At 38.0% G+C, this 72,089-nt stretch overlaps 4 protein-coding genes, 1 long non-coding RNA gene and 1 pseudogene across 11 annotated transcripts; 1 reads left to right on the forward strand and 5 right to left on the reverse strand.

Annotated features, from left to right (window-relative positions):
• Positions 1-28,545: 28,545 nt before the first annotated feature.
• LOC145058236 (calcium-dependent protein kinase 26-like) lies at positions 28,546-31,773 on the reverse strand. 2 transcript variants are annotated; one of them, XM_079006161.1, is made up of 7 exons: positions 30,458-31,768; positions 30,226-30,369; positions 29,989-30,141; positions 29,791-29,906; positions 29,527-29,694; positions 29,034-29,258; positions 28,546-28,954 (listed from the first exon to the last, which is right to left on the reverse strand). In XM_079006161.1, the coding sequence occupies exons 1-7, from the start codon at positions 31,317-31,319 to the stop codon at positions 28,832-28,834; spliced, it is 1,791 nt and encodes a 596-aa protein (XP_078862287.1). In that variant the 5' UTR covers positions 31,320-31,768; the 3' UTR covers positions 28,546-28,831. The 2 variants fall into 2 exon arrangements, with proteins under 2 accessions (XP_078862287.1, XP_078862286.1); XM_079006160.1 differs by having other exon boundaries at positions 29,989-30,369; positions 30,458-31,773.
• A 3,808-nt stretch (positions 31,774-35,581) lies between these two features.
• On the reverse strand, positions 35,582-36,767 carry LOC145058240 (Mal d 1-associated protein). The gene is made up of 2 exons (XM_079006169.1): positions 36,423-36,767; positions 35,582-36,163 (listed from the first exon to the last, which is right to left on the reverse strand). Exons 1-2 carry the CDS (start codon positions 36,623-36,625, stop codon positions 35,746-35,748), a joined length of 621 nt encoding a protein of 206 aa, XP_078862295.1. The 5' UTR covers positions 36,626-36,767; the 3' UTR covers positions 35,582-35,745.
• Positions 36,768-36,867: 100 nt separating this feature from the next.
• Positions 36,868-38,631, reverse strand: LOC145058239 (DNAJ heat shock N-terminal domain-containing protein). Its single transcript, XM_079006168.1, has 6 exons — positions 38,282-38,631; positions 38,007-38,103; positions 37,848-37,937; positions 37,706-37,771; positions 37,551-37,619; positions 36,868-37,291 (listed from the first exon to the last, which is right to left on the reverse strand). Exons 1-6 carry the CDS (start codon positions 38,629-38,631, stop codon positions 37,154-37,156), a joined length of 810 nt encoding a protein of 269 aa, XP_078862294.1. The 3' UTR covers positions 36,868-37,153.
• LOC145058241 (uncharacterized) lies at positions 38,040-39,002 on the forward strand. The gene is made up of 2 exons (XR_013686283.1): positions 38,040-38,178; positions 38,322-39,002. It is a non-coding gene; the product is annotated as an uncharacterized LOC145058241 (long non-coding RNA).
• Positions 39,003-40,521: 1,519 nt separating this feature from the next.
• Positions 40,522-43,913, reverse strand: LOC145058237 (polyketide cyclase/dehydrase/lipid transport superfamily protein). 6 transcript variants are annotated; one of them, XM_079006163.1, is made up of 10 exons: positions 43,727-43,913; positions 42,909-43,113; positions 42,726-42,835; positions 42,516-42,624; positions 42,401-42,440; positions 42,150-42,239; positions 41,946-42,045; positions 41,724-41,863; positions 41,543-41,645; positions 40,522-41,456 (listed from the first exon to the last, which is right to left on the reverse strand). In XM_079006163.1, exons 2-10 carry the CDS (start codon positions 43,045-43,047, stop codon positions 40,734-40,736), a joined length of 1,554 nt encoding a protein of 517 aa, XP_078862289.1. In that variant the 5' UTR covers positions 43,048-43,113; positions 43,727-43,913; the 3' UTR covers positions 40,522-40,733. The 6 variants fall into 6 exon arrangements, with proteins under 6 accessions (XP_078862289.1, XP_078862288.1, XP_078862290.1 ...); XM_079006162.1 differs by having other exon boundaries at positions 42,909-43,118; XM_079006164.1 differs by lacking the exon at positions 43,727-43,913 and adding an exon at positions 43,565-43,707 and having other exon boundaries at positions 42,909-43,118.
• A 5,374-nt stretch (positions 43,914-49,287) lies between these two features.
• Positions 49,288-55,311, reverse strand: LOC145059733 (putative microtubule-binding protein TANGLED; annotated as a pseudogene).
• Between the last annotated feature and the right edge of the window lie 16,778 nt (positions 55,312-72,089).

Below are 72,089 nucleotides of genomic sequence, written 5' to 3' on the forward strand. Positions count from 1 at the left end.
GTGCGACACCTATGCCCGTACAACAGCTCGAATGGCGGGGCGAAAAGGCTAGAATGATAGTTGTTGTAGGAGAACTCCGCAAGCGGTAGGTTAGAATCCCAACTCCCACCGAAATCAATGACACACGCCCTCAAGATGTCCTCGAGGGTCTGAATAGTCCGCTCGCTATGGCCGTCTGTCTGCGGGTGGAATGTTGTGCTAAAGTGCAACCGCGTGCCCAGCTCCTCGTGAAACTTTTGCCAGAAGCGCGAGGTAAACCTGACATCCCGATCAGAGACAATGGAAATGGGAACCCCATGGCGAGACACTATCTCGCGAACGTATACTTCGGCCAATTTCTCGGCCGATGAGCTCTCCCGTATGGCCAAGAAATGGGCACTCTTGGTCAATCGATCCACGATGACCCATATAGCATCAAACCCCTTCGCCGTCCTTGGCAACTTGGTAATAAAATCCATCGTGATCTGTTGCCATTTCCACATGGGTATCTCCAGGAGCTGCAGCTTGCCATGCGGCTTCTGATGCTCGGCCTTGACCATCCTACAGGTCAAGCACCTCTCGACGTACCAAGCGATTTCTCCCTTCATGCACGGCCACCAATAGCTCAAAATTAAATCCCGATACATCTTGGTGGCCCCCGGATGAATAGAGAAATGAGATTTATGAGCCTCCTCCATAACCATCTGCCTAACCCCACCCGACATTGGAACCCAAACCCGACCGCATCGGGTCAATAGTCCCCAACTATCCTGCACGAACCGGGTATTCTCGCCAATGATCCTCTCAAGCTTCCAATTTTCCAGTCGTATGCCCTCAACCTGGGCATCCCTGATCAAAATCACAAGCGGAGAATCCACCGCTATCCTTATACATACCTCTAGGGTGGAAGACCAGCTGACTTGCGGCTCAAAGCATCCGCAACTACATTCGCTTTACCCGGATGGTAAAGGATCTCGCAATCGTAGTCCTTGACTACATCCAACCACCTGCGCTGCCTCATGTTCAGGTTTGGCTGATCCATGATATGTCTCAAGCTCTTATGATCCGTGTAAATGGTACAATGGAACCCATAGAGATAATGTCTCCATATCTTGAGGGAGAACACCACCGCCCCCAGCTCCAAGTCATGCGTAGGGTATCTCGTCTCATGCGGCTTCAGTTGTCGCGATGCGTAGGCTATCACTCATCCTCTCTGCATGAGGAGCACCCCTAAACTTGTGATGGATGCATCACAGAACACCACAAAATCCTCAACTCCCTCTGGGAGTGTCAAGACTAGTGCCTAACACAACCGCTGGCGGAGGGTCTCAAACGCCCTCTGCTGCTCGGGGCCCCACCAGAAATCCACCCCCTTCCTCGTCAGACGAGTGAGGGGTACTGCAATCTTGGAGAAATCCAGTATGAACCTCCGGTAGTACCCTGCCAATCCCAGAAAGCTCCTAATATATGAGGGAGATTTCGGAATCTCCTACTGCATAACCGCCTCGATTTTGGCTGGATCGACCAAAATCCCCTCTTGGTTAACGAGATGTCCGAGGAACTGGACCTCTCGTAACCAAAACTCACACTTCGAGAACTCGGCGTACAACAGTTCTCGTCTCAGAACTCCCAACAGCTCTCGCAGATGCTCCTCATGCTGCTCTCGGGTCTTGGAATACACCAAGATATCATCTATAAACACTATGACTGAGCGATCAAGAATCGGTCTGCAGACCCGATTCATCAGATCCATGAATACTGCTGGCGCGTTGGTGAGCCCAAACGGCATCACCATGAACTCGTAATGTCCATAATGCGTCCGAAACGCGGTCTTTTCCACATCGTCCTCCCTCACTCTAACCTGGTGATACCCAGACCTCAAGTCTATCTTGGAAAACAAAGATGCGCCCTGCAACTGATCGAAGAGATCGTTTATCCTCGGGAGTGGGTAACGGTTCTTCACCGTTAACTTATTCATCTCCCGGTAGTCAATGCATATCCGGTGCGAACCGTCCTTCTTCCGGACAAAAAGAATCGGTGCTCCCCATGGAGAACTGCTAGGTCGAATGAACTGCTTGCCCAATAGTTCCTGAAGCTGTGATGACAGCTCCTGCATCTCTGGTGGTGCTAATCGGTACGGCGCCTTGGCGATAGGGGCCGCACCTGGCACCAGGTCGATCCTAAACTCGACCTGCCTCTCCGGAGGTATCTCTGGAAACTCCTCCGGAAACACATCTGAAAACTCCCTGACCACCGATACATCGAAAACCGAAATCTGATCCATGACTCACGTATCTACCACATATGCTAGATAACCCGCACACCTGTGCTGAATGTAATGTCGAGCCCTGGCAGCTGAACAAAACCCTGATCCCACTCTGGTGCCCTCGCAATGTACAATCAGTCTACCCCACTTATGGTTCGAACTACCACTCGCTAGCCCTCGCAATCAATCATAGCACTGAACCAACTGAGCCAATCCATGCCTACAATCACGCACACCTCCCCCATGGGGATCAGAATCAATTCTATCGGAAAGGACACCCCTTAAATCTCCAAGTCACACCCTCGACAAACTGAAGAAGCAGAAACCCTGTGTTCATTGGTGATAGAGACTCATAACGGACACTCTAGTTCGCCCACTGGCACACCAAACTCCCTACTGAAAGTCTGAAATACAAAACACCGACTCACCCCCGAGTTAAATAAAACCAAAACAGGCAAAGAGTCTACTAAGAACGTACCTAACCACAGGTACAACGGATAAGCATAAAACATACGTAATAAATGAGATAAAGGATAGAAACATACTCACAATCACATCTGGTACTGCCCTATCCTCCTTTACGGTAAGCTGGAAGGCACGCCCCTGGGCCCTCGGGGGCATCGCCTAAACCTGACTCCTGTCGATAATCCTCAATGTAGCCATAGCTGGAGCCTGTGTCGGTCTGGCAGCAAGTTGTGGACAGTTGGTCTTCACGTGACCAACCTGATAACAGTGGTAGCAGATCCTCTTATCCTGAACTGGGGTCGTCTGACGACAATCCCTCGCAAAATGCCCCTCCTATCCGCATTTGCGGTATTCGCTACCGGACCTACAAACCCTCGTGTGCCCCTTTCCGTACTTGCCACAAGTGCGGATCTGATGTCCCCCTGTCCAGGCACCAGGTCGATCCTAAACTCGATCTGCCTCTCTGGAGGTATCCCTGGCAACTCCTCCAGAAACACATCTGCAAACTCCCTGACCGTCGATACATCAAAAACCGAAATCTGATCCCTGAGCGTACCAAGGGAGGTACGCCCCACGTAACCTCACTGTGGACTTTTGGGCTATGTCTCATTTTGGGCATTGAGTGTTGGGCCTGGAGTTTGGGCTGGTTGCAATAGAGTTTTGGACCAAAGGAATATATATATATATATATATATATATATATATATATATATATATATATATGTGTGTGTGTGTGTGTGTGTGTGTGTGTGTGTGTGTGTGTGTGAGAGTGAGTGTGAGCTTTGGGCCTTGAGCTGGGTTTGCCATTTAGATTTGAGAGTTGGGCCTTGGGAGAAACAATTTATTATTGGGCCTTGGTGGGCCCAATGGGTTTTAGATTATTATTGGGTTGGATGGTGGTCTACCTTTAGACCTAATGAGTGAGAATTTGGACTTAGTTTCTAATTGGGTTAATTGTGGGTTTGGATTATAGATAGAGGTCGGTGCGTAGCAGCAGCGTTTATAGGGGTTGTTCATCATCCAAGGTGAGTCTTCTCACTATACTTACCATGAGTGGTACCTTTGTGTGATTGAGATGTCTTATGTGCTTATATGTGTATTGTGATATTCTGCATTATGTCTTTGTGATTTATGTTGAGTATTATTATTATGAGCTTATTGAGTTAGGACTTGAGGGTCCACCCAAGTTGTGGGACCGGAGGGTCTCCACTGAGACACATTGACCGAAGGGTCGTATCCAGTTAGCCTCAAGTAGATAATGTGATGTGTGTAGTATTTTGGGGAACTCACTAAGCTTCGTGCTTACTGTGTTATGTGATATGTGTTTCAGGTTTTCTCAGGATCGCGGGAAAGCGCCGACTTGATTGTACACACCAGTGAAAGAGTTATGTTTTGGGGATCCTGGATTATTATTCAAACCATTATGGAGTTGTGATTTGTAAATTAAATAAATGAGGTTTTTGTGAAATATGTTATGAGAATGATGTGATTTTTAAATGAATATTTTTCTTGAAAATTTAAGGTGTTACTGTTGGATTAATGTCTAAATCCATAACTATAATTGGTATGTACTTGACCCGACTCGGCATGGTCCATTTGGGTTGCATGGCATCGTAACATTTGGATAAACCGTTTGTAAGAAGAGGACATGTGTGACATATTAATATATTATAAGCTCTAATATATTAATATGAAATCATGTTATTTAATTAGTATTGATCAAGAATTAATTTGGACTTAATTTAGTGATCAAAAGAGACTAATTAAATATATGGGGATTGATTGTGTAAATCATTCATTCTTATATATGTGGGCTTATGATCCATGATTCTTTATGTTGGGTTTAACCCATGTGGTGACCCATGGATACTCCATGGAGGTCAAAACCCATGGAGCATAAGGAATGGGGAAAGTTATGGGTTACATGGTGTAACCCTAAGGTGCACACTATATAAGGACCCCCTTAGCTCAAGAAATTGGCACTAGTGATATATATATATATATATATATATATATATATATATATATATATATGAGGACTAGCCGATTTGAGCATGAGTGTCTTCTTCTCATGGTTATTCCAAGTGTTGATGATGCTGTGTGAACCATTTGAGGTGTCACACTTGGGGCACTAGGCTCTCGAGCATCATGGAGTCAAGCTACATCAAGAGGTATGTATTCTAACTTGTTATATTACCCAAGTATCAAAAGATTGTATGCTAGATAGGGTAATACCTTGAAATATTCATATTTGCATGTACAATAGAGAAACCATAGATCCAAGGTATTTAGGGTTGCATGTACACTCAGGAGTGTTAGAATGCTCAAAACCCAACAGTGGTATCAGAGCTTAGGCTTGTTTTCACTTATACTTGATGCAAACTTGTTTTTCCAAAGCTGAAACTGTCCAGACCGTAAAACTCGACAAGTTTATGCAAAAAAACTCGACAAGTTCATCATTTTGGGCATGAACTCGACGAGTTCCTCAAGGAACTCGACGAGTTTTGGGTGCTGACAGCTTGCTATTTGATGTTTTTGACTGGAATTGGACTAGGAACATTACCCTAAGCTGTTTTTGAACTTGTAAACCTGTTTTTGATGTGGTAATGTTCATGCTAATCCAATTTCAAAGATAATGTTCAATAGATTCATGTTTTGTATTAGTTTAAGGATTAGACTAATTACATGAAAAAGTTTGATTTGAATTATCTTGTTCTTATGAGTTGCTTAGATTAATAGAAAAGTTATGTGAAATTTTGTTTTCAATTCAAATTAATCTAAGAGTTAATTCTAAAATGTGTTTTTGTAACTTGTCCTCAAGTTATATGAAAAGTCACATTTAAGATTCATAAAACTCATAAATATTTCCATAGGTTATGAATAAAGAAAAGTCACATTCTTTTAATAGTTTAAAGTCTTCCATAATTTGTCCTCAAGTTATGGAACTTGAAGAGTTTTTGGATTAAAACTCCTTTAAACACATAAGTTATGGAAATTGAATAGTTTTGAATAATTTCAAAAACTTGCCCTCAAGTTTTGGAATTTGAAAAGTTTTCCCTTATGAATACTTTAATTTCAAGTTAAGCCCTTAGAATTTTAAAAGTTAAAATTCAACCCTTATACTTTATAATATTATAAGTTAATAATATTTATATATATATATATATATATATATATATATATATATATATATATATATATATATATATATATGTGTGTGTGTGTGTATGTATAAGAGCAAGTCGTCTTACAAATTAGTAGGCCTCATTCACGAAGCCGGTCTATAAGGGGAGTATAAGGTTACTGCCTATAAAATGACAGTTTAATGGGTGTCCACTCTCACCCACCGCTTCCTTGACTGGTGGAGGGTCGTTAGCCGAACAGGTAGGACAAGGACTATAATTCTCCCTTCATTAAAAGTATTAATGATAAATATAAAGTAACTAAAATGTTTTTGTAATTCCCAATCTTAGTTACTTTAGGAAAATGTGAATAAGGTGATAATCCATGAAACACTTTGCACTTTGCTTAAGTCGGTTAGTGGAGCGTGGGTGGTTAACCGACACGCTAGCTTGATTTAACAAGGTAGGCAAAGGGTAACTTAATAATGTTTATCATAGTATTGGTGGAGTGCGTGTGGTTAACCGGCACATCGATTAAGGGGTAAATATTAAGGGTACCAAGTAATTTGCATGGCTACTTCACACCTTGTTTTGTGATCCTCGGCATCCCACTCACAAAACCTGAAGGGCACACTCAAGATTGAAACATGTTATTGAACAGTTCAATGAACCTCAAAAGATCTAGGAGTTTCAAATCCAAGTAAAACCTAATTAAATTATTTTGTTTTCATGGTGGAAATTGGTGAATCATCATTCGCCTACCTTCAAATATTATATAGCTTGGATTTCGGCATCCCTCTTCCAAGTTATAAAATATTGTGTTGGGTCCTAGCCTTAATATTTCATATTGGGTGTTATATTAAGGACTTAAAATCAACTATCTTGAACATCTCCCAAAAGATGTATAGTTCAGACATCTATGATCTTCCCAAAGCTATTGGAACTTCACTTCCTCCACCTCCTCCAAGTATCCTCCCTAACCCACAAGTTCAAGGTCACTCAATCCCTATTTGCAAGAAAGGTCTATGTGTGATCGCATCTTGGAGATGATGGCACATATTGACAAACTGGGAGAGTTGGGTGTCAAAGTCTTAAGAAAGTTGGATGTTCAATCACATTAAGTCACGTAGTGAGTTCCTTTGGGATGACTATGAAACAAACTATGACATGACCCTTAATGATCTTATCTATTTTAGGGTGTTCATGGGGCGGTTCGGCTCGGATAGCAATAAAATTATGAACCGTGACCACGGGGCGGGTACCTCATGTGCACTAATCGTAACCGAACCGAACCGTATAAAACAGGGTAACCACGGTTCGGTTCACGGGTACCCGTTAAATATAAAATTTCGAATCAGTAAATGACAATGTTATAATTAGTTGTTCCATGTATGAAGAGTGAGTTTTAAAGCCATTGTTAAACTATATTTATGTGTTGTACAAGGTTGTTGACTTATTGTATAGCATATAATTGATATTTATTGATAACAATAATAATATAACTAATACGTAATATGGGTACAAGCCTTCACTATTAATCCTTTTGTGACTTGTTACAGAAGAGTTTGTAGGAGTCCATCCATTTGATTTTCAATATAAACCAATTATATATATATATATATATATATATATATATATATATATATATATATATATAGGGAGTGGTTCAAATGAGAACCAAAAAAGGTTAAGAACCCTAAGAACCTCAAATTTTAGATGTTTATAAAGGGTTTAGGGTTTAGGGTGTTTATAAAGGGTTTAAGGTTTAGGGTTCTTAACCCTAAACCCTTTATAAACATCTAAAATTAGAGGTTCTTAGGGTTCTTAACATTTTTTGGTTCTCATTTGAACCTTTACCTATATATATATATATATATAACGGTTCGGTTCGGGTATCCATGGATATCTAAATATCCAAACCGAAACCGACCTGTAGGTACCCGGTTTTTTCGGTTACGGTTCTTTTTCGGTTTCGGTTTACTTTGGTTTCAGTTTTTTCGGTTTCGGATTGGCCGGATCGGCTCGGTTTTTCGGTTTTGCAGTTTTTTTGCACACCCCTAATCTATTTGTTTGGTGCTGCTGAATCAGAAATGATTTGAGGACTAGAAAAAGCAAATTTGATTAGAAGATCAACTTTACAAACCTTCAACGGACATTGACAATGGTTACATTGGATACCTAGTAAAAGCTTTCTCTTCCCAATTGAAAGGGATTGGCCATAGTCAACTCGGTTGACCAAATGGTAAAGAGAAAGGCTAAGTCTGAGATTATCCCATGTACCATTCCGAAAGGGTCCATTTGGTTCTATTGCCAAAAGGAAAGGGCATTGGTTGCGAAGCTGCCAAATTTACCTGAAAGATCATAAGTCTGGTAAAGTCAATAAGTTTGACTCTACTTCAGGTAAAGTCCACTATCTAACTCGGTTAAGTTTCTATTATGAGATTTTTATTACATGATGTGACTGGGTCACATGTTGATGTTTTAAGAATAAAAGGAAAAGTGAAGAAAACTTAAAGAAAGAGTATGTTGAATCTGACTGCGAAGATGGATTTTTATCGCTTGATTGAAGATCGGATTCTTGAGCTACTCTTAGGAGTTATGATAGATTGCTAGGAAACATGTAATAGCATAGTTTTCATTTAAAGTTGCATTGTAAGGAAATTTTTTTTCCGCATTTTATAAATAAATAAAATTTTAATTTTATTTTAGTTTATATCTCATTGCAATGACTTTTATTGAAAATTGATCTTTATATGTTTCTAGCAATAATGGAAATGTAAATTTGATTCTTTCGTTTGTGGTAGTGTCTAAATTTACCAAATAAGGAAAGCTTATCATCATCCAAGTTGTAACAGCCCGAAATCTCAGGTATTGTTAAATTATGCGTTTGGGGTGATTTAAGAGGGGACTCGGCGAGTTGGAGCCTAGACTCGCCGAGTAGGATCGCAGACTTGGTCGCGGGTTCGCGACTGGACTCGACGAGTCCAGATATGGACTCGGCGAGTCTACGCTGTTTAGCGAAAACCCTAACCGTTCTGGTTTGGGACGTATAAAGGAGACTTATTGGCCGTCATTGTTCATTTTAGCCTTCTGAGAAGAACCCTAAATCGATTGTGTGCATCTGGAGCAAGGATTATAGGCCATTGTTGATTATAGAAGAGTGGTTGTGCAAAGAAGAGAAGGGATTGGCTAAAGGAGCAGCAAGGGAGTCACATTCTGAGGATTGGGGACACAGAGGATACATCATCCAGGTAAGAATTCGAGTATACTCTGCTATGTTGATGTGATTATGGAATTAGGGTTTATGGAACCCTTTTGTGAATAGATTGAATGTTACCCTAGTCCCCATGTCGATTGTAACCCTGTATTGGGACCTATGGAGGTCCAGAATGTCCCATGTCTGTGCATTTCGGGAATTGATGAAGGTTTTGGATTGGAATCCTTATGCCTTAGGTCAAAATGCAAATTATGAATCATATGGTGTATCATGAGCACTGAAATGAGGACTTTACGTGATGGATCAGCCTAGGAAGGCCAGACCTAGGAATGGTCGAAGCAGTTCTGACCTTAGGATGCAGTTTGAGCGGTTGCATGGCATGGACTCGCCGAGTCCGATGAACAGACTCGGCGAGTAGCTTGAAGATTTACTGGGACTCGTCGAGTTGTTCTTCAGACTCGGCGAGTTGAGTCGGGGTGGCCCCGCGATTCTTCCAGGAGTAACTCGTCGGGTCAAGGAGGATACTCGACGAGTAGATAGGGAATCTCAGAGAGTTGCAGGACGTCTAGACTCGCCGAGTCGCCATGGCACTCGTCGAGTCTGGTCGAGTTGACCGTTGACCGTTGACCGTTGACCGTTGACCGTTGACCAGAGTTGACCTAAGTCTGACTTCTTAGGGATAGTCACACTTAGAAGATATAAGTGTTAATGAGAGATTTGTGATGTTATAGGGAGGTTGTAGCTCGTCGGATTGTGCACGAGTGATTTCAGGATTTGCTAGCTTTCAGCATTCACGAGGTGAGTCTTCTCACTATACTGTACCCGGAAGGGTTTGACTGTGTGACCGGAAGGTCAGATATGATATGTGATATGTATGCTATATGTGGTAATCTGTTTGTTATGTATGTTATGGGCCGGAAGGCGATTATGTTATGGGCCGGAAGGCAATATGTTATGGGCCGGAAGGCAATATGTTGTGTGATGGACCGAAAGGTCGGCGTGGGTAGGACCGGAAGGTTTACCCAGCAGGGACGGAAGTCCCCTGAGACACATGGACCGATAGGTCAGGGCCTGGAAAGGCGTATGTGCGTAAGTTGTATATTGGGGAACTCACTAAGCATTTATGCTTACAGTTGTTATGTATGTGTTTCAGGTACTAGCGAGGACCGTGGGAAGGCGCCGGCGTGATCGATACACACTGAAGGATGTTTTTATGATCTTGGGATTTAGACTATTTGTATTTGACATAATACTTAAATTATTTATGCCTTGTTTTGAATGGAAATACTTTATTTTTAAAATGAAAAATTTGTTTGAAAATTTGCGTTGTTACAATTGGTATCAGAGCCTTGGTTTGAGGGATTCGGGTGCACCTTCGGGAGTAACTGAACTCAAACCGAGGATTTGAGGAAAACTTTTAAATAAAGGCATAAAGTTTTGTAAATGGTTTTGTGGTAAGCAAGAAAGAAGCAGTGTGTACGATCAGTCAGCGCCCGAACGGTAAAGATCCCCAAAATACCTTACAATATTATATGTTATGAATTGTTATGCATGTTAGAAGACTAGGTATTCATGATAGGACTAGAGTGGCCTAACTTGTGATGCCTTAGTCTAGGGAAGTTTGCCGATATGGGATGCTTTGCTAGTGGCGGGTAGATAGTGCATATCAGAAGTAGAGTACTCACTATCCGGGGTTTGGGGAGGAAGACTTGGGATGAATGCTGATGCGGTGTGGTCGGTAGTATTGGGCCCGTACTACCGAAGACACCGGGTCAGAGGGAGACCCAAGTAAGAATCCCTGGATATCGGAGACTGAGTGTCTTCTTCTCATGGTTATTCCAAGTGTCTTCTTATATATATATATATATATATATATATATATATATATATATGTATGAGGACTAGCCGATTTGAGCATGAGTGTCTTCTTCTCATGGTTATTCCAAGTGTTGATGATGTTGTGTGAACCATTTGAGGTGTCACACTTGGGGCACTAGGCTCTCGAGCATCATGGAGTCAAGCTACATCAAGAGGTATGTATTCTAGCTTGTTATATTACCCAAGTATCAAAAGATTGTATGCTAGATAGGGTAATACCTTGGAATATTCATATTTGCATGTATAATAGAGAAAACATAGATCCAAGGTATTTAGGGTTGCATGTACACTTAGGAGTGTTAGAACGCTCAAAACCCAATAGTTACAAGTTGGTATTAGAGCCTGGGTTTGAGGGATTCTAATGTACCTTCGGGTATATTTGGACTCAAATTGAGGATTTGAGAAAAAATTTCAAAAGAAATGATTTTTCTAAAACGAGCAAGAGTTTCTAAGAGAAAAACGAGAAGGAGCAATGCGTACAATCAACCAGAGCCTGAACGATGATTTCCCAAAATAACCTTACTTATTTGTGTTATGAGTTATTATTGAGATATTAGTGATTCATGCTAGAAGATAGGCTAGATATTTCAGATTTTAGGGCTAGAGTTGCCTGATTTATGATGCCTTAGCCTAGGAATTTTGCTATCTACGATGTGCTTTGAGTATGTGTTGAGTAAGAGTATCCAGCAGGAATCTTTTTGAGAGAACTTTGAGTAAAGGAGTAATCTAGGAGAGGTACCTAGATGAGCATTAGAAGAGCCTACTGAGAGAGTAGATAGATACCCGCGAGGGGGTAGAGTTGCTTGAGTTCGGTGATACCTTTTGAGAATGAGTAGAGCAAGTGGATTTATAAACTAGAGTGGTTGTACGTGTTGGTAGAGGTTATTCGATGCCTGAATGCTACTTGCTTCATGCTTTGTGCAACTCTTGATGATGGGAGTCAGTTACTAAGTGAATATGACGATATTCAGGAGGTAGATGGCTGACATCATAAGGAGTTCTTCAGCAGCTGATGGCAGAGAAGCGAGAGAACCTAGGAAAAGCCTAGGGAGTGACCTTAGTCAGATGAGTACGCTGATAGAGGAGATTATTCGTTGGGGAGCGACGCGGTATATCGGGATTAGCGATCGGGAAGGTTGAGCAGCTACTTAGGAAATATGGGATGATCTGTGTGGAAAGTATGGGTAGATGTGGCAGGTAGTATGGGCCCGTACTACTGAAAGCAGAGGACCCATACTCGATACATGGAGAATTCTATAGGTTCTAGGTAGCATATTTAGAGGTGATAACAAAGTTCGAGTACCATGATTCGTAGTAGATTGAGACGTGATCACATGGTTCGAGTACCATGATTCGTGGCGGTTAGTGCTTGTGGTTTTACCAGTTGTCTCGTTGTGGTTGATTAGACTGAGATGAGATGATAGAGTGTGGGACCAGAGGGCCATGTCGAGCAAGTTTTAATGGAGTATACCTTGAGATGGAAATCGAGTTAGTTTCAGATAGATTTTATGGGTGAGATGCCAATTGGAGTCGCAAGGCTCAAGGATGAGTATAGATGATGCTTATTGGAGGGGCGTGGTCTGAGTTGAGCGATCAACCAATAGATGAGATGTCACCTTTTGTGGCAAGAGTGCGCTATCCCTGTTTCCTGGGAGAACCAAAAGGGATAACGAGTTTCCGGTTTCAGAGTTTGGAGGTAAACCCCGTGGGTATAGCATATGGTGGTGACCATTTCACCAGAGTATTTGGGCAGTATGTTTGTTGTGAGGTATTTCTTGTACCATGGAGTCATTAGTGCGGACTGAGATGGAAGAGAACCAAGAAGGTGCCTTTATGAGTGTGGCATGCTTTTAGCAACAGTTTCAGGTGGTTAAGAGGTGTATATCGGGGCAGTGGCCCTAGTTATTTATGTTGTGTATCGACTGTGAGAGTGAGGTCTCTTGATTTTATGATGATTCCCGTGTTGGGAGGCTGGTCGAGGAGTCAGAGACGAGGTGTGTGATAGTGCATTATTTCTGGAACGAGGGTCACGATTAATGTAACGACCCAATTTTCACGTCCAAAAATTTCGTTTTTAAAACATTACTTTAGAAAACATTAATAATTAAAAACATTGTTTGACCAAACCACAACACAACGTAACCCATGTCTAAAAGCCAAATCATACAAGCAATCGAAATATCAGAGTACAAATCCCAGAGAAATCTCGTAAATGCGGAAACCAGTGTGTGCATGATGTGCCGCTACCACGCCAGCTCCTTCCCCTTTGATGAAGAGGTACCTGAAACCAAACTGTAAACTATAAGCACAAAGCTTAGTGAGTTACCCCATCGTACCACATACCATACAAACACATAACACACATACGGCCAGGCTATTCTGGGGTGCCTGACTACATGGTACGGCCATTCTGGGGTGCCGACTACCCGTGTGGCCATTCTGGGGTGCCGTCCTACCCGTGTCAAGCCATTCTGGGGTGCTGACTACCCGTGTCAAGCTATTCTGGGGTGCTGACTACCCATCGGTCCTAACAACTGATCCTCGGGGACTATTTCACCCCATACTGCTACTTACACATATATCATACATAACATATTATCAGACATATCTGGGGTGTCTGGGCTACCCTTCGGTCCTAAGAACCGAACTCAGGGACTGGTCCCCTCTTACTACCTCTATCGCATATAACATAACAAGCCAACATGCAAACATATCATCACGTACTGTCAGACATTTCTGGGGTGTCTGAACTACCCTTCGGTCCTAACAACCGCTCTCTACTTCTATCACATATACATATCATGCTAGCATATAACATATCAGGTAGTAGCAAACCTAGATGATATCACAAAGACAATCATCTAACATACGACTCCTACTGGTGGGCCGACATTGTGGCTGTAGACCCACCGCTACTGGAAGGTAACTCACCTCGAAGTAGTTGCTGATCTGATCGGGAACTGACGGTCTACTGCTGCTTCGGAAATCCTCCGGCTGTAATTCCCACAACATACTCAATCAAACACTGCTAACTGTCCTTTGGGTAAAATGACCATTTTACCCCTGATCATGCCCTAAGTCAAAGTCAGACTCAACTTTCAGTTGACCCGACTCGCCGAGTTGGCTCGCCAACTCGCCAAGTTCCCTGTCCAATCGACTGACCTAGATCCCGTCTCTACTCGTCGAGTTAGGCGTTGACTCGACGAGTTCTCCTTCCAAACTGATGTTCAAGTCCTTCATCCTACTCGCCGAGTTGTATGAACAACTCGTCGAGTTCATCTTCATCCGATGAACACTTATGCTGCGACTCGCCGAGTTGTATGAACAACTCGCCGAGTCTGATCTTGATCTAAGGAGATTGCCTTGAACTCGCCGAGTCAGGGCAATGACTCGCCAAGGTCCTTCATGGACGAGTCCGACTTCCAACTCACTGAGTCACACCCCGTGACTCACTACTTTACTCGACACAACGAAAAGGGGACAAAATCGGAGACTCGCGAGCAGACTCGCCGAGTCAGATGAACGACTCGCCGAGTCGTTACCATGCAGTCTCTAAATGGCCGATTTTGCTTGAATCCAGCTTATGCTATCCACAGATCTGGGTTCCTAGAGCATGAATAACACGTAAAGTTTCCAACTTTACGTGTAGATACTCACTAATGAGGGTTTTATGGCTCAAAATGCACCAAAAAGGGTAGATCTAGGGTGTACATGCAACATAGGTCCATAAAGGCAGGAGATCCAAGCTCCTGGAGCTCGATCTCACCTAGATCTAGGAGTTACCCAGCTTATTACGAGTCCACAATCATACACAAGCTTAGAAATGGATCAAAAGGGCTCTAATGGAGTTATAAGGAACAATAAGCATGAAAACAGAGGGGGAAATCGAGTTTTACCTCAAGGGAAACTCTGAGATTGCTCAAAGATGGCTGACCTCCTCTTCTTCTTCTTGATCCACTCTTCTCCCTTCTCCAAAACTTCAAAACACACTAGGAATGCTTCAACTCTCAAGGAATAAATCTTTGAACGAGGGGGGGGGGGGGGGCTCTGAGGGTGAATGGGGCGGAGTTGGGGCGCAAATGGTTGTTTAAATAAGGTGCAAACCCTTGGAAATTAGGGTTTCATCAGACAGCGCGGACTCGCCGAGTCCATAATATGGACTCGCCGAGTCGCCAACTTAACCGCGTCCCAAGTCTCGTCTCTACTCGGCGAGTCGGGCCTCCAACTCGCCGAGTCCAAGGCCAAAATACAAAATACTCAAATATATCTTACATACCAGGAACCAGGTGCTACAATTAATTTGGAACAGTTGAGGTGTCCAGCGGTATATCGATATGAGGTTTTCGAGATGACTAGAGGCAGTCATGTTGGGAGGATTATGAGATTTTTGTCTGAGTTATGGGATGTTTGGAGTCGCTTGGTTTTCATCGGGAAGATCATTAAGTGATTTTGTGGTACGTTCCAAGAGTCAAGTGTGATGTACCTGGTGTAACAGTCTATGGAGTAGATCGTTGGTATGTCGATTGCTGATGGTTTGAACCCTGAGTGGGGGAGAACTGAGTATCCTATTAAGAGGTTCAGCGATCCATTCAAGTGCGGTTAGAGAAATGGTTATAGAGATCCGCGGTGCGGACACATGAGACATGGGTTATTGGGGGAGGAGGCGAGGTGCAAGTCGGGATGATGTATGAGCATGTGTATAAGGAAGGATGAATGAATTCATGGTAGGTGGCCGTTGGTCAGAGAATTTATTGTGGCTAGGGATTTTTTTAGGTTTGCAAAAGTTAAGTTCGAGACAGTTGGGCCGCTGAGTTCAGGGTCTAATAGCTGAGATTGGCGGGTATAGGTATATATTGTGATCTATACTCCAGGAGGGCCAACAATTGAGTTGTCAACCAATTTCAGAGTCGGTATGAGTAGTTTCCTATGGGTGGTGATCAATAGAGGATGGAGCTTCAGATTTTTGCCAACGTGTATCCAGTCATTGACAATTCCTTCGTGTTTCAATCTGGGAGATGGGGGTATTTCTAGGTTTCGAGTTGCGTAAGTGGAAGATCGGTGGTTAAGGCAAGACAGCGTGAGATGCTGTGATGGTGTACCGAGGTACCCGAACGTGCTGTCCTAATTTTTTGGTCATGATAAGACTCGAGTTGTGAGATAATGAGTGGAATACCGAGTGATTTTGTTCCAGTGGGAACCCATTAGATAATTTTCGCTGGAGTGGGACTGTCCAAGGGTGTATCTATGCTGAGAAAAGTGCCTTGCCTACGAGAACTTGCATCAGGAGTGGAGGTGCATAAGCTGAGTGGGTGTAAGCACATATCTATGTGGAACTGCGGAGCATGAGTTGGTGAACTCAATGTAGTGATGACTTAATGATGACATTATGGGGTAATAAGAGAGCAAGTGGATCCGAGAGGGAGTAATCGCTTGGGATTATCAGTAAAACCATGGAGTGGGCACGTGATGAGTCAGTGAGCGAGAGAGTGTTGTAAGACTAAGGGGAGCCGTAGTATTCATGAGTCAGCAAGAGAGTGTCGTGATACTGCGGGGAGCCGTAGTATTCACTGGTTAGTAAGAGAGTGTTGTCATACTGCAGGGAGCTATAGTACTCACTAGTCAGCGAGAGAGTGTCGTGATACTGCGGGGCGCCGTAGTATTCACTGGTTAGCAAGGGAGTGTTGTGATACTGTGGGGAGCAGTAGCATTCGAGTCAGTAAGGGGGTGTCGTAGGCTACGAGGGGGGGGGGCAGTAGCACTCAATAGTCGATGAGAGAGAATATTGTTCAACAGAGAGTTGTAGTACTCACTAGTCAGAGTATGACGTAGAGGAGTTCTTAGGCTTGGGTAGCCTTACCACTTGAGTCTTCAAGAGCCTGGTTGCCGAACCAGGGGCGAGACGGGGGTCTCCATGTCGGTCGGGAATCGTATTATATCCCTAGGATGAGGATGGATTACCGTAATCGGAAGGAATTTGAGAGTTGGTGTGTGCATAAATTTGCAAATCTTGGGTCATGATTTGAATACCAGATTGGAAATGAGTGGTTCCAATTCTGTTGTTGAATCAGACTCTCGAGCTCGAGTCTAGATCCATTCTTATATTGAGTAGGCAAGATGAGGTTTCAGATTCGTGGATGGGTTTCATTTGAGGGGTATTAATCTCCATCTGATGTCTTAGACCGGAGTGGTTCAGTTTCGTTGGTATGGGAAGAACCGCGAGACACATGGAACCAGTAGGTGGTAGACGACAGAGGTCGGAGGTGAGACGACTTCAGAAGGGGTTGTAGTATTCGCTTGGGGGAAAAGCAAACTTCGTGACTTGTGAGTCACAATGAGCCGAGATAGTTATTGTGAGAAGGAAGTCGGTAAGTCGTTTTTCTGGGTGTGCAGTGGGTAACCTTTGGAGGTTCAACTTTTGGGTCGGAGTTGACCTGGTGCTCAGTGTTGGAAGGGACACTTGAGATAAACTAGCGCTTATTATTAAGGGCAATAGATTTTTAAGGATCATTTCCTTCAGAAGAGTTCTGATAGTTGTTCAGGCGGTGGGTCCTTAGTGGGTTATGACCTTTCCGTTCCTCCTGAGTTTGATCGGGACTGATTAGAGAATTAGAGTTGGTAGAGTGTTCTTAGAGTCTATTATTCGATGAGCGATTAACATGATGATATTTTGCGAGGGTGTTCTGGCAGGGAGACAGACCCCTAGAGCTTTCAAGTTTTGGAGAATTAGATCGAGTACCGCAGCGGCAGAAGTGTCTGTCCTTCTTCGGGGTCAGGAGTTCCTGTTGGGTTCAGGTGTCTTTGTAAGAGATTGTTGTATGATATGAGGTCCTTTCGGTAGTGCTTCTCGGGTTTTTAGGTTCTATCTATGTGTTGATAAGGAGCGATTTCGAGGGAGAAATCTAATTCAAGTGAGGGAGAATTGTAACATCCTGTTTCGGATCGTCTGTGGTTAGGGTTCATGGGCTGCAACCCGAGCATGAGGAAGTCTCGGGGTTGCGATGAGTTGCTAGAAGCGTAGGGCATCTCGTCACCTTTCTGTGGATGTGAGGTTCATTGGAATCAGAGTTATATCGAGGAAGCAATGGAAGTTTGAAGTGTTGGCAGGATAAGTCCCTTATTTGAGAAAGGTGACAGTTGAGTATGATGGGCGTACGTGTTTGTACGCTTAGCATACTCATGTGTGTGGTTTTTAAGCAGAGCCACCTAGTACGTTGGGCATACCCTGGGCGTACTAGGCACATAGTGAAAACCCTAATTGTGGGTGTGTCCCTATAAGGGCCTATATAAAGGATATTATGGCCTCATTCATGTCCATCATTCTTAGTTATCAAACCCTCTTAATTCCTAAACCTTCGTTCATAGAGCTGGTAAGTGAATTTGAGAGCCTTTGGGTGATTTTATATGTTCTTGGAGTGAAGAAGAAGCTTTGGAGAAGAAGGAGTGAGAGTCCAAGCCCTTGGATCTGAGCATATCTGTGTTGGGAGCTTCATATATAGGTATAAAGCTTCAAGCTTTCTCACTCTTTTGATTTGTGCATTATAGTGAAGTATTTTAGGGTTTTTGTCCCAAGATGGAGACTTTATGAGTTATTGAGATCCAAAGACTATGATCAACCCCCTTTGAGTGTATTTTGTGGTGTTGTGTCATAAAAATTAGGACTTGGACGTTGGGATCAAGCCATGCATTAGATATGAGCATTTTAAGCTAAGAGAGTGAGAGTTTTGTGTGTTTGTGACCTTATCAGCCATGCAAAGGCTTAAAGTCACTGACCTTATGGGGTAAAAGCTATTAGGGAGTCCATATATGTGATATGAGCCAAGGTCTTAACTGATTAAGACCAAATGAGTGGAATTAGTGAAGCTGGGTCGTACGCTAAGCGTAATCCCAGTACACCCCGCGTACTGACCAAGTCTCCCCGATGGCAAACCTAGACTCGTGAGTACGTTAAGCGTACCAAGACCAACCTGGACTCGTGAGTACGCTGAGCGTACCAAGGGAGGTACGCCCCGCGTAACCTTACTGTGGACTTTTGGGCTAAGTCTCATTTTGGGCCTTGAGTGTTGGGCTGGTTGCAATAGAGTTTTGGACCAGAGGAATATATATATATATATATATATATATATATATATATATATATATATATATATATATATATATATATATATATACTAGATGTGCACCCGCACAAAGCGGCGGAAAATAAATTTCAGGGAGCAGATCTTGAAAGGCGAGATGCATTCGTAAAGACGTATGATAAGCACAATGTTTCGTTTGGTTTATGCATAGAACCAAAAAACTTATTTCTATGTCTAAAAATCGGTTTTCTGGTAGCTTAATCATATTGGTTTTTAGGTTAATTGGGGTTTACTAAAAATGATCATTTTAGAAAAATAAATAAAAAAGTTTCATACTTTCTTAAAGAAATCACTTTATATAATGGTCCACAAGTGACTTTGAAGGTATATTTCCATCGTATAGATGAGGATTTCATAGGTTATTGTAAATTAGATGAAGATAGAATGGTTGGGCCAATATATACATATCTAGTGAAAAAATATCCAAACAACACATGCACTATATCTAATTTTAGTGAATATAAAAAAACAAACAAAGATACTTAAGTCGTTCACTATCTAACAATCAGAATATTTAGGATTGCATTCAATTTTTACACAATAGAACTAATGTCTTACTATCTTATGTCTTACACATCCACTTTCTTCATACGTTGCTTCAATGCACACCAAATAATAAGGCTCTTTTAGTCTCGCACCCGCCAAAAATTTGTTACTTGAAGCCATGTTCTAAGACCACGATAAAAACAAGCTATGTTAGTTCCATGTTTGTGCTAGGAAAGACAAAATTATTATTATATGGCTAATTGAAATTAAGACTTCTTTCATAAATAATATCTTACAACAACAACAAAATACTCAACAAAATTAGTTTATTAAGTTCCAATAGCAATGCTATTCAGTGAACAATTATGATGCATGTGTCATATATACGTCCATGGTTAATTAAATTTGGTTGTTGGACAGTTATAAGAGCACAAAATATTTAATGCAGATAATCAAATGGGTTTGTATGTAAAAATAAATGGTGTTGATATCAATTTATTAAGACATAAAATTAGACAACGGATACAACCTCGTATATTTTATTTTATATTATAATCATGAATTGGATATGAATGTTTGCATACCTGCAACAACACACGAACACCATGCCTAATAATAATGTCTTCTATAGAAAAATGGCTCAAGAGCAAAAAAGCGATCGGTGCTCAACTTGAAATCCTGTTTTTCAACAAATAAAGGTCTTAGTAAGTGGTTTAATCAATCAATAAAGGACTAACCTTCGAAAAAAAACACAAAAGCGTTCATAAAGCAGAGTATTAAGTTGTTAATCATCCAAGAAAAAAACAAATTTTTTTAATGGAGCGTACCTCCTTCACACGCTTCCAAGTTCCAAAGCATGCCATTCTCCATTTGTTAGATATAAGCATCCAGAATTGTGAAAATGGGATATGTACGTACTTAAATGTTTATGGGGTTCTTTTGTTGATGAAGTGGGATACCTCTTCCTTCACATAAACTTCCTCTAACTATGAAACATCACATTAAATAACAAAATGGGTACGTGATATATTAACATTTTATTCAAAATCAATAACTGTACATAAAAAGTTAAAATCAAAATCAAGGGAGGTTGCATACCAAACAAAAACATAAATATAGACATTTAGGTTGGGATGAAGTAGAACGTCGTATAAAGTTTTGAGAATTACATGCAGATGAGTTCAAAGGGTCATGAATCATATTTATAAAGGAGACCAGAAGATATAGTCAATTTAATAAAATACCATAGTCAAATTTGGATACAGGAGGAAATCCTGATCAATATATGATAAGTTAGTAATTAACCATTAATGGAGTTCTTTTTACAAGGTTATTAATGAGTTCTTTAGCAAAAAGAATTGGTAAATTAAATTTCCCTTTATGTATCATTTAATAGTTGGCATTTTTTCTCAAAATTGGTAACCAGTCGCTAATTGACTTTATTTGATAAGGCTAACATCAATGAGTTGTATTTTCATTAGGAAGTTGTATATTAAGCATAAATAAATGTACCTCTTAAAATTCAAGAAATATTTAATATGCTTTATATAATAGTAAATATATATATATATATATATATATATATATATATATATGTGTGTGTGTGTGTGTGTGTGTGTGTGTATGTGTGTGTGTGCTTTGGGCCTTGAGTTGGGTTTGCCATTAAGATTTGAGAGTTGGGCCTCGGGAGAGCCCATTTATTATTGGGCCTTGGTGGGCCCAATGGGTTTTAGATTGTTGTTGGGTTGGATAGTGGTCTACCTTTAGACCTAATGAGTGAGAGTTTGGACTTAGTTCCTAATTGGATTAATTGTGGGTTTGGCTTAAAGATAGAGGTCGGTGCGTAGCAGCAGCATTTATAGAGGTTGTTCATCATTCGAGGTGAGTCTTCTCACTAAACTTACCATGAGTGGTACCTTTGTGTGACTGAGATGTCTTATGTGCTTATCTGTGTATTTTGATATTCTACATTATGTCTTTGTGATTTATGATGAATATTATTATTATGAGATTATTGAGTTAGGACCGGAGGGTCCACCCGAGTTGTGGGACCGGAGGGTCTCCACTAAGACACATTGACTGGAGGGTCGTATCAAGTGGTTAATGTGATGTGTGTGGTATTTTGGGGAACTCACTAAGCTTCGTGCTTACCGTGTTATGTGATATGTATTTCAGGTTTTCTCAGGATCGCGGGAAGGTGCCGACTTTATTGTACACACCAGTGAAAGAGTTATGTTTTGGGGATCCTGGATTATTATTCAAACCATTATGGAGTTGCGATTTGTAAATTAAATAAATGAGATTTTTTGTGAAATGTGTTATGAGAATGATGTGATTTTTAAATGAAAAAATTGCTTGAAATTTTATGGTGTTACATCTGGGCTTTGAAGCTCATGGGGTTGAAGAAAAAAACTTAATTCATTAAGTTGTTTGGAACCCAGTAACCACGACGTGGCATCAGGTTGCCACGCCGTAGCGACTTGGGTCAAATCGGTTGTTTTGTCATCTTGTGCCCATGGCATGGCCAAGGAAGGCCACGACATGGAGAACTGTGGTATGTTGACTTCTTTGACTTGGGTCTGAATCTGGTTTAGACCCATGGGTCACGATGTGGCAAGTCAACTTTGACTTTTGAACTGTGTTGACTTTGACTTTTGGTCAAATCCCTGGTCTTGGAAGAAAAGCTAAGAGTGTACTTTATATGATTGTATAGGTGGTTGATAATATATGTGTTTGCAACAGTAGTAGCAGTTGCAATTGATCATCGTTTGATAGATGAGTTCCTTCACTGTACTCGTGGGTCGAAGGCACCAATGCCGACCTGCTGGATTATGTTGTAGGATAATAGTTGTCTTTATGACACTTACTGTTATACTTGTATGTGCTTGTTATCTTTACGAATCCTGCTGATATAATTGTATGCTTAGTTGTAGGGGTGAACTAGACCCGGTACCGGTTGAAAGAGACCTAAAGGGGGTGAAATAGACCCAATATCAGTTGAAAGAGACCGAAAGGGGGTGAAATAGACCCACTACCAGTTGAAAGAGACCGAAAGGGGGTGAAATAGGCTTAGTATCGGTTGTAAGAGACCGAAGGGGGTGAAATAGACCCAGTTGCAGTTGAAAGAGACCAAAGATGGTGAAATAGACACAATTTTGTTTTGACTATTATGTATGTATGGTATGGGGCATTTTGGGGGGAAACTCACTAAACTTTGTGCATACAGTTTTATGTTTATGGTTTCAAGTACTTCCAGTTTGAAGGGAAGAGCTCGACATAATCGCACCGTATCCACCAGCATTCCATATTTTATGACATGATTTGTACTTCGATAACTATTTTATATACTATCATGTTTTGATGGGGTTTGAAATGAATGAATGAATGATGTTTCTACTAGCTTTTAAAATGAAATTTTTACTTTGAAACTTTTGGAACGTTAGACATTTATTATTGATATTTCTAAAACGAAACCAATTAAAAGTGATCAAGATATAATATTTAAAGCATTGAATACAAGACATATAAGAAGAGTATCTAAAAAATGAGTATCTGGATTATTTAGACTTTTTATCCTCATATAATTTTAATTTGACAGTTTTCAAAATTTATAATTTTAAAACTAAATTATTTGTATTTTATAAGTTATAATTTTGGTCCATTATTATACTTTAAATTATATTTTTGGTCTTTTACTAATTTGTTTTTACAATTTTTGTTTTTATTAATATTACTTTTTATTCTTATAATTTCTAATTAAATTGTCATATTTTTGCATGCGGCCTTCATATATAATTTTTTGGATTGAAACTTTATTTTATATTTTTATAGTCCATTTTGCAAAGAAAATTTTCACTAACAAAATACTAGTTAGGCATCTACTTATCTTGAATCGTATCATTATCTATATGTATAAGGTGATTTTAAATAAACCAGCTTAAACGTAACCACATAAACCATGTTCTGATTCTTTCACCATATTTATGATTGATTTATTCTTTTTAATATAATTATTGTTTTATACAATATGAATTTTATTTTTTTAAATAACTTAAATACGTTCAAATCGATTCCTTATACTTGTAATAATACCTTTTATTTATTAGGTTTTTAATATTAATATATATCATTGGGTGCGGGTAAGTGGCGTTACCACCGACATCGTGCCCTCCTACGAAGGTACCCTCGTACCACCAATTAAAGCAACATGCAGACTATCTAATGTTTGAAAAATTACTCTCTTTTATATCCTTTTTAGTTGTACACTTGTACTTCATACATAAAAACTTATACAAAATAGTTTTGCATGCTTTTAATTAGTCTATGAATAAAATTTGTATGTTTTTAATATTTTTTGAATTTGTTTTATATGATTTTAATTAGTTTTTATTTATTTAATCGAATATTATAGGTTAATGCTTATTTGGCATCTCCATCGACGTCTCCTTAACCTAGCACCTTTGTTTGTTTCCATTTCTAGATTTCTAATTCTAATGTGACCATCCAATAGCATTCGAAAATGATTCGATTTCGAGAACCATTTGCAAGATTAGGAGTCTTCAGAAGGACTCGTAACCATTTTGGTATCTTGATTTGTATTATATTTTGTTTTTATCATCGGTTTCACGAGTTGTAGGTTTCTTTCCCCTCGATTGAATACAAGTTGCATTAACATTTTTTTTGGGTTTTCCCTTCAAATACACACGAGATGCATGTTTTCCCCTTCAAATGATTTATGGAAAACAAATGTTCTTGATGCAAAACATGTGTTCGATTTTGTTTGGGTTCATTTTAGATCCGGTTTTCGAGAGTAAAAAACAGGGACAAAAGTTAGGCTTGCTGAAAATTCATGTTGACATGAGATAATGACCAGAATTGTCGCCGAAGATGCAACTCAAACCCACAAACTGGTTTAAAGGATAATAGTCTGTACTTCAAAAAAAAAAAAAGTTTAAAGGATAATAGTCCATGCAAAAAGTAAAATGACCAAATATGCACACATAAAATAGATTGTTACCCTATTAAGTCGTTAACCCTCTATGTATTCGTTTGTTTAGGACTTAATGATTAAGCCAAAGCCATTGCAAACAATAAACCATCATCAAGCTCAAAAATAGAACAAAAAAAATCGAGATACCTTCTTTCTTATTTAATATTTACTCAAGTTGAGTATTATTATATTCGATCTTTTTACTTTTCCCATGTTTCTAAGATTTTGTTATATTTTGTTGGCACAATCGTATCATGTTTTCCTTTGTGAGTGACATGATCATGCCATCTATGATCTATTCGGTTTGTCACCATATAAGTGATACAGCTATATCATTCATAAAGATGAAGGGACATGGCCTTGTGGGTCATTTTGTCCACATGGTTTAATAAAGTTGAACATTGAATTTAAGACATGATCCCCTTTACTACGAGCACTTTCTAGTGATTTCAAAAATCAACATAGCAATTGGAAAAGAGAAAAATAATAAACACCAAGACTTCCAATCCAAGGTTCGATATAAAAGTGCTAAATGGCCTCTGTAAGATAAAGAATCGATCGACATTTAATTTCGAATATTTACGGAATTACTGAATTCCCAAATAAATAAAAGAGAGTTTATTTGCCTTATAAACCAAAACATTAGCAATGCCATTAACCTCTTCGTTTGTAACATTAACTCCAATAAACAACTTTTTGAAAGGTTAATACCAAGACCTGAAACAAAGTATAAGAGGCCTAAAAACGAATAATGTTTCGAGCATTCTTGATTGACCAATCACTCTTAACCAAAGCATCATCTGCATAAAACGATGGGACAACTCTATCTCTTGCAAACCAACAACCCATTTGAACTTTTTTAAGACAAACCTATTTTATCGCTATGTGAAAACTTTTTATTACAACAAGAAATAAAAAAAGGAGAAAGAAAATCGCATTGTCTAAGGTCATGCTTGATAAAGAATTCTTTGTAGGAGAACCGTTGAACAAAATGGACACCATATATGATTTTGAATGAGCCTTGATCCAGCCTCTCTATCTTTCCCATAGCTTCCATGTTTTTTAACAAATCTTCCCAAGTTACCATATTGTAAGCTTTTTCAAAATCAACCGTGAAAAGCATAACACATTTTCTACTATTTTTCTCCCAATCAACAACCTCATTAACAACCAACATACCATCAAAAATTCGTTGCTTCTTAGAGCGTCCACAATGCATTAAACTTATTAGAGTTTAATGGATTGACATTTAACAAATCATCATTTTACTTACTACACAACTCTACATTAAATTGAACTCAATAGAGTTCAATGGAATATATATTTAATAGTTATAATGGTCATTAAAGTTCATATCCATTGAATGTCAATATATATATATATATATATATATATATATATATATATATATATATATATATATATATGATATAGATCCGGTAAGAAACTTTTTTTTGTAGGAAGATAAGAAGTTTCTTTTGTACATATCAACGAAAGAACCTCACTAAGTCTAATAGCAAGAATCTTTGGCACAATCTTGTATTGACAACCGATTAACCTTTTTTTAATGGCTTAAATTTATTCAAAAAACTAGTAATGAGCTAGAAGAAAAAGAACATTACAAAAGAAGTAAAGGGTTTTTACCCACCCGGTCCAAGACATACGTGATTTTCTATTTCTGTTACAAAACCACAAAACGAATAATCTAAAATCGAATCAATAATGAACTCCTTATGACATGAAGTATTTCCAGAAGCTAAATCATTCCAAAACTTCCAAAGAACCCACAATGTTGTCTGAATAACCACTTGAAGCAGGGCCATTCCAAACATATTTTGGGCCCAGGACGAGAGAAAAAAATGGGCCCCTAAAATACATAAATGTCATCAAGTTTTTTATAATAACTCAATAATTGAAAGAAAATTACTTGTGTTATCTTCTAAATATAACCATTTCCATAAAAAATTTGGGCCCTTTTGAAAGATGGGCCCTGGACGGTCGCCCCTATCGCCCACCCTCTGGGACGGGCCTGACTTGAAGTACAATTCTCTTCATTTTAGAAATTCCCATCCGATTAATACAAATGAACAAGCAAGCGCACATCCAACCACCGAGCCACAACATCCCAAGTACGTGCTGATATCTCACACTGCCCGAACAAATGTTGAATATTTTTCGTCTGAAGATGACAAGACGAACAAAGAACCAACTGAACATCCACTCCGCGATTAACAAGATTCATCCTAAGAGGAAGTCGATCTATGAGAAGACGCCAAGTAAAAATATTTACCTTCCTAGCCTAGGAAGGTAAACATTCCAAATCATATCACTCTCTACGTCCGGTAGCATTAATAGCTCAACATACCATCTAGTGCTCTTGACAATAAAGTTGTCATCATCTTCCAAATCCCACCACCACCTATCTTGACTCGTTCCCAATTGGGTCCCTTCTACAAGAGACCGAAGCCCCAAAAATTGAGAGAAGTCTTAACACCTTGATTCAGCTCACAAGACCACCCCCAAACCCATTGACAATCCTAACAACGATCCTTAACAAAGCGATTTGGGTTTCTATCCACTTGAAAAAGCATTTGAAACCACAAGGCCGAAGGAACACCTCCATACCATATATCTCTCCAAAAGTAAGTAGTTGAACCATCTCCCACTTTATGAAAAGAATTGGAAAAAGGGATCACCCCTTTCTCATGCATAACACGACTTGAAAATACTGCTCCACACCCCACCCCCTCAGTTATGACAATCCAAATAATGAAAAGAGCAACTCCCGTATAACGCTTTAATAACTTTTACCCATAACGCATTTGGTTCTCTAAGGAATCACCATCTCCATTTTTGTAAAAGAGATTGAAACAATCTAAACTACCAATCCGTGGTCCTTTGGAGCAATGACTAAGTCCCATGCCACCCAATGTATTTTCCGAGCCCCGTTTTCCGTACCCCAAAAAATTGAGCTCTAAGAGATACAAACTCCTTTTTAACTTAAACTGACATCAAAAACAAAGATATGAAGTAAATACCCAACGAAACAATGACATATGACAAAAGCATAGCACGACCATCTATAGATACTAGTCTTACTTTCCAAGAAGAAAGTTCCTTTTTAAAACGATCTATAATGCCCTTCTAACTCTAAATAAGAGCCATATTCTTAGCCACAGAAAGACCCCAAGTATTTAAATGGAAGTTTTCCCGGAGCACAACCGACAACCCTCCCCATCCCTACCACTTGACCATACCGGACCCCCACACCATACAAAATTAGATTTGTGAAGATTCATCTTTAAACCCGACACAAGGTAAAAACAATTAAGTGTCATTACCATATATTCAATATTTATCGTAGACCATTCTCCAAAAAACAAAACATCATCTACATAAAAAAGATGTGACAAAAGAAGATTACTCGGGCCCACTGCGACTCCACTCAGAAGCCCCACAACTTTTGCATCTTCAAGTGCAACATGGAGCCCTTCCATTGCAATAATGAACAAGAAAAGAGAGAGTGGATCCCTATGCCTAAGACCACTCTTGATACGGAGTTCCAGAGTAGGACTCTCATTCATTAACACGGAAGCTTTTGCTGAGTTTAAAAAAGCTTGAATCCAACTCTGCAATCTTTCTCCAAAACCCATAAAATCCAAGCAACCAATTAAGCTAATGAGCCTATAATCATCGACAAAAAAAAGAACTTGAAACATCATAATCTAAACAACAAAAAACCTATTGTATCCTTTAGGAAACCGAAAAAGTAACGAAGTCATTGATATCTTCCTTTAGTAGGCCTCAATGTGTTTTTCATAAATCCAAAGGTAAAACCATCTAGACCAGACGATTTATCGTTTCCACATGGAATGAGCTTCACATGTTGCATAGATCCATAGACTTATACGAAAAGGGTTAAATGTATAATAACATAATAAAACATAATAATTAATAACGTTCTGAAATAGTAAAAAAATAATCATCCTACGAAAAAAGTCACAATATTTTCACTAAGAATCAAATACTTATAATATCATCTAACGAATCATAAAACTTTGTACATACATAGTTTTCGTCGATCACAGCCCGATCCACAATACATTAAGACCCACAACAACATAGTCAGTCAACTCTTTCTCTTTGTTTTATCTTTTCATTTCACGTGTATACAAGAACAATAGTACATTCTATAAGTCAAAATGCAACACCTCATAGACTATTGAAGCATTCAAAAGTCAGATGCCATTTTTTACATTTAATTACAAAATCAAATAAATATAAATATTCATATTAACAAACCGCAACCGGCTCCCTTAACATCATATTAAAATCATCCTTCATTGGCTTCACCCTCATAATATCACTTCCATTATGCATCATTGCAACAAACTCATTGTAATCTATACGCCCATCCTACAAATTAACAACAAAATGAATTTTGATTCATGTAAATATTATTAGTTTTTGGATAAATGGATAGAGAAAATCTTACATTATTTTGGTCAGCTTCTTTGATGATTTCTTCTAAATGAACATCATCTACTCCAAATTCTTTACATGCTTGTTGTAGTTCATCAAGGGTGATATAACCACTTCCATCTTTATCAAAATAAGAAAAAGCAGAAAATAAATGATCTTCTCTATCGACTTTGTTCATATGCAATGTTGCAGCTACAAATTCTTCATAGTCAATAGTACCACTATTGTCAATATCCGCCTGCATTTTCATTATAATCAATCAAAATTCAAGAAATGCAACAAAGAAAGGCAAAAAGATTATGATAAACTACAAAAAAAAAAATCATTATACTTTAACCATTTTGCAGTTTAACCACTAATACTTCATCTTTTTTCCAAACAAACACGTAAAGTTTCAAACTTTTTTCCAAATTAACCATTTTTACCTAATATATCATCATGCAAAAATGTCCAAAATATAATGGTTTTTCAGTAATTTGCCCAAAAGATGAATTAGTAATACTTACAGATTGCATTAGATCATAAATCTCAGACTCTGTAAGATTAGAACCAAAACGTTTGAGTCCAGCTTTAAGTTCTTCAAAAGTAATATAACCACTGTTGTCTGTATCTATTATCTTAAACATTTGTTTTAATCCTGCAATTTCTTCTTCCGAGAGTTTTGAAGCAATAACCTGTAGAAAACATAAAATGGGTTGGAAAAAAAGATTACATTTTTATAGTGGGATTATAAATTTATCGGCTTTTTTTAACAATCTTGAAAATCTTACCCTAAGAGCCATTTTCTTGAGCTTATTCATGGCAGAAAACTGAGTTAAACGACTCAAAACAGCAGAATCAAGAGGCTTATCTGGTGCAACACCATCTTCACTGATCCATGGATGGCCTAATCGTAAATAATGTTCAATAAGAAGCCTAAAGAATACTAATTTCTTTTATATGAAAATTTTATAACAACCAAGACTTACAAAGAACACCATGAGCTGTTATTCGTCTTTTGGGGTCTTTAATGAGCATTTTTCTAACCAAATCTTTAGCACTTTCAGAGATACTAGGCCATGGATCTGAGGAAAAGTCGAGTTTACCCCTCAAAACCTCTTCAAATATCTCATTTTCAGATTCTGTCATGAAAAAAAAAAACGAACATGAATTCAGTATTCGATGAGTTATTAACTTATTATAGTCTTTTAGTCTTTTAGACTTACCTCCCCAAAAAGGTGGGACCCCACAAAGAAGAATGTAAAGAATCACACCAGCACTCCATATATCTGCTTCAGGACCATAATTTTTAAGCAAAATTTCAGGGGCAACATAGTAAGGGCTTCCAACCACATCTACAAAAGTTTCACCTATACAATAATTCAAAAATACATTAACATAAACATTCAAGAAACATACAATATTCAAGAAAAGGATATGAATGATTAAAAAAAGTACCTGGTTTAAAGAAAACCGATAATCCAAAATCTATGGTTTTAAGAGGAGAATCTTCATGTTCATCAACAAAAAGAAAGTTTTCAGGTTTAAGATCACGATGCATAACACCTAAAGAATGACAAGCTTCAATCACAGATACAATAGTTCTAGCAAGATCAGCTGCTTTTCTTTCTGAATAATGTCCTTTTTTGGTAATTCTATCAAACAATTCGCCTCCAGCACAAAGTTCCATAACCAAATGAACTGCAACTGAATCTTCATAAGCCCCTTGAATTGAAACCACATTAGGGTTTCCAGATAAATGATGCATGATTTCAATTTCCCTCCTGACATCTTCCACATCATCATCGGTTAACAACTTTCTTTTCGCGATTGATTTGCATGCGAATTCTTTTCCTGTGGTTTTCTCTATGCAGAGAAAAGTCGTACCAAATTGACCATGTCCTAGCTTTTGACCTAAGTTGTAGTACTCTTTCAGATGCCCAGTTTTTGTTTTCAATACCTTGTCAGCTTGTAAACCTGCACTCAACATTCTCTTCACATTGTTTTGCTTTTTGGCGTTTGAATTTGATGAAGCTTTTTCCTTTTGGGATTGTTTTATGTCTATTTTGATTTCTTGATATGAAACTATGGGTGGAGGTGGAGGTGGTTTGGTGTCGTTTTTGGCTATGATCACTAGTTTTGGAGGTGTGTTTTGAGTAGGGGTAGGAGGTTTTGGATCTTGGTGTATTGATGGTGGATCTTTGCTAAGCTGTTCGTTTTTGTAGTAGATCATCTCTGGTGATCGAGACCACCAGTATGGATGTGATATTGATTGGAAAAATCCATCCTTTGAGTAACAAGATACACATACATTTCCCATCTAAAATTCAATATAATCCTTCTACACAACAGCAAATAGTCGATAATATGAGCTACTTCCCTTTTCACTAAAGGAATCGGTGTGTAGACATTTAAACAAACAGTTGGTGTGCAACTGCAAATCACCCGAATCAGAGAAAGCTCTTGTACAAATCAAACCGAAGTACCCATAAAAGGTTCAAAGACGTGTAATTTTTCAATAAAAATCGAAATTGGGAGGTGGGAATTTGAAAGAAATGATGAAAGAGTAGTGGGTATGAATATGATCGAAAATCTGCAACTTACAATGGGTTTACTAGGTCTCTTTAGACAAGTAGTAGCCTTGGAAAAAAGGGGAAGTTTGAATGTGTCTCGTGGACGAGTCATTTACGTGTTTATATATAGGAGGACGGCGGAGAGCGAGTGAGAAGCGTGGAGGTCGCAGAAATTGACGAGGGAAATGATGGAAAGTGACGGGTTTTTCAGTTGGGATCTTTTCAAACGCGTTAGGCAATAGGCACACACATGATTATACATATCTTCATATAATATTAATACATTTTTCTTTTCAATTAATGATCAAATATCTTTTTTAATTATCTTCTTACCCATAAAATAAGGTCCATAAAATAAGGTGACATATGTCATATTTAGATAAAATTGATAATATTTTAAGACATTTATAATAGAAATAGAAAGAATAAAATAAAGTGAGACTTATCATATTTAGATAAAATTGATAATATTTTAAAAGGGTTATAATAGAAATAAAAAAATAAATAGGAAGATATTTAACGAGAATGAATCATAGCCTTTCTAATTGTGAAATCATTAGTTTGAATTTGACCGATTAAGACCCAACTTTTACATTTTACAATACTCGTTAAAAGACATATCAAACACTTAAACACAAATTAAAAAGTTAAATGTCATATAAAAAATTATATGTCATATAAAGTTTAAAGATATAAAAAAGCAAAAATAGATCTTTTTTGCATGTTCTAATTTTTTGAATATGTTGTTGTTGTGTAAGACGGCTGAGTGGTTACTAGTTGTTTGACTAGATTAAAGATCTTGCTTAGTTGTTTTTTTGGATGAAAAATGAATATCGTAAGAATCATCAATTGATGGATAATTAATTCTAACCATTTGGAATCTAATTTCGGATGATATTAAGTTACTAATTTTTATCACTAATTAAGATAATTGCCAATTTTTACATTATATTATGAAGTATATTATTATATTCACAAATCAATCATTAAGATACCAACAGAAGATTGAAATGCAATCTCATACCGATCGAGCACTTTCTGTTTTAATAAAGTTCTTTCGAATCAAAGAACAGCCACTTTATAAAGTCATATTTATCTTTATTTAAAAAATAAGTATATATAGTAATATAATTTATAGTGGAGGAGCACTTGCACGACTTGGGTGTTTGACAAACGGCTGCTATCGAATTAAATAAAATAATAATAAAAAACAAATAACATCAAGACAAAATTACCCTCCTTCCATTTACCTAGAAATAATCCAACAACTAATGATTATATATATTATATATAAAAACCTTAATTTGGACAAATAATAAACATATGGATAGGATGTCTAATTAAGTCGACCGGCGGCCGGCCGCCTTTGCCGGAGACAGCTTAATTCTTGTATGTATCACAATGGATTCTGAATGTTAAATTAAACACCAATTGATTCATATTCTTAACTTCCTAACCTTGTATTCATTTCAATTTTGTTTATCAATGACTTGACTAACAACCAAATTCCATGACTATCAACTAAATACATCATAAGTTATTGTCTAACGGGTATTGAATTATTTCAAACCCCCTTTGGCCCCATGTAAATAATCTCAATTACCTAGAATAGTTGAAGAGTTATTCACTAAAATGGTTATATAAAATGGAAATATATCGCCACAAAGTCACATTATTTAGGAGTTTAACAAAATAACCACAATAAGATATGAGAGCGAGCTCAAAGGCAAGTTTCTTTTGACACAAAGCACCACCGATAAACTTTCAAGAGTTCGATTTTTTCTCCGTGGAGAATATTTATGATAGATTCAATGTTTCCAACAAATAAGCTCGAAATTGATTCACAAAGTGTTTTTTTTCCATTGTGAGTATTAATGTTTTGCTCGTTCCATGCGTAGAGTTCAATCATGCAAACATGTGATCGTAATGTATAATCTCTAAAAAGTTGCGAGGCTACATGTATAGACCTATTTAAGGGTTTTGAGATTTATATATGTAGGTACATGTATAATATTTGTAATGTGATTCATGTATAATATATGTAATGTGATTACTGGCATTTTGAATTGTTAATCATTCATTATTAGGGATGAGTAGTTAGTACCACCAAATTTTGATCTTGTATTGGTATAGTACCAGTACCGCATTTAAACATATGGAATGGTACTTGTACTCTAAAATTACGAAATTGGGAATTTGATACTGTTGGTACCGGTGTTAGAATAACTAGTCCCATTCTGATATCATTACCAGTAATTTTAGTTCGGTTCGGTATGCGGTGTCGTTTTTCACCCATTTCGGTATTCGAAATTTTCATATGGTTCAGTCACATGCTCTAACATATTCATTATATATGATCTCATTTCGATTGTGTTTCCGTACATCAATGCATAATTTGTTTTTTGTTCCCAAGTTGATATTGGTTGATGGTGTTCCTCCTCCTCCTCTCGTCATTACGCTATGTATTTATGATGAAGACTAACATATAAGAAGGAAAACATGCAATTTATAATCATTTCGAACAAGAACGAAAATGAAATTTCCTTAATGTTGCAAAGTAGCATTAAGGAAGAGTACAATAATGTTTTTCCATTGTAATGTTGCAAGATAAGGCAAACAAAAATGATTAAGGATTAAGGCATCCTTTGCTACAAAAGAAGGCCACCAATATAAAAGCAGGCAAAGGGCGGCCATGACTTTCTTTTCATTGAGTATGCTTAGAATATCCATAATTTTACTATATTTTGTTAGTAGAAAATATATATTTCCTAGTTTATGTTCATTATTTAGCAAATAACAAGCCTCTTATGTGGAGTCGGTTTATTTCATGTGTTGAGGCAATAGTTCGTTCTCTGATTCAACATTATTAAAGATTACATTGATAGTTGGTTATATCCATGAAGTTAATCTATTGAAAATAAATTGCTCGCAAACGCCTCACAAGGTTGCGAGATTCTCATCTAATGTATTAAATGTACTTAACGTGTCAATTTATTGGAAAAAATAAGGATAGAGTTTCAAGGGCTCTTTTCAATATATATTGAGCATCCGGAAAAACAACATTTCACAGGTTTTTCATAGAGGTTTTCAGTATATTAGTTTTTTAGAAAGAGTAACATGTCCACCAAATTGGTTTGAGTTTATAAGTCGATCTAAACATTGTTCAAGGGCTCTTTTCAACTTCTTTCGTTCAAAGTCCTCCAAATTGGTTTGAGTTTATAAGTCGATCATTTTATGCAAGTTTTTATCACGATGGTAGCATTCCCTTTGAAGGAGATTTTTTCGATGATGGATATTATTACGATTATAGTTATCCATGTTATGAGGTTTCTGATTTTCTTGATATGGTTACTCAATTTTATAGGTTGACAAGCGATATTTTAAATTGAAATTCATTATATATGTTATTTAGATCATAAGCACATCATTTGCCACTAACAATTGTAGTCTCTTTTTTAATTTATATTATTACCTGAAAAATATTCATGTTGAGAGAAAAGTTATGAATTTATGTTTTTTAATTAATATAATCATTTTTAGTTAACATTTTCTTAATTGATATATTGTTTGTTTGTAATTCATATATGCTGTATTGTAGTTCGACTACAGATAAATCTTTATATGTTGTTTGCTTGCTTTCTCATGTAGCAATGAGGATCAATCAAAAACTCTACATTTTGGGATAATTTGAATTATTTGTCTTTCCAAACCCACTAGATATAAAACCAATAAAAATCAGATGTGTTAAACAATTTGATCTTGATGTAAAACAACAAAATGATGATTGGAGAAAACCTTCAAAGTGAAAGTTTTGAGGATTCAAACAACTTTGTGATCATCACATATTACTTGAGAAAAACATTGTTTTACTAAAGATGATTCCTTTCCAATCATGCCATACTGCCTAATCGATAGATGTAACAATTAGGTGAGTCCACACAAAGTGGATCATAATCATAATTCATCACTATACCCTTGACTTTTGACTTTTGATTTCCACATAAAACAATTAAAAAACCACAAATCTATATATCATTTAAAACGCGTCCAACAAACATCAACAGCAGAAAGAGACATAAAAACGAGATCATAGCTATACTAGCTTATGAATGTTTTTATAAAGTTTGATCAAAAACCTTACTCAACCATCAAGATTTTATCATACCATATCATTCAAACATCTCTTGCTAAACCCGAAAGATCAACATCTCCATCACCTGTGTTGGGCTTAACAGCTTTAGGAGGGTGAGACTGAATGGGTACAGTCGATTCTGAAGATTTGGAATACCCATCATACAGACTAGAAGGAGGAGAAGTAGACCCAAAAATGGATTTTGAATCTCCTTCTCCTTGGTGTAGCTGAGGAGAACCCCCGAAAAGACCAAAAAGCCCTTCAGCAGCCTCGAAGAAACGATTCATGTTCCCAAACAGACTTCGTTCAATTGCTTCTATGTCAGTGCGTAACCCAGGGAAATCAAATGGTGTAGCAGGTTGTTGTGATGACTGAATGGGGAAAAAAGATCCTTTTGTCATCTGTTCAGTCACATCTTCTTCTGTGTATTCCTTGTTAGATTGCACCACTTCAGATCGTCTGAACAGATAATGGAAAAGGTATCATATCAAAACTCAAAACTATAGTGTGATTGTCCTAAATTCAATCTTTCCACGCCTTCAATTTCTCGGTGATTGTATAGCTTAAAACAGATTATAGCTAGATTAACAGCAGAACGTGTACGAATAAAACCCTAACTACCAAAATCACAAATCAAACAGATGATGGCTAAAAATCATATTCATCAAGAACAATGATATCGGAAAACGGAAGTGAAACGATAATTAAAAGGAATTACCTTCCAACGGAGTCTCTGAGAAGTTGCTCGGTTTTCTCGCATTTTCTGATGAATTTACCAGGCTCTACCTCCTCCGTTCTGCACTGGGAAGAGATAATCTTCCTCGTCGAGGACCCAGCATCAGATCTAGGGTTCAAATCTTTGAATTCGGTGATTTCACCGGAGTTCTGATCATCGTCGTCGTCCTTCCATACCCAACCCATGTTTCCTTCTCTTTTGCTTCTCGCACAATCCAGAAACGTCGGTTTATATCAACAGAAACCAACCAGGCGCTTTCTTTTCGCCAAAGAATATTTTCTTATAAATTGCAAATCAGCCCCTAAAGTTTTGAGGTTTAACTTCACAACCCTTTAAGTTTCTTTTATTGAGCTACTGCCCTCATATTTTTTTCAAAACCATACATCCAAGTTTTATAGTTTTTTTCTTACAAAATATGAAAATAATGTAAAGGTTGATCCATTTCTATAATTTATTCAAAATCAATTGTTCTTAAATTCTTACAAAATACAGAACAAACCAAATACAATGATTGTCGAATTAATTCACTTTGCTCTTTGAATGGTTGAAAAGACCAAAATACCCTCAATAGTAAATTTATCGTAAGCCATGTTTGTGGACATGAAAGGGAAAAAAAAAACTTAAGCATGCATCCAGCATCCTCTTTACTCACTTTAATTTTCTTTTGTTTTTCTTGATATCTTGAAGCCCATTTGAAAGGCAAAAACATGAATCTAGAGCTTCTTAACAGTCTCTTCCTTCACCCGTTGGTAGTATGTCATTCTTTGGATTGATTTTATAGCATCATCATACTCTTTACTTTGAAAAGCATTTGCAAAAGAATCATACCAATGGCTCAATTTTTCATCCATCTACAAGAAATACAAATCGAATAAAAAGTTAGTTAAAATAGCTGAAAAGCTAGCTTTTTAAAAAATTATTTGACATAACTTATTGATAACCAATACAGCTTTTACCACAAGTTCTCCAAATATATCCTTATGTGTTACTTTTTAATTATATATATATATATATATATATATATATATATATATGAAAATGTCATTTTATATCATTATACATTTGTCATCTAGCTTATCAGTAACTTTTTACCAAACCAAACATTATTACCTGGGATTGGATCTGGTTTAGGGCTTGAGAATCATTGGCATCTTCCACGGCTTCCCTAATTTCCATGATCTGGGAGTAGAACATGAATTCAATTGTGGGTCCCATAATGAAAATGGGAACAACAAAATTCAAAAAACCCAAAATCTCAAATTTACCTCACCCAACAATTCTGGTTCTGAAACAGTTTGTTCTTCATCTACTTCAACACCCTCAAGCCTCATCTGTGAAGGTAAAAAAGAAGATTCAAAACCAGTTAATTTGTGTGAAACTGTAAATTAGAATCAATCCTTTACTTACTATGTAAATTGCTCGTGATAATGGTTTACGAAGTGTAGTATAAGCATCGATAACCCTAGCAGATTGTTCAGCTGCATACTCTCTTTCTTCCTACATAACGAATGTGTGAAGTGATATAATAACAATGGTTCGAATTCAAGCAATGAGTTACTCACAGACCTCGGATTTTGTGTGAACTAAATCGGGGTGAAGCTTTTTCTGCCAGTCTTTATACTTCCCTTCCAAGCTTCCAACTTCAATGTCGAACTTCCGATCTCTGTCATATGAAGATATTAATTAATGGAGTCTAAAACACTAAGAAAATTGCGAAAATCCGATGAACTTCGAACAGGTGATTACTCAGGAATCATATATAAACAATTCAAATAAATTCCAAGTTTGTTTATCAAAATTTTGATCAGAGAAACGCGTATTAGGGCATTTTAAACGCTTACAGCCCAAAAATGTTGAAGTAATCAACTGAATGATCGACAGGTTGAATGCTCCCACAAGATTGACAAATCAGAAACGGCCCCTGACTCTTACAATTCCAGCAGCACGTGGTGGAAGATGCTGATGAACAAAAACCGGAACTTTTTCCACGAAATTCGGAGCTCCATATGAGGTGAATTTGGGGATTCCTTGAAACCCTTGTTTGTGCGTTAGTATTGAAGGTACAGGGACTGGGAGTAGAGAAATTTGGTTGATTTTTTATGGTTTCTTCTAGTGATTGGAGAGAAATGGATTGAGGTATGGTTTTCCGAATGAAGGTTGTCAATGGCGTTCTGAGTTGGTTTCTCAACATTTTGAGAGAGATCGATCTAAAACCCTGATGAAGCAAAACCCATGTCGAGTTTGTGGTGTTTTTGATGCCTTTAAAGTTTAAGCCGTAAATGGTACAAGCCTTAAAGCTGTTGGTACAATTCCATAAGCATACGGTACAAGGACCAAAAGCATGGTCTTTTTTTCTTTTCTTTTTTTTTAATGTTTTTATTATATAGAGATATTTGGTCACTTTTTTTAGTTTCGTCCCTATACCATATAACTTTCTATACATGTTGCACAGGAGTTTTAGTTTGTCTTTTTCATCTTTAAGTCGTTATTTGGTCACCTTTTTGTCTGTGGCCCTTAAGACTTAACCATCAATCCAATAAATCTGAAAAGACCATTTTACCTTTTTAAGGATCTTAACGGATGAGGGATCAAAATCAGGACCAAATCTGTAATTTTTCAAACGTTTGGACCGTAATCACATAAAATAAAAAACCACAAGAACCATTTTTGTAGTTTTGTCTTTTTTTTTTCTTTCTTTCTATAAATATATCACTTTCTATTATGTGCTACATAAGTTTGATTTTGATTTTCTGGTCTTTAAATAATCATTTAGGTGATGTTAGTTTTTTCGAAACGAAGTGTAAAGTCTGCAGATCACCTCTTGCAACCCTCTATAGTAGAAGAGGGGATCAAACGACTACAGCATGTAATAAAAAAATTGTTTGTTTTTTAACCTCTGCAGACTGTGTCACGCAGCATATGTGCAACACTTTTTAAATCAGAATTCTTCTGAAAAACAAAAAGTTACAAAGTGTCAATTGTTGTTCGTGTGCTGCACAACGCAACAATAAGTGGTCAGAATGATTCACACATTTTTACCGGTAAGACTTAGTGATTCAGTTATTAAATCTATAAAAGACCGTTTTATCCTTGTTTTATTTCTCTCTTCCGTACTTTTAATGTTAAAAACCCGTAACAAGTTTAGAAATGAAATCCATAACATAATAATAATAATAATAAATAAAAAAACAACGTGAAAGTACAAAAGTGATACACTTATCAAACAAAAAAATAAAAAACTTTTACAAACTGTAAATCCTTTGTAAGGGACCAATCTTGTCACTATTCAAAAGTTTGTCTTTTATAAACTTCATAGTTAGAATCGGCAAAAATCGATCCAACCCAGCAATCCAATTTGAATCCAACCCAAAATTAGCAGGCTAGATTGAGATTTTCAACTCATTTAAGTTAAATGGGTCAACTCGTTTAACCTATTTAATTAAATAGGTTGGGTTGGGTAAAAATTATCAACCCATTTTTAACCCACCAACCCATTTAACTTTAATTTATATTTAATTTAATAATTATTTAAATATTATCATGTATTAATCTAAGTATTATTTTATAAATTACAATGTTTGTATTATTATTTATGTTTTAAAAAAAATGGAATCCTAATTCCTATCTTTTTTCTTGACATCGAAAACACTAGTTACTCTAGAAAATTACTTAGAAATTATATATCTTTAATCTTATTTGAACAATTTCTTTGTATATATGAATTGAGATTGTGCTTTTGTTATACTTTTGAAATTTTATTTAAGTCTATAACTAATTTAAACGGTGTAATCTTTAATTAATTAATTTATTTATTTTTATTTTAAATTGATCAACCCAAGTTTAACCAATGTATTTAATAGGTTGGATTAGGAACTATATAAACGGGTCAACCCGATGACAACCCATTTATCTGAAAAGTTGGGTTAAAGTTGGGTTGGAAATATTAATTCATTTAAATAAACAAGTTGGGTTAGATTGAAATTTTCAACCCAATTAATAAATAGGTTGAACCCGAACCCAACCCAGATCGACTCATTACAACCTCTATTCAGAGCACATTACCCCTTTCATCAATACAAAGTACAAAAACAACCACTTTTCCTCATAATCTTTCATATTTTTATATCTAAACAATACAACATATAAAAAAACAACAATAATCTATAGTTACAACTTTTCGAAAAGAAATTCTCGATCCTACCATAGTTTTATTTATAAAAACACTAGACAAATGTATCATGTATGAATATGTTATACGTATATAAAACCCGTATAGATTCAAATAACAATCTATCAACCAACACCTCCAGAAGTGAAGCTGATGCAGCAAAATCTTTGTTTCTTCATCTTTTTCTGTGAAATACCACTTTCATCAATGTTCTTCACCTCTCCATTAATGGCATCTTTTTCTGCTAATGTTGAAGTTATCGCCTCATTTATAACAAAAGAAAAAGAACTCGGTGTATCTTCATCATCATCAAAACCATTTCTTGATTCTTGTGAGGATTTTACCGTTGACTCGTTGACTTGTGTTACAAAACGTTTAGAATCGTTTGACTTTTTGTCTTCAAGATCAGCAAACAAATTGTTAGCAAAACGGGATAAAGACATGGATCTTGGATTGAATCCAATTTCTCTAAAGATAGAAATAACTTTTTCCAATGTTCCTAAAGCTTGATTCACTTCTGGACTTATAATAACTTGTTTTCTTCCAACAATAATCTTTTTGTTTGAATCCTCATTTACTTCTTTCCCATTATTATTACTATCTTCATGTGGTTTTTCACTTTCTTCAATCTCCTCGATTTCACAAACGGGGTTTTGAGTTTTCAATTCTTTGATATCTTCATCTCTTTGTTGTTCTAAAATCTCATGAACAATCTTAATGTCTTCTTGTTTTGAAACCTCATTTTGTTCATTGTTTTCTAAATAAAGTGCTTCACGAATTCGATGATAACATGGATCTTTTAAAGCCATGCTAAAATCTTCATCACCTTTGCACACAGAAGCAACTTCCTGTTGTTGAAAATACAATTAGCATGAATTTGATTTGTCAAATTTGTTTGTTTATTTGTTGTAAAGTTTCTTGAAAGAAACTACACCTTTTTATAGAGCTTAAATCCGCTACCTATAAGTTGTCTTGAAACAAAGTTGATAATTGTTGGAGGAACAAAATCAAGTTTTATATCCATGTTTGCAATCGTCCTACAAAAATTAAAACTTATATAAACATTTTTCTTAATCGAATTCACAATTTAAAAAAAAAAAAAAACAAATCTTTACCGAAAATAGCTTCTATTTGTGCTCACTTTTTGTATAGCAACACCTCCTACAATATCTATCCTAGTAACATTTTCAACATCCGGTATACCATCTTTAGTAAACCCATGAGTGTCTACATCAATGATCTCTGTCTCAGAAATCTGAAGGATATTTTAGTCATTTTGCAAATAATTCATAGTTGATTCGAAAAGGGCGAAAATTCACATATATATAAGGAATTACCGAGTTCAAGAGCACTATAATGAGGCCATCTTGGAAGTAATCAATTGTAACATAATGAACTAAAGCCTCTCTTGTTGATAATGGCCATGAAAGCTTCATCCTTTCTTCCACATATGTATAGATTTAAATATCAAAATCCATGAATAAAGATCTTATACAAAGTTTAAAAAAAAAAAAATTAAAACTTTATGTAATTTAACAAACCTCACTAAAGATATTTGTTCACCCATTCTAATCTTCTTCACAATTTCCGAAGATGTAACCTTAAAAGTTGGGATATTAAATTGAGGCCACCTGACAAAAATATTTAAATTCTTGAAAAGTTTTCGAAATATAATTGAAAAAAAACAACAACAATCATTTTAGTCACATTTTGTCTCAAATCATTCGTTCTTGAAACATTTAAAAGAAAGATGATTCGCTTGAAATGTTTCAAAAGTTGAAAACTTTCTCACCATTTTGGGTAGAGGCTTGCCTCACATGATATGCACATGCCTACATTCAAATATATATGTTAAGAGAGATATTTTATGAGGGTAAATATGTCAAATCTTTTTTGATCAAACTTACAAACATCTAGAGGCCCATCTACGTATCCTTCTGCTAGTAATGAATGAAAGGGAGTCCCTGTGGGCCCCTCTCTATACATAACACGGCAATCTTGATTATCGTGTTTTATCTGTCGACAAAGATGAAATGTTAACAAATAAACAAACAAATTTGACATAAAAGATGAAAAGAATCAAGAAAAATGTTTTAAAAAAAAAAAAAAAAACGTACTTTCCAACCATTATGTGATACTTCGTCGACACTTCCTGAAGTGCTTCTAAGCATACCAATGAAATTGGCCACTTCTTTGGTTCTTTTTTGAACTAAATTATCACTATATTCTGTTTTATACAAAATATTTCAATCAATATACATATATACAGCTGAAATAAAGTCAAAACTAACTATACAAACCTTGATCTTCATGTTGTGATGATTTCGATAGTTGATTTTCAACAAGCTTTTTGAGAAATTCCACGTTGCAAAGATCATCGGACTTGAGTGTTTTGTCCAGTTTATCTCTGTACTCAGTTATGTTTTCTTTTCCCTCCATTTTCGTATCTCACAACAGCAATAATCAGAAGTATGATATGATGATGATTTTCATATATAATCTAGCCTTCCCTTCATGAAAAATTACAAATTTATCATCAGAAATTAACAGAAAAACAGTCATAAAGGAAACAAGAATAACCAAAATGAGTAAAATTTGATCGTTTTATGGACACTCATACGCGAAATATTGCAAATTTTACTCGATCGTGAAAAGGGTAATGCTCAAAATAGCAAATTAGTCGAGAATTAATGGATTCGATCAACATTTTTAGGAAAAATCTGGCGAACTGCCGATTCTGGCCAAACAAAAATAGGGGAATTCACTGTAAACCCAAATAAAGCTGAAGAACAATCTCATTTACCCTTTTAGGAAATTCGAAATAAAACAATACCCATAATCTGAAATCTCGATCAATCCACAACTCACAAAACCATTAAAACACGTCTTCGAAAATTCGAAACTTGTGATTGTATTCTAATACAGAAGTGAGATGTGAACGACGAAACGAACTTACAGTTTCGGACTTTCAGATAAACATGAAGTTATTTGGAGTAGAATTAGAGGGGGTTTATGTTTATGAACCCAACAAAATTGAAAATCTCAAGAAAAAAGTAAATGATTTGGGAGGATGAAAAGGAGACAAGATCAAACAATTTCAGATGATCAAGAAGGATACCTAACGTGGGGTTTTCTTGAAATCATCGGAGGGACCCAAAGCACCGTTGTATTGGTTGTAATTGTGTGAATACTATTAATAAAGGTACTACGTGTTCTTGTCAACTTCGGAAGCTTGGGACGATGATGAGTTGACTCAGAATAATCGCAGCCTTGCAGCTGTAAACTATGTGGGATGGATTTCTTCAATGCTTCCTAGTTGTTATATATATTTTTGGTGTTAATAATTAAAATAGTTATTATTTAAATTTATTTTGAATTTAAAATATTGTTGAAAATGTTTACTTTTAGGAAAAATATAAGTATGGGAAGAGATTATTGGCATTTTTGACAGCTAGGCAACTATTTAGTAGATGGTAACCAACAGCTGAAACATAGTTTTTATTTCCATAAAATTAGTTATAAACTTTTAAAAGATGTCAAAAAAAAATTAGTTTTCATAAAAGTTATATAAAATAGCTTATGAATTATGAGTTTATTTTCTAAAATAAAAGCTTAATTCCTGTAAGAATTAAGATCGAATAAGACCTCTTTTTAATTCGTTTTGTAGAATTTATAAAAAAGTGGCAATTTGTTTTTTTTAATGATTTGACATTTTTAATTTTTAATATATAAATGAAAAAATGTTACCATTTATCTATGCTAACTAAAAATAAAAATAAAGTTTGTGAATATGTCTGTTTTATTTATCAACTATTTCTTTTAAGTTATCTTTTACCTTTTAGGTAAAAATATGATTGTGTTTAGAGATATGATTGTCTATATTATATTGTTGGTTATCTTATTTTTAGAAAAAAAAATAGATATTTTATGTTGTTATAACTATCTGCGAAATCTCCAATAAAGTCTCATTATTTTCAGCGAATTTACGATTTAATCCCAAATTAAATTTTGTTTACAAAAAATGACAGAATACCGGCTAAAACTTTGGAATAACCCTCCGTGGCCGGTTTTGCAAATTTAGCTAGTATTCTAGGTTTTTTCGTTAATTGATCAATTACCCTTAAACTTATTGTGAATTTCACTCATCCACGTCTCAAACTACTATTCCTTTATGTTTTTCACTTTTTCTTATCCACATCTCCAAGTTGTACTCTTTCAACTTATTTAGTGTTTTAATCTACCACAAAACGACATACTTCTAAGGTCTATATTTTAAACTCATTTGTCAAGGACAATAGCAACATCTTGGTAGCAGCTAGTCTTACCTTGGATAGACCACAAAACACAGATTCGTTTGAACGTTGATACCTCATTTCATACACGCACACACACGTTCGAGATCAGAAACATTTATGTGTGTATGCACATAAAAAGGAAAGACAAAGATCTATTTGAAGGGTGTGTGTATGTATCCCTTATCGTATCCTTACCAATTTTGCAATAGATAGAAAGAAACAGAATGAGAAAAAAGGCGGATGGATTAAGGTTTTAAACGACCAATAAAATAAAAAAGAAAATGAGTATTAACCAAAAATGTTATCCCATAGATTTAAGTATACCTAATTAGTATTATTATGTATGTTTTGTGGTTATCTCATTACTTAAACCAATGTTGAAATCAAAAGAACATATACAATATTTTTGTATGAATGTCATCTTGCAATCATGGAGCACTCTATATTCGGTAAAGCTTTTTATGAAGTTTGTTAGTTTTTTGGATTGTATAAATATTTTTTTATAAATTTCGTGACTTTAAAACTGAATACATAACATTATATAAAAAAATGGAAAAATACACTCATTTAAAAAACAACCGTTTTTATATATTGATAAAACGGTTATTCCAAAGTTTTAGCTGAATTAACGAAAAAATCTCAATATTTTGACGAATTAACGGAAAAAGCCGGAATACCGGCTAAATCTGTTAAACCAGCCATAGAGGGTTATCCCGAAGTTTTTCCCTAACTATCTAGTAAAATATCAAAATAATTACTTTTTCTTTAAATTTAAATTGTAACTTGAAATAGATTATTCATCCCACTCGAATCGATTTAAGAAGGCGAGAACCAACTAATACTCATCTTTTCTAACAACATGGCCCAGTAAATTGAATGTTATAAGTTGCTTTCATAATTCTAGCACCACCAATTTTGCATATTGATGATGTGTTCAAATTACATACACTCGAATTGGATATGAAACCTCAAATGCAAAGCAATCAAGCATGACCCAATGTTTTGATCATAATATTTGTTACTTATTTGAAGATCAAGTAGAAATATATTATATTCCTTTATTTGGTATATGTTATTATCAGGTTTGGTATATTTGTTAATAATATTTTAATTGTTAAAAAAAAAAAAAAAAAAAAAAAAAAAAAAAAAAAAAAAAAAAAAACATTTAATTTGGTGTGAATTTCGTAATCGGATCAACTCCACGGGTTTGGGACAAATATATGAGAAGTAAACAATTATCCTTAAAGATTGAATCTAACTTGCAACTTTCAATGTACTTTCTAATATAAAAATATTTATATTGCCAAATAAAATAAATTAAAATATGTGATTATTTTTTAAGATTTTAAATAAAGTGAGGTATGACACGAGAACAATGTCAAAACACGAGACAAGATGAGTCATAACATTTTTAATACACGAATTAGAATGGTGATTTTTTGTATAATTTATAATTTTAGATATGCATATATATTTTCTACAATCATCAAGTTTTTTATATAAATTATAATTATATATAAATGCATATGAACTAAAAGCTAAGTTTCTTATTACAATGACATCAAGTGCAAATTGTGGGGCCATGACACATGTTTGAAACCATAAGGTTGGTGTATGTATCCATTGCGGCTTCCAAAAGATAGGTGGCGATATAGCTAAGGCTTCTCGGTGTGGTATGCGGTTTGGAACCGCGGTTACGCTACGTGGGACAGGAACACCGCCCCACGGTGCGGTTTGTGACGGTCGAGACCGCACTGCAGCCTTTGAAGACCGCGTTTGCTGATTGACTATTCATTTTTCTTTTGACCGTTCAAAGATTCGTTCGATTTAATTTTTTTTTTTAACCTTTTACTCCATCTATATATACATATGTTATCACTTTTACATTTACACAACCTTTAAACACATATAAATACAATCATTTCATCCAATTTTCTTTGAAAAAATGTCTTCTTCCAAAAAACCTAGCAAAGAAAAAACACCAGTCAGAAACACCAACACCCCAATACCTTCATTTGATCAACCGATTTTCTCACCTCCGTATTACCACTATGGCGGTATGTTTCCTTCTTTTCCACAATGACCAGGGCAACCACATCCACAAACATCACCACTACCACAACCCGACCCGGATTTTAATCCAATTGATTTTTTGTCCCAACCTGAGTTTGTTCAACAAACACAAACACAACCAGAAACGGTTGTTTCTGATTCTGAACCGGAATTCGTTACAGAAACTCAGCCCACTCGAGCAGCGACTAAAAGAAAAGAGAATGCGGAGGCTAGATGTTGGGAACCTTTGGAAGCGTTAGTGTTGGCACAATCTTGGATCGATATTTCAGAAGATGCGACGGTTGGAAAAGACCAAAAGCATGACCGCTTTTGGATTCGCGTTTTACACAGGTTCCATAAAGGAATGAACCGTGGAGAATACCGTTCAAAACATCAAGTGTACTCCAAATGGGAGAAGATGAACAAGGAAGTCATGTTGTTTAATGACTTGTGGAACAACATGAAACGTCAATGAAAAAGTGGAGAAAGCGATGAAGTCATTTTGAAGAAAGCGTTGAAAGTGTATCAAAAAGAAAATCTGAAGGCTTTCAAATTTCTTGAAGTTTGGAATTTTTTGAAAGATAACAGGAAATGGTTGAGTAGCAAAACATCTGACCAACATATCGACAGTGGGTCAAAACGCAGCAGAACATCTGAGTCCGACCACACTACATCAGATGCTCGTGTTCAATTTGATCTGAACGAAGATGAACCTGTTCCAGTTTCACCACCTTCCCGACCATTGAGAAGAGACAAATCAAAAATCAAAGGCAAAGGCAAAGCGTCGGATTCAGATGATTTGAAAGAAATGGGAACCGACATGAAGGATATAAAAGAGAGAATGGACAAGATTTTGAAAATTGCTTCTGAAAGAGAACTTCGAAAACAAAGGGAGAGCCACATGCGAATACTAGCAATGGACACCTCGAATATGACCGGGGCCGAGCTTGAAGTGGTTTTGGCGATGAAGGAGGAAGTGAAAAACCGTTACATGAATCGTGACTAATTTCTAGTTTTTTTTTTCAAGTTTTTAATGGTTTCTTGTGTGTTTTTTTAAGTTGTTGGTTTTTTGTTTCTACTTTGTTTTTCTAAATTTTTAGGTTTTTTTTTTTAAATTAAGTAATGTATGGTATTTGTATTTTTAATTAATGAAATATTATGTTTTTAAAATTATATTTTTTTTATTAAAAAATAAGTTTTATTAAATTAAAATAGTTAACAAAAAAAAACAAAAAAAAAGGAAAAAGAAAAAATAAAATTAAAACTGTGGCACCACACCCTTGGTGTGGCAAGAAACCACACTTAAGTGGTAAAAAGTGACGTGGCGCTTACGTGGCGAGGGAGGGAGTGTCGTTTCGGTGGCACCACTCCCTCCAGCCTACGACAACGGTTCTTTGGCTGGAGATGTACCCTCGATTCTTCATTTGGCGGGTTGTTGAACCCATAATCTCTCTCTCTCTCTCTCTCTCTCTCTCCATTGACCAATCAAAGAGAAAAAAAAATTAAGTTTTACCTACATAACTATACATATCAACCTTTAAAACAAACCACACTCAATTCTATTTTATCTCCAATTCCATTCTACGCCTCTACAATTCTATTCCACGCATCTCCAATTTCGTCTTCTACAAGAACATTTTGGTTATAATCAATACATGAAGTTTTCTCAAACTGTTCTGAAAACCTAATTCCAATGTTCTCCTCCCGAGGTCTCCCAGTTTCATAATACTCAAAACATAGAGTCTGAAGAATCTAGTCACAAACCCACTCCCGATAGAAATCAACAAGAAAGCTAGGAGCCCAAACTCATTGTCGAACACACACGATTATACAAAACGCCAAAAGTCAAATAAATGGTTGGAAAAGGAAGATGTGGCTTTGACAAAGACGTATGTCGATGTTTTCTTGAGATAAGGCATGCAAAATCAACAAAGGTCAAAGGCATTTTGGGAGTGAGTTCTAGAACATTTTAATGTACAAGGGATAATGTCACGGTAGCACAATGAACTTTTGTGATTTGTCCGACTTGACCAATTATGTTTTTTTCTTGCGCATTAGGTCATCTAACTTTTACTGTACATATCAATTAGGTCATTATCGTTAGTTTTTAACCATTCATCCGTTAACTAGTTTTCTAAATTACACGAATGGCCCCTATGGTTTAAATTTCTTTCATAATTGATCGTAATCAGCCATGTTTTAAATCAGACGACTAAAACTACCACAATCCTGAAACTCTAAGGACCAAAGTGTAACAGTGTCATTATGGGAACAAATTGCAGATTATTGTTATTTTATGATTATAAAAATCTGAAAACCAAACAAAAATCTTTTACATGGTAGCCACCCTGGATCTGGTTGGAGATACGCAAATCGGTGGGTTCCTAAGCATCAACGGCGAAGCCAATATAGTCGCCAACCTCGACGGTGAAAACGACCTCCGCAGCTTTGCTGACATGGAGACGTTCTTAGGCGGTGACATCGTCTTCTTCTTTGTGATGGCCGTTTTGGTCTGGTCGGAGATACAAAAAGTGGTGGATTGTGAATCTTTACTTGAAACTTAGCCACGGCGACAGGAGGCGGCGGCGTCTTGATTAGAAACTTGTGAGGGGTGGTCTGACGGGTTCTTGTAATCACTAACGACCTTGTTCTGCAAAATTGTTGGTTTTGTGAAGCAGTTGTTGAATGGAAAAGGGGGTCCGGGAAGATCACAGTTTTTCTAGCCTAAGGTCTGTTCTTCGGTGACACCCTATTCGCCGGAAACTGACCCTTTTCATTCTCGATTTCTTCTTTGGGTGGTGAACCGGAGACTTTGAAATTAATCTGTGATTTTGCTCTTTCAAGTAAAGGAGAATGTAGATTTGATCGGATTATCTGTTTCTCTCACTTTCTCTGTGACCCGAGCTCGGTGGTTTCTGGGCTTAACCTCGAATTCCATCTAGAATCAATCACCGGAGTTTTCGGATCGCTGCCGCCCCAGTGGTAATCTTTTTGGCTTTCGTTTCAACAGCCGTCACGATTTCTCTAGGAAATTGAAAGACATTTGATTAGGCTTTTAAGTATCAAAACTAACTAAATACCAAAAAATTATGAATAATAATGAATTTATCAGATTCAACATATTTGATCGATTTTGAAGGAGCGTCGGGTAAGTTGGGATACGAAAGAATTTAGGGATGTCACACCCCAAAACCGAAACGGCGGAAACGTTCTGGGGTGGATGACGTCATGTCAAGTATCACAACATATGCAGTATAGTAATCAAAGTACAACAACCATTGCATTAATAGTAATAGTTTTACATAAGTTACATTTAATAGAGACATCAAAGTAATACAGAAACTAATATAGTTGCAGCTCGGTACTAGGCTGACTTCGCCAAAAGCTCCTGCGATGTATCTGCCTATCGCTGACCTGAGAATACAAGTTATTTTGAAAGCGAGTATCAGCATTTTTATAAATGTTGGTGAGTTCATAAGTATTTAGTGTCATTTGTGTAAGTAAACTTTTTATTCAAAATAACTTTATAAAAAGTAGTAGTTTAGAATCTACGGTGTATTAGCGTCTTTTCCAGAAAATCCTATATTTTCTAATTAAAAGCAGTCTTCTACCAAGACTCGACAGTGTTATGTTTTAAAGAGAAATTTTCCCTGAAATACTATCATTACCCTAAATATGGTATTTGACTTTAAAGAAAGTAGGAGAATATCACTAGTAAAAATACTAGGGGAAAATAACATATGCCTCAGCAGAAAATATTGTTGACTAAGGCAAAAGAAATCATAGACTCGGGGAGAGTATCGAATGAATGATACACCTGGCTCAGTCTAACTAAAGGAAACACAGACCCCAGACGGTATCAAATGTATGATACGTCTAGCAAGGTCTACAACAAAGAAACACAGACCCCAGACAGTATCAAATGAAAGATACAACTAGCAAGGTCTAAAACAAAGAAACACAGACCACAGACAGTATCAAATGAAAGATACAGCTAGCAAGGTCTAAAATAAAGAAACACAGACCCAGACAGTATCAAATGAAAGATACAGCTAGCAAGGTCTAAAACAAAGAGTAATCGTAAGAGTGTTGTTTCAAGAAACCAGTGTTAATTCTCATTAGCAACTGGAATAAACCGTCACCTTAGAGAATAGGGCATGTCTTAGAGATTCACTGGCCTAATAGGTGTTCCAAGAATCTCTAAGACATGCCCTATTCTCTAAGGCGACGGTTTATTCCAGTTGCAGAAAGCGGGTGCTCTTGTATAACCCATCGACTAACACCTAGACTGGTGTCAAGTATATAATCTCTTCAGGATCTGGGTTATAAGGCTTAACACAACCTACTTTCGCACTCAAATCAAGTATTTTTGGCTGCGGAGGTTATCCTATGGTTCTTGGCATTCTAGTGTTCACTTCGGAGAATACGGTCTATCGTCTACAGGGCGACGGTGACTTCTTCCACGTGAGGGGGAGGCGGAGTGTCCTAGGCACTGCTCATTGGTAACGGGGTGGACGAAGTGCCTAAGTAGTGCGAGCATCTTCTGCAACTACTCTTCCGGTGGTACCGAGTTTTCTCGATCTAGGTCAAATCTAGTGAGTATAGGGTTTCGTCACTCGGAACTTTAATCTCCTCATCCACTCTTCTCAGAGTTTAACCTATCGTAGCTTCTGGATTTCCGGGATATCCGCTGAGATGCTTAATTCGTGGGATTAAGCGTGACTGGATGGTCGTAGTCAATGTCCTTGTGTAACGCTCTAAAAATTTCAACCAATTTAAACTTTTCGAAAACAAACCAGTTTCATTAAGTTATTATAAAAAGGTTTTCAATATAATTATTATCAGAGTCTTCCTAGAACCACATCATAAAACAAAATCATGAGTAGCGGTACGATCACGCCTTTGCCTTGCCACGGTCTCCTGAAGAACCTGAAAAAAACATTAAACCACAACTGTAAGCCCGAAAGCTTAGTGAGATACCCCCAAAATACCAACCACATATACCATACACACACAACATGCCATATCGTAACAGAACACAGAACAGCCATGCACTTCGGGTCTACTGTGTGACTGGTCCGCCGCACCGGCCTTCAATCCACTTGGTCCACCCTCTGAGTCTAGCCATACATATCGAGTCCACAGTGTGATTGGTCCGCCCGCACCGGGCCTTCAATCCACCTGGTCCACTCTCTGAGTCTACAGTACGACGGGTTCGCCCGCACTGGGCCTTCAGTCGGCCTGGTCCACTCTCCGAGCCTCGGCACGTCTGGCCTGCCCTCTTGGGGCCTACAGCCTATCCGGACCGCTCGATGGGCCTTCAGGACAACCGGTCCGCCCTGGGTATGTTGGCCTACAACATAAAGCAGGACCCGCCTCAACCCAACCCCAGTCCAACAACCATGTGCACATAAACATTCAATCATATAACAATTCACATTCAATCAAGCCAATCTAGCAGATCACATAACATAACATCATCCTAACCAGGATACCGACCTAACCGGTCACTAGCATAGCATCATCCTATATACCAGGATACCGACCTTAACCAGGTCTCTAACATAATACCATCCTAACTACCAGGATGCAAACATAGCAAAGCAATAACATAACAGCGATACCCGGATCACAATCCGATAAAGGGTCGGCCTTGGTGCCTTAGACCCTGTTGATATAGTGAGGATAACTCACCTCGCAACTGCCGACTCGCCGATTCATGGCTCAACCAGAAGAAGGTTAGAACCTCACGACCAGACTCGCCGAGTCCAAGAACAGACTCGCCGAGTCCAAGGCCATCTTCAACCAACTCGCCGAGTTCTTGCCCATCTTCAAGCAACTCGCCGAGTACACCTTTGTGACTCGCCGAGTACCCCTAGATCTTAATCCATACAGAAGCTTTCCAGGCCATGCAGATGATCCAAACCATAGATTTACCCTTCTACAACCCATCCATCACGTAAAGTGGCAAACTTTACGTGAATCCAAGTAGATCTAAGCATTTTACACTCTAGGGATAGGGTTTGGGACAAAAGGACTTCACCCACAACTCTTGAGCATAGACTTTATGGCTTTTGGATTAACAACAACCTAGATCTGAGGTAGAAACCTCAGATCTTACACCAAACTTGAGATGGACCTCATTTATGCCCCCAAAACCTCACAAATGATAGATCTAGATGCACAAAAGCTCAATCAGCAGATTATTACCTCAAATGAAAGCTCCAACTGAAGAATAAGCTGAATCTCTACAAAGCCCCTTGCTCTAAACTTCTTGCTCTTCGATTTCTCCCCAAGATTCCCTCCACAAAGGCTCCAATCTCTCACAAGGAAAGCTCACACGAATCTAGGGCTTCTGGAACTCAAGGGGAAGGCAAAGAGGCTTGGGGAGAGGACATCATGTTCTTTATATAGGGCTCAACCCCCGAATTAGGGTTTTCTCCACTCAGCACCAACTCGCCGAGTCCAGCCACCGACTCGCCGAGTTAGCCACTAAACACGCGACCAGAATCGCGACCCTAATCGCCAAGTCCACCCTCGCCGAGTTGCCCTTTCACATCTACACTTTGAAACCTGAACTTGCACTCCTGAACTCGGGATGTTACACCTTTACTCTTACGACTCAGATTTCTTTACCAACTGAGGGTGTTAGCTAGTATGTTGGCTTAACCGGGATGACAACAAATTTCGGATTTGTGGTCATTATAGTAGCTCAACCCGCAGTGGTTCTCTTGACTCTAGTTCCTATTCTATGGGATAGGATGAAGGGTTTTTCTATGAGGTTCGTGATAGAGCTCATACTCGTCTTAACCACTACTACTTGGTGTATGCAAGTCGTATATAATTGAGGTCGGTAGGTTGTTCAGTTGTGCGACTCCACCCCAAACCCACAACCCAACGAGGAACAGGGAGTAGGGAGGAAGCACACATATTAAATCTTTTTGATCTCAATTATATACCACCCTTATGCATATACTCAGTTATAGTAGTCAGTCCCATGAGTTCTATCCTCTTGATTTCACGAACCTGATTGCGAGGTGCGAAGGGTCTTTATGGGGGATCTACGGAGTATGCTTCGGGTGGTTATCATCTTCTGGGATACTTGTAGTGTCTTTCGCTTCGGTTTCTATCTGTCTAAGAAGGGTGGGTTAACAGCGCGTGGTACCCTTCTCATGGGTACTTCGGAAGGTTTGAAATAAGAGGGACGACTGACGGATCACATTAGGTTTTATTATTTTTATTTTGTTTAGGTTCGGAAGAACCTTTATTTGCCGAAATGGCTACGGTGAAAGTTCTTTTTACACAGCACTAAGGATTTACACATGGTTGCGCGAAGTCGAACCATGATTGGTATAGGCGTCAAAGTTGGCATACTTCGACATGATATAGAATGAGGATCGATAGGGTCATGTGCTGAATGGGCACACCAGTTCTTGGCGTCTCGGGTTTCGTCCCATGTATCACTGTCGCGGATACTTGGACCGATAGAGTCGACGTGGAACTGTAGAGGGTCCTAAGTGTTTCTGAATAGGGTACCTTTCATGAATGGATTCTCACGAGGCCTTTCTATAATCGCCTAACATATACTAGTCATGTATAATTAAGGTGGGGAGAACTGTTGACTGAGCGACTCTGCCCTAAATCCACAACCAAAAGAGGAACATGAAATGAGGCGGCATTCACTCACTCTAGGTCTATCCATCTCAATTATACATGGCCGTAACATATATATCTAGCCATTATAGTTTTACCTGATGAAATTTTAAATTTTATAACCGTGCTGCGACTTTCGCCTTAACGGGGAAGTATTCATATTTAGAATTAGCATTTTAATGTTTGCGGTTAGTTATTTAGGATTGAGAGACATACCAAAATCTACCGGGTTCCTTGATGTTTCTCCCTAAGCGTTAGAGTTAGACTCTTTCTGTGCCCCTGTCGTTTCTCCTACAGCAGTGATCCTCAGTATCTTCCCGTCTGCGTCGGAGTTCTTTATTATTGGACAGTCCCTTTTGAGGTGTCCCATCTCATCGCACTGATGACATGACTGGTTCGTACTGGTATTGGTGGTGGGAGTGAGGTGCTTAGTCAAAGTTACGTGGACACGGGTGCCCTCCTCGTTCCTCCACTTTGAAAATTTCCCTTTAAAGAGTCCGACTTTATCACCACCTTTGTGTGTAGGGTTGGTCTCGATGCCAGGGACTTGTGAAATGGGTTGTGCTGGCGCTGAAGGGGTGGGGGTTTCCTCTTGCTGCTGTTGCACGACAAGTCTGTGGAGTCGTTGGCGCTCCTTTCGAGCTTGACGTTTTCGTTTCCTTCTCTCTGTTTTACAACTTTGCATGTTCGTGACTGTCTCCATTCACTGGCTTCCTAGGTATGGTCTTGTAGGTGTCGGGATGGAAGGGTTGGTAGGGGTATTGACTGTCTCAGCTCGTTGCCCTTCGGAAGGTCCTTGAGCCGAGGTACTTCCCTCCTCGATCTTGAACTTTCTCTTCAGTGGATTTGGTTGAGGTTCTTGGGTGGCTGGGTATGCAGGTGTTGGTTGCTGCTGTCCATTACTAGGATCGGGATTCCCGATAGGGCTCTTGCTAACATTGGCGTTGTTAGCATTCAGTTGAGCCATGACAGCTGCTACGGCTTCCGAGACTGCAGCTTGGAACGTAGCTTCATCAAGTAGGAGAGTCGGTTTCTTAAAAGTGGATTGGTTACGCTTCTTCGGAGGCATAGTTTTCCTACACGGAAAGGAACACAGCTGGTGAGAGACGATGGTTATCCCTTAGACGTATCTATCCTTACCATATTAGGCATAAATTTTTCCCACGCCTCAGATATTAGTTGTCTGAGTGTCGACCTACATCCCTATGATGTAGTCCAGGTATTCAAAGTAGGAGTATGAGTATCAGAAAAGCCATAAGATGGGAGTCGTTCCTACTAAGTTACCTTTATACTGGGAAAGGTTCACTCTCCGGCTTGGAAAGATCTGAGAACAGTTCGGAATGAAGACCGCGGGAAGAAAGGCTCATGAAGACTTATGGCTAAACACTCTTAATAGAGGTGTGGGGATCCGCTCTAATCATATTACTTGTAACCGGAAAAGGCAATTTACCTAACACATAGTGTGAGTAGTGTAATCACTAACTCGCTAAATTGTATAATTTTATGGGTGTATTAGCATGATGAACACGAGGAAAAGACACTTCTCGGGTTCCATGTACTGGCTCCCTTTGTCTACCTCGTATCTTTGACTGGGACCGGCGATGGTTTCCTTCGGGTAGTTACCTAGGGTTCTCTTCTCCAATAGACATATTGAATTTCTACTCCGTCTTACTTCTGATTCTGACTCTGGGTGTCATCACTTTATGATGGATGACTGGGAATCTCGGAAGTTTAGGAGAATTTCTCACCGGTGTCCCTAAAAAGGTATAGGCACTTGGTGGTTTCAATAGTCTCGATCTAGTTCATTTATTTCCCAACTGGAAATCTTCTCAATGAACCTCTTCTGGGTCTGAACCAACTCTTCTGTCGAATACTAAAGTGGATAGGGTTTTCTACAGGGTTCCTGTGTAACACCCCAAAGTTTGGAAAGCCAAGAAAAGAAAGAAAACCTCAAGTTTAGGGGAGACTCGGCGAGTCCATGGAGGGACTCGGCGAGTCCGAGCGGGATCCGGGTTGTGGTGAAAGCGACCGACTCGGCGAGTCAGCCAAGGAGACTCGACGAGTTGGGTCTGATCGAGAAAACCCTAAATCCGGGACTTGGAGCCTATTTAAGCGTCTCATTCTCTTTCCTAGGGTTCCTTTACTGCCTCCCTACCCCAGAACACCAAACCCTAGCCGCCATATCCGTTTTTGAGCTAGATCTTGCCTTGAAGAATGCACTAAAGCTTGGAGGAGGAAGAAAGACCTTGGATGTGCAAGAAGGGACTGTAGATCTGGGATTGTGGAGTCATTTCAGACCAATTGGAGGTAATAAGCTGTTGCTTGGACTCCCTTTTGCATCTAGATCTATTCTTATGTGTGAGTTTTGGTCATTATTGGTATGATATGTAACCAATTCGAGTTGGAGGTTCAGATCTGAGGTTGCTACCTCAGATCCATGTTGGTTTTGGTCTTGAATCCCCTAAAGTATCAGCCCTTGGTATGTTGAAGAAGCACGTTTGCCATAAACCCTAGTTTAGTGTGTTTTGAGCATAGATCTCTCAATCTACATGTAAAGTTTGCCACTTTACGTGGGGAATAGGCCCTAGAAGTATGGATCTATGAGTTGGAAGTTCTGTTTGGCTCGAAAAGCCACTGCATGGATTGAGGACTGGATAGACTCGGCGAGTCCTTCGAGTGGACTCGGCGAGTAGCTTGAAGATGAGGAGGAACTCGACGAGTAGGATGAACAGCTCATCGAGTCGGTTGAAGTTAGGCACGGACTCGGCGAGTTGGACAAGCAACTCGACGAGTTGGTTGAAGATTGTCTTGGACTCGGCGAGTCTGTTCTTGGACTCGGCAAGTCAGATCGTGAAACCCTAAACCCTTTGAGTTGAGACTCGAATCAGTGAGTCGGGTGGTGACTCAGCGAGTTGGACAGGACAAGACTTGGAACTAGTTGGACTCGGCGAGTCATGGACTGACTCGGCGAATCGGGTCGCGAATAAGAAAGACCCTGAGCTTATGAACTCGGCGAGTCTTTAGGAAGACTCGGCGAGTAGAGTTGACCTGGAAGGTTGACTTTGACCAGAGTTGACTTAGTTGACTGTTAGACTAAGTGCTATATGTATATTGATAGCTCAGAGAGCTAGAGGAGCAGCGGTTCAGGGGATTGTCGAGTAGCAGCCAGAGGTTTATCAGCAGGGCTCAGCAGTTCAGGTGAGTTTCCTTCCAGTAGGAACGGGTCTAAGGCCACAATGCCGGCCCGTTTAGCTAGCAGTAGTTTTCAGATGTTGATCTGATACAGTAGTTAGTATGTTTGATGCCTTCATGGCTCAAACAGGATTTACGTGTTATGTGTTCCGGGCTACGGCCCGATGTAGTATGCAGTATATGTGAGTTTATGTCAGTTGATATGTTATGATTGATGTGTTTTGGCCATAAGAACTTTCCTATGTGCGCATGCAAAACCCTAATGCTTGGATCTAGGCTTTCTAGTAAACATGCTTTGAATCCAAGACTTCTAATTACTAATTAGGTTAAATAACAACATTGAAACAGATCTAGAATCATACCTTTGAGTTCCTTGTTGATCTTGAGGTCTTGGAGCTTCTAGAGTCACAAATGTCACTCCTCTAATGGCTTACAAACACCAAAGCAAGGAGGATGATTTGGGAGAGAGGAGAGGGGAGGAATTTCGACCAGAGTTCTCTTACTTAATCAGAGGTGTCGAATTCTCTATGCCATGGGGTCTATTTATACTTGTAGACTCCTTAAGGGTTACAACCAAAACCCTAATTGGATAATCTTCTCTTAAGGCTATCCAAATCCATTCCTAGATAAGCATATGGATGATTTTAGCTTTCCTAAAGCTCTTAGAATCCGTCCAAACCATATCCTAATGGATTTACAGTCTAAAGCTTAACTATCAAACAATTGACAGTTTATACCCCTTTATTTAATTAATCTCTTTAAGTCACCAAATTAATTCTAATTAATTCTATGACTTATATTAATCAAATAACAAATATATTATTCATTATATTATTCTCATAAATATATTAATAATATTTATTCTCTCTTAATAAATCATCCTATCAAGTTGCTATGGTGAAGGCAACCCAAAAGGACCATGCACAACCGGATATAGTTACAGCCTTAGACACTATTCCAACAGTCTCCCACTTGGATAAGTCTAGTAACTATACAAGTACAATTCGGTTTGCAATCGTAGCTCTCAAAGACGCTGTCAACTCTGATCTAATCAATCTTGTCCTTTAGATAAGGGAACGTACAGTCCTCTGTTAGATATCATGCTGACAATCCTATGGAATGGTTAGTCAAGCATTTAGGTTTCTCGATCTCTGATTTATTTGACATAGAACTTAATCGAACACATCAATTCAGTTCTGACCGGGCCCGGCACATAAGTCAAATCAAATCATCGAGCGGTCGAGATATCGCTTTTACCTTCTTAGATAAAAGTTACAGATAAACTTCGACTTATATGCATTTACTTATTCATTTACCAACTATACACAACAATACGTTTTATAACATCAAGTTACTGATGCGTTTTCGTATTATCAATGTACAATCAATTAACAAATAATAAACCATATATCTAGGTTTTAAGACTATATGATATTATCGTCTTGCGATCACCTTTTATATCTTATTCCATAAGGTGATTCCAGCAAGCGCGGGTTTATTCCAATGCTCAAAACTAGTTCATAAGCACTCATGAACGTTGCAGCAATCCTTTGCTATGTCTAACACCATTTAGACATTCTACACACCAATTCATGACAATCTTCTTTCATATCTACTTCCAACATATGAACGATTGTGGACCATTTGAATAATTCGATTATTCCTAATAACCTCAATTATTCTGGAAGTCAAAACATGCAAAGTGAAACAATAGCTAAACAATTAACATAAGATAGTAACATTACTCATAAATAAAACTCCTTTATTTAATCATCAAAATGTCAATTATATTTATCTATTACACGTTTCTAATACTATCTAATCTATACTAATATCATCCTTCAGCCCAATACTCCTAGCATGCTGCAAGTGCTTAACCCTACTCAGTCCCTTCGTAAACGGATCTGTTGGGTTATCTTCTGATGATATCCTCTTAACTACGAGTTGTCCTTCTTCTACGCGATGTCTAATAAAGTGATACTTTCTGTCGATATGTCTTGATCTACCATGATCCCTCGGTTCCTTGGTTAAAGCAACCGCACCTTCGTTATCACAGAAAATCTCCATTGGCTCCTTTATGGCAGGTACGACTCCAAGATCACCGATGAAGTTCTTTAGCCATATTGCCTCCTTCGACGCTTCGCTCGCTGCAATGTACTCTGATTCGCACGTTGAATCAGCTACAGTTTCCTGCTTGGAACTTTTCCATGTCACTGCTCCTCCATTTAGGGTAAAGACCCAGCCCGACTGCGAACGGTAGTTGTCCCTGTCGGTTTGAAAACTGGCGTCACTATACCCTCGTACCTTCAAGTCATCACTTCCTCCGAGGACTAAGAACCATTCCTTCATCCTCCGAAGGTACTTAAGGATATTCTTCACCGCAATCCAATGTGCTTTGCCAGGATTCCCTTGATACCTGCTAACCATGCTCAAAGCGAAGGCTACATCAGGTCGAGTACAAGTCATAGCGTACATGATTGAGCCAACTGCGGAAGCGTATGGTACTCGACTCATTTCTGCTATCTCAGCTTCGGTACTCGGACTTTGAGTCTTACTCAACTTGGCATTACTTTGTATCGGTAGTTCTCCCTTCTTTGAGTTTTCCATACTAAAATGTTTTAGTACCTTCTCTAAGTAAGTATTCTGACTAAGTCCAATTAGTCTCTTACTTCTTTCTCTTACTATCCTTATTCCCAAAATGTAAGAAGCCTCTCCGAGGTCCTTCATAGCGAAACACTTCCCGAGCCAGGACTTTACCTCCTGCAGAGTCGGGATGTCGTTTCCTATGAGTAATATGTCATCGACATATAGAACGAGGAAGCTTACTATACTCCCACTGGCTTTGACATATACACAAGATTCGTCTTCGCTTCGTACAAATCCAAACTCTTTGACTTTCTCATCGAAACAAAGATTCCATCTGCGAGATGCTTGCTTAAGTCCATAAATGGACTTCTCAAGCTTACACACTCTATCCGGATGCTTCGGATCCATAAACCCCTCTGGCTGAGCCATGTAAACATCCTCAGCCAACTTTCCGTTAAGGAAAGCGGTCTTGACATCCATTTGCCAAATCTCATAATCATGAAATGCGGCAATTGCTAACATCACTCTAATAGATTTAATCTTCGCAACTGGTGAGAAGGTCTCATCATAGTCAACTCCGGGAGTTTGAGTAAAGCCCTTCGCGACCAATCGCGTTTTATATGTGTGTACGTTCCCATCCACGTCGGTCTTCTTCTTGAAGATCCATTTGCACCCAACGGTCTTACGTCCGGGCACGTAATCAACCAAATTCCAAACTTGGTTATCATACATGGATTGGATCTCGCTATCCATTGCCTCTTTCCACTTTACAGACTCCGGGCCTGCCATGGCTTCCTTGTAGCTATTAGGTTCATCAAGATTTACTAGTGTACCATCACTAATATACGTGTCCCCTTCGGTAGTAATATGAAAGCCATAAAACTGGGGATGAACTCTAACTCTATCGGAACGTCTAAGAGGTAAGGATTCGTCAATTGGTTCAACCGGAGTTTCCTCCTCGGGTTGAGTGCCAGCGGTAGAGGTTCCTTCATCCATCGACTCTTGAATCTCTTCAAGTTCGATTTGCCTCCCACTGTCTCCTTGGCTTATGAGTTCTCGCTCTCGGAAAACTCCTCTCCTCGCAACGAAGACAACATTGTCCTTCGGTCTATAGAAGAGATATCCAAAGGATGTCTGCGGGTAGCCGATGAAAATACATCGCTCACTTCGAGGTTCAAGCTTGTCGTGAGTATCTCGTCTTACGAAAGCCTCGCAACCCCAAACCTTGATATGTGCCAACGAGGGAGCTTTCCCTGTCCACATCTCGTGAGGTGTTTTGGCAACCTTCTTAGTAGGGACTCGGTTAAGGATATGGGCGGCAGTCTCTAAGGCATACCCCCAGAAAGAAAATGGTAGTGAAGCACGACTCATCATAGAGCGAACCATATCCAATAAGGTTCGATTACGCCTTTCTGCTACACCATTCAACTGCGGTGTCCTAGGAGGCGTCAATTGCGAAACTATTCCACACTCCTTGAGATAATCGTGGAATTCAAGACTTAGGTACTCTCCTCCTCGATCGGATCGAAGCATCTTGATTTTCCTGCCCAATTGATTCTCCACTTCATTTTTGAACTCTTTGAACTTTTCAAAGGTGTCTGACTTTTGCTTGATTAAGTAGATATACCCATATCTACTATAGTCATCGGTAAAAGTCACATAGAAGCGGTTCCCATCCTTCGTGGTTGATCTAAACGGTCCACATACATCGGTATGTATTAGGTCCAATAGACCCTCGCCCCTTTCACAAGTACTCGTGAAGGGCGACTTAGTCATCTTTCCAAGCAAACAAGACTCGCATGTGTCATCTTCCCTAAGGTCGAATGACTCCAACACTCCATCCTTTTGGAGTTGGGCTATGCGTTTCTTGTTGACATGTCCAAGACGACAATGCCACAAGGATGCTTTATCCATACTAGTGGAAGAATCAATATTCAAAACATCATTTCCTAGGTTATCAATAATCATAACGGTTTCATATATTCCATTACATGGTATAGCTTCAAAGTAAAAGACACCATTTAGATAAGCCAAAATAGAACCATTCTCATTATTAAAAGAAAATCTAAATCCTTGTCTATATAAACCATGAAATGAAATGATGTTTCTTGCCATTTCTGGCGAATAGCAACAATTGTTCAAATCTAAAACTAAACTATTCCTAAGCACTAAGGAATACACTCCAATCTTGGTCACAGGCGACGATCTTCTGTTCCCCATGATTAGATTGATCCTTCCTTGCTCCACATCCCTACTTCTTCTTAGTCCCTGCACATTAGAACAAATGTGATAACCACAACCGGTATCAAGAACCCAAGAAATAACATGATTAGAATCGTTAGATTTGATTGTATATATACCTGCGAAAGATGGCTTGATCTTTCCTTCTTTGATCGCTTGCAGGTAATCCGGGCAGCTTCTCTTCCAATGTCCTATCTTGTGGCAGTGGTGGCACTCTGCCTCTTTCGGGTTAGAGCAGGGCTTGGCGGGATCAACTTTGGTCCCACTAGAAGAGGCACCATCTCGGGCTTTCACCTTGCGATAGTTCTTCGATGAAGCTTTCCTCTTCTTTCCCTTCCCTTGTCCAATAGCCAAGACAGGAGCAGCGGGCGGATTGGGAGTAGGTGCAACAGACTTGTCTTTGAAGTTGCTTTCAGCAACCCTCAAGAGACCTTGGAGCTTGCTTAGGGTGACCTCTTCTTTGTTCATGTGGTAGGTCATCCTAAATTGATTGTACATCGGAGGCAAAGAGTGAAGCACCATGTCGATCGCCAAATCCTCACCGAAGTCAACATTTAACTTGCGAAGGCGGTCGACATACCTTTGCATCTTTTGCAAGTGCACGGTAAGAGATTCTCCATGACCCATTTTTGCGGAAATCATGTTAGTGAAAATCTCGTACCTCTCTTGTCTCGCGTTTTGGTGGTACCTTTCCAATAAGTCTTGGTGCATCTCGTACGGGTACATGTCCTCGTAGGACTTTTGGAATTCGGAGTTCATAGTGGCGATCATGATGCAATGTACCTTCGTTGCATCTCGCTCATGAGTTTCAAAGGCGGTGATTTCGGCTGGAGTAGCGATTTCGGTGTTGATTTTCTCGAGCTTCTCATCGAGGACATACTCCTTATCCTCATAGCGAGCAATGGTGCGAATGTATCTTATCCATTCGCTAAAGTTCGTTCCATCGAAGGTGACCTTTTGGCAAAGGCTCATCAATGTGAAAGAACTAGCAGCAGCGTTGTTTGCGTTCGACATCTACAATTAGAAAAGGGACAAAGATAGATTAGAATAAGAATCCCTAGTTATCACCCAATAAGAAAATTAGGGCTAGGATCCAACAATAACATTTACATACTAGAAAAGGGATGCCGTAATCTAACATGCAAATAAATTGAAGGTAAGTGAATGACGATTCACTAATTCTCCATTACGAAACTTAAACTATTAGTCCTAAGTGTTTTTTTGAGAATTCCTAGGTTCGGATGAGATTCATTGAAACTATTCAATGGCATGTTTGAATCTCGATATGCCCCTCTTGTTTGTGACTGGGATGCCGAGGATCACAAAGCGGGTGTGAATTACCATGCAAATTCACATGGCGCCTTCATTGTAACAATCACCTATTCGATGTGCCGGTAAACCACACACGCTCCATCGAACTATGATAAACAACGAATCACCCTTTGCCACCTTCGCTTAGAACCAATTAGTGTGCCGGTAAACCACACGCGCTCCACTAACATCTTAGCAAGGTGCAAAGTGTAATTTCATGGGATCGCATCAATTCACTTTTCCTAAAGTAACTAGGATTGGGAAATTTTTTAAAAAATGTGTAGTTACTTTATATTTCTTATTATACTTTTAATGAGAGGATGAGGTTGCCCTATCCTACCCGTTCGGCTAACGACCCTCCACCAATCAAGCAAGCGGTAGGTGTGAGTGTACACCCATTAAGCGCCATTTTATAGGCCGCAACCTTATACCCACCTTATAGATCGGCTTCGTGAATGAGGCCTACTAACGGTAAGACTAGCATTTAGTTATACATATATATATTATTCTAGTAATATCATATTAGTATAGGGTTGTATTTTAAAACTTTTAAAATCTAGGGTTTTGAAATTTAAGTTGTCTAAATTAAAACTTTTAATCACAAAAGTAAATTTCAAAACAAAAGGGTAGGTTTTAAACATTTAAAACATGGAGGATCAAATAACAAATAATTCCAATTAACAATTAATATCCTAATTATCTATATTTGATTTATTCAAGATTTCCTTTTAAGATAATTACCAAAATAATCAAAATAATCAATTAATTATCATATAAGGAAATTAAATATTTAATTAGTTGATAATTACCTTTAACTAGATCAAGATAATAGTTATATTTATCAGAAAAACGAATTAATATTGATCTAATTAGTTTATGGTAAGTTAAGATAAGATAAACACAAAGAAATCCCGAATCTGGCCATTCCTGACGCCTGGACTCGCCGAGTGCACAAAGGGACTCGCCGAGTCAGGCCTACTCGCCGAGTCCACTTTGAGACTCGCCGAGTCCATGACTCAGAAACCAAAAATCGAATTTTGCAGGTTTGTTTCAGTTAATCAAGCAACAATTTACAGAAAACCAAGCTAGGCTCTGATACCACTGATGTGTTTTGGCCATAAGAACTTTCCTATGTGCGCATGCAAAACCCTAATGCTTGGATCTAGGCTTTCTAATAAACATGCTTTGAATCCAAGACTTCTAATTACTAATTAGGTTAAATAACAACATTGAAACAGATCTAGAATCATACCTTTGAGTTCCTTGTTGATCTTGAGGTCTTGGAGCTTCTAGAGTCACAAATGTCACTCCTCTAATGGCTTACAAACACCAAAGCAAGGAGGATGATTTGGGAGAGAGGAGAGGGGAGGAATTTCGACCAGAGTTCTCTTACTTAATCAGAGGTGTCGAATTATCTATGCCATGGGGTCTATTTATACTTGTAGACTCCTTAAGGGTTACAACCTAAACCCTAATTGGATAATCTTCTCTTAAGGCTATCCAAATCCATTCCTAGATAAGCATATGGACGATTTTAGCTTTCCTAAAGCTCTTAGAATCCGTCCAAACCATATCCTAATGGATTTACAGTCTAAAGCTTAACTATCAAACAATTGACAGTTTATACCCCTTTATTTAATTAATCTCTTTAAGTCACCAAATTAATTCTAATTAATTCTGTGACTTATATTAATCAAATAACAAATATATTATTCATTATATTATTCTCATAAATATATTAATAATATTTATTCTCTCTTAATAAATCATCCTATCAAGTTGCTATGGTGAAGACAACCCAAAAGGACCATGCACAACCGGATATAGTTACAGCCTTAGACACTATTCCAACAATGATATGCTGTGTTCAGTTAGCTTCGGACTTCGGTCCGATGGAGGGGACAAGGTCCCAGACAGTTAGCTTCGGACTTCGGTCCGATGGAGGGGACAAGGTCCCAGACAGTCAGCTTCGGACTTCGGTCCGATGGAGGGGGCAAGGCTCCAGTCAGTTAGCTTCGGACTTCGGTCCGATGTCAGCTTCGGACTTCGGTCCGATGGAGGGGGAAAGGCTCCAGTCAGTTAGCTTCGGACTTCGGTTCGATGTCAGCTTCGGACTTCGGTCCGATGGAGGGGGCAAGGCCCCAGTCAGTTAGCTTCGGACTTCGGTTCGATGTAGGGGGCAAGGCCCCGTTAGTCCGGACTTTGGTCCGATGCAGTGGGCAAGGCCCAATATGTGCTTTATATGTTTTTGTGCGATATGTGGTAGATTGGGGGAGCTCACTAAGCTCCGTGCTTACGGTTTTCAGTTTTGGTTTCAGGTACTCAGTTTTCAAAAGAGGAGCTCAGGAAGATTGCAGAGCACACACCATAGTCAGTTAGCCTGGGAATGTTTGACTCTGATAATGCTATTATGTTTTGAATTTAATACTCAAAAGTTATGTTTGACTTATGATACGTTGTTTATAAATCTATTTTTAGTAATGTTTTAAAAGAAATTTTTAGTTGTGATTTTTGGGTCGTTTCATCGTGCGAGAATGGAAATGTCTAAAGAATCCTAAGAGATTATTAACATTTCACTGGGTGATCCATATCGAGTCCTGCTATAATTACATAGGGTACACAAATCATATATAGCTTAGATCCGATAGGCCTTCGAATATGTGATACTACTCTATATCCACATCCCAACAAGGAAAAGGAAGTAGAGAGAAACCACACATTTTTAGTCTATGGGATCCTTATTATATATAACCTTGGGAGTATACCCTCTGTAATTGTAGGTATATCAATAAGGATCTTTTTAGTTCTTCACACAAGGTTATCTATGGATCCTAAAATACCCCTATGGTATTTTAATTTCTTGTTTGCTTCTTAACTTCTGAATATGATTCTGGGATTAATGTGAGTCTTTTAGTATTCCAAAATACTCCCATAGTATTTTTAAACTTTGTGTTTGGCTCTAGCATTCCTAGTGGTAAGCTTCAGACTCGTTGCAACACCACTATCACTCCCAAGCACACGTTCATCGCATCTCGAATAAATGTAGTTGATCAGGTTACATTTATTCTAGCTTACGATTACATAACTGCCCAGGTTTGACGGTAATGCTCAACATCTGAAGACTTTTATTCTTGTTCTTCTTGTGATACTTTGTTCGAGTGTTTAGATTCTGGATGCTCTTATACTTTGGTAAAATATGGTTATATTTTAAAGTATAATTCTTGGTCAGAGTATTTTATCCCTATGTATTTATAGGTTGTATATCTTTTATGAATTGATATACTTAGTTCACTATAAAACCTGGATCTGATACCAAACTGTCACACCCCAAAACCGGAACGGCGGAAACGTTCTAGGGTGGATGACGTCATGTCAAGTATCACAACATATGCAGTATAGTAATCAAAGTACAACAACCATTGCATTAATAGTAATAGTTTTACATAAGTTACATTTAATAGAGACACCAAAGTAATACAGAAACTAATATAGTTGTAGCTCGGTACTAGGCTGACTTCGCCAAAAGCTCCTGGGATGTACCTGTCTATCGCTGACCTGAGAATACAAGTTATTTTGAAAACGATTATCAGCATTTTTATAAATGCTGGTGAGTTCATAAGTATTTAGTGTCATTTGTGTAAGTAGACTTTTTATTCAAAATAACTTTATAAAAAGTAGTAGTTTAGAATCTACGGTGTATTAGCGTCCTTTCCAGAAAATCCTATATTTTCTAATTAAAAGCAGTCTTCTACCAAGACTCGACAGTGTTATGTTTTAAAGAGAAATTTTCCCTGAAATACTATCATTACCCAAAATACGGTATTTGACTTTAAAGAAAGTAGGAGAATATCACTAGTAAAAATACTAGGGAAAAATAACGTATGCCTCAGCAGAAAATACTGCTGACTAAGGCAAAAGAAATCATAGACTCCAGGAGAGTATCGAATGAATGATACGCCTGACTCAGTCTAACTAAAGGAAACACAGACCCCAGACAGTATCAAATGTATGATACAGCTAGCAAGGTCTAAAACAAAGAAACACAGACCCCAGACAGTATCAAATAAAAGATACAACTAGCAAGGTCTAAAACAAAGAAACACAAACCCCAGACAGTATCAAATGAAAGATACAGCTAGCAAGGTCTAAAACAAAGAAACACAGACCCCAGACAGTATCAAATGAATGATACAACTAGCAAGGTCTAAAACAAAGAGTAATCCTAAGAGTGTTGTTTCAAGAATACAGTGTTAATTCTCGTTACCTTAAGGCCATGAATTATAAGGTAAACATGGAGATACTCGTAACCATACTGACTGACACTAGAGTACTTGACGCCCTGCAAGTGTCGGAATAAATATGACATTTTTCACCCCTTGGCTTGGTAGGCCATGGAGTGTAGCTAGCAGTCAGGGTGCGGGAGTGTTAGTCCCATATAGATCTATACACACAATACCCGCTCTCCCTACAGGAGAATCTGGTTACCAACTCGACGATGGGGAGATCCGTGTCTTGAAGATGCATCTCGTAATCTGAATTCTATTAGAGGAGCTGGAGAAATGATATAGACTCGCGTATGAACCGACTCCTGTGGAATTCTCATACTAGAAAGAGTGAATAGAACCTCCTAACTATTCCTATAATAGTTACTAGTGTCTCTGATCTATGAATGATGAATGGAAGGATGCCCTTGCTACCCAAGGGAAATGAACTGGCCGATGTAAACCTTTATGTCTATACGTGTATACATGATATATAATTAATGTTTAAACGACCTTCGGACGGATATCCGATACCCACCAGACCACATCCCAACGAGGAAAAGGAAATAGGGCGAACTAGCCTTCCTAAGTCTTTTAAACATTATTTATATAACTATACAAGTACAGGCATGCATTTAACGAAACAGAGGTATAGAAGTATAGAAGAAAACTTTGGTAAAACCTTTTGGAAAACCTTTAAAATAAGAATTTACGACTTGACATCGTTATGTAAAACAAGCTTTGAAAACTGTTTATAAACACATTTTATACTTTGATAACACAAAATAAGTAAAGAAAACATTTGTTTAAAACACTGCTGTAACTGGTGTAGAAGTAAAACATACAGCACGAGAAATAATTTGAGAAAAGATTTAACAAGCAAAGACATTTTGGAAAAACCATCTATAGCATTATACTTGGTAAAACAGTTGAAAGTGTGATAAATCCTTTTGCATGCGGGTTATCAATCACATATGATTGATATGATAACTAGCATGTTTTAACTTGTATTCCCCTCCCCCCCATAAAAGCATGTAAAAACATTTAAAAGGTTAATTCAGGGGTATGAACTCACCTGTTGTAAGTGGATCGGGCGGAGGTGTCGGTTGGGTGCTCGGTGTCAAGTGAAGACTTGAACACACTTAGTGACCTATTAACATATGATGACATATGTTTACATACAATTAGTAATTATAATACTAATTAAGCACGTAAACGCATCCTAATGTGCGGAAAACACTTTGGTCAAGTGCTAGGAGGCTATTGGGTTGCAAATAGGGGAGTGTATGGCCTAGATAGAGAGTTTACTCTTCAAGAGTAAACTCTTTATAGAGTTTACGGCCCTAAGACCATATCCACATGAGTTTGCGGCCATAAACTCATGGGTGGTGTGTTCTTTGATGCTTCAAGGTCTTATCTCACTCGTAGAATCATGCTAGAGTCGAATCAAGGGCTAAGGAAGTGATTGGGGCTCAAAATGGACACAATAGGGAGTTTACGGCTCATTGACCACTCCTTGAGGAGTTTACGGCTGTAAACACATGAGTTTATGGTCATAAACTCATGTTTGTCCATTTCTTTTGTTGTTTGGTGGTTCTAACTCATGCGCGCAAGGTTCTAGTCACTTATATGAGCATAGGAAGGTGTTAAAGGCACTTAAACACCTTGGAAAGGTGTTTACGGTCTATGAAGATGTTCTTGGGGAGTTTACTACGTTAAACACATGAGTTTACGACAGTAAACTCATGTTATTCCATGAATCATGTGTTTTGGTGGTTGTAGGTTAAGCATACAAAGTTCTAGGTCCAATTCTAAGCCATACAAAGTGTTAAGGGCACTTTAACACCCTTTGGGGGTGTTTATGGTCTAAGAAAGGGTGTTTACGGTCCAAGAACCTTCTTGGGCCGTAAACTCAACTGTGACTCACCTGTGTATGTTTTGGTGCATCTCAAGAAGGAATATAAGGTTCTATGCACTCAAGGAAGCTCATAGAAGCTTTTGGAGGTGTTTAAGGGGTAGTTTAACACCCAAAAAGGTGTTTAAGGTCCTTGAAGATGGGTTTACGATTCAAGAATGTTCTTAGACCATAAACTCATGTTTAATCCCCATTTGATACGATTATGGTGTTCTAAGTCCTTTCATGCAAGCCTCTAAGTCATTGCTAAGCATTAGAAGTGGTTTGGAAGGGTTTTTGGGCACCAAAACCCTCTTCCAAGGTGTTTACGGTTTTGGGATGCTCCCAAGACCGTAAACTCTTGTTATTGGGGTTTTTGGATGTTTAAGCCACGAATTTGCAAGCTAGATGAGATAAACAACAAGCTAGGAAGGTTAACTTGCCGATTTGAAGCTCGAAGGGGCGATTTTTGACCAAAACCCGATTTGTAGAGAGAGAAAGTAGAGAGAGAAAGTGTCTAAGGTGGGGATGAAACCCACTCAACCCTTATATAGGGTGGAGTTTATGGCCTGGTTGGGGGTTCACCCAACACCAACCGCGAACGGGGTTTTTCACGACTACCGTTAAACACGGAAATTTTAAAATTATACCTCCTTAATTTTAGTTCTCTTGACGAATTTTATTTAAAATATTCCAACGGGTTTAAATCTGGTCAAAAATATTTTGGGATAAATTTGGCTAATTTTTGACGTACTTAATTTCGACGTTAAAACTAACGGAAATTGTTTTTTTGGGTTGTCACAAGGGAAGATGATGACAATGTTGCACTTTGGTCCCTAGAGTTTCAGAATTGTGGTAGTTTTAGTCATGTGATTTAAAACATGGCTAATAAGGACCAATTACGAAAGAAATTTAAACCATAGGGACCATTCGTGTAATTTAGAAAACTAATTAACGGAGGAATGGTTAAAAACTAACGATAATGACCTAATTGACATGTACAGTAAAAATTAGATGACCTAATGCGCAAGAAAAAAACATAATTGGTCAAGTCAGACAAATCACAAAAGCTCATTGTGCTACAGTGACATTATCCCAATGTACAATTGGGAGGTTCATAACGGACACGACACCAAGTGAATTCAAAATGGAAAGATCTTAAGAAGAAATGTAACGATTTCGACAACATCTACAACCGTAAGCTAAACAGTCTGGCTAGCAGGTGATCCACGGTCAATGCCTTAAAGATGCACAAAGCGAGTATTTGAGGCTTAGTAATCCAAAATATTTCCCCGTGAAAAAGCGTGGGATGTTTTTGTTAGATTAGGTGTCTAAGCCCATAAATATAATTGGTATATACTTGAATTGATAGAAGCACAAGTCCTTTTGGGTTGTCTTCACTCTTGCATCTTGACATGATGACTTTTCGAGAGAAGTTGAATTTATTATTTGGAATAATAAATTGCTATAAATGATTTATTAATATGTTATGAAAATAATATATTAATTAGAAATCATTTTATTTAATTAATATTTAACCAGAAATTAATTTAGAATTAATTTTTTGATTAAATGAATTAATTAAAAGTATAGGGGCTGTTTTGCAAATCATTGATAGTTGTGAACCTGGGATCTTAGACTCCTTAGATAGGAGTAGAAGAAAATTATAGGGTAGCCCTATAAGTTTTCGTCCAAGGCCTTCTAGAAGAGGAGTCCATTGGTTGCTTAGGCCTTAAGTAGGAAATTAGGGTTTCCACCTGAAAACCCTAGCTTTGAGGCTAAGCAACCTGCAGTATATAAAGATGATTAGCTTTGGGATTTCAGACACCCTTGAAAGAAACCCAGCAGAGCCGAATTTCTAAGAGCATTCCCTTCTCTCTCCTCTCATCCTTTAGCAAAGAGTGTTTGTAAACCGTTAAAGGTGTCACATTTGAGGCACTTGCTTTCAAGAGTTCAAGTTCAACAAGGTTTTCTTGTTATTATAACAAGTAAGGT

Source organism: Lactuca serriola, chromosome 6, assembly GCF_051521515.1.
Source record: "Lactuca serriola cultivar US96UC23 chromosome 6, Lser_US96UC23_V15, whole genome shotgun sequence".
In the NCBI taxonomy this organism is placed as follows: Eukaryota; Viridiplantae; Streptophyta; class Magnoliopsida; order Asterales; family Asteraceae; genus Lactuca; species Lactuca serriola.

Coding starts and splice junctions, on each gene's coding strand:
- LOC145058236 (XM_079006160.1), bottom strand. CDS start 31,319: ATGGGAAATGTATGTGTATCTTGTTACTCAAAGGATGGATTTTTCCAA. Junction 29,907..29,988: donor AACAGCTCATGGTGTTCTTT/GTAAGTCTTGGT, acceptor ATTTACGATTAG/GCCATCCATGGATCAGTGAA. Junction 29,259..29,526: donor TTTATGATCTAATGCAATCT/GTAAGTATTACT, acceptor ATGAAAATGCAG/GCGGATATTGACAATAGTGG.
- LOC145058240 (XM_079006169.1), bottom strand. CDS start 36,625: ATGGGTTGGGTATGGAAGGACGACGACGATGATCAGAACTCCGGTGAA. Junction 36,164..36,422: donor CTCAGAGACTCCGTTGGAAG/GTAATTCCTTTT, acceptor TTATCTGTTCAG/ACGATCTGAAGTGGTGCAAT.
- LOC145058239 (XM_079006168.1), bottom strand. CDS start 38,631: ATGTTGAGAAACCAACTCAGAACGCCATTGACAACCTTCATTCGGAAA. Junction 37,938..38,006: donor TAGTTCACACAAAATCCGAG/GTCTGTGAGTAA, acceptor TTCGTTATGTAG/GAAGAAAGAGAGTATGCAGC. Junction 37,292..37,550: donor TAAACCAGATCCAATCCCAG/GTAATAATGTTT, acceptor TATTTCTTGTAG/ATGGATGAAAAATTGAGCCA.
- LOC145058237 (XM_079006163.1), bottom strand. CDS start 43,047: ATGGAGGGAAAAGAAAACATAACTGAGTACAGAGATAAACTGGACAAA. Junction 41,864..41,945: donor TTATAGTGCTCTTGAACTCG/GTAATTCCTTAT, acceptor AATATCCTTCAG/ATTTCTGAGACAGAGATCAT. Junction 41,646..41,723: donor ACAAATAGAAGCTATTTTCG/GTAAAGATTTGT, acceptor TAATTTTTGTAG/GACGATTGCAAACATGGATA.